The sequence below is a fragment of the Podarcis filfolensis genome, assembly GCF_964270895.1.
Source record: "Podarcis filfolensis genome assembly, chromosome: 2".
Lineage (NCBI taxonomy): Eukaryota > Metazoa > Chordata > Lepidosauria > Squamata > Lacertidae > Podarcis > Podarcis filfolensis.
The window spans coordinates 4422559-4476223 of record NC_139605.1 but is presented as its reverse complement, the minus strand read 5'-3'; the positions used below and the strand labels follow the sequence as shown (position 1 = coordinate 4476223).

The 53665-nt window shown below is 43.8% G+C and overlaps 4 protein-coding genes across 4 annotated transcripts; 1 reads left to right on the top strand and 3 right to left on the bottom strand.

Annotated features, from left to right (window-relative positions):
• Window positions 1-2246: 2246 nt before the first annotated feature.
• On the top strand, window positions 2247-9879 carry LOC310758087 (vomeronasal type-2 receptor 26-like; the record flags this gene model as incomplete). The annotated part of the gene is made up of 5 exons (XM_083604024.1): window positions 2247-2393; window positions 2639-3442; window positions 5934-6146; window positions 8056-8182; window positions 8969-9879. The coding sequence occupies 5 exons, from the start codon at window positions 2247-2249 to the stop codon at window positions 9877-9879; spliced, it is 2202 nt and encodes a 733-aa protein (XP_083460150.1).
• A 5572-nt stretch (window positions 9880-15451) lies between these two features.
• LOC310758086 (vomeronasal type-2 receptor 26-like) lies at window positions 15452-21690 on the bottom strand (the record flags this gene model as incomplete). Its single annotated transcript, XM_083604023.1, has 6 exons — window positions 15452-16362; window positions 17149-17275; window positions 18369-18581; window positions 19839-20642; window positions 20888-21182; window positions 21593-21690. The coding sequence occupies 6 exons, from the start codon at window positions 21688-21690 to the stop codon at window positions 15452-15454; spliced, it is 2448 nt and encodes an 815-aa protein (XP_083460149.1).
• Window positions 21691-25654: 3964 nt separating this feature from the next.
• Window positions 25655-38478, bottom strand: LOC310758085 (vomeronasal type-2 receptor 26-like; the record flags this gene model as incomplete). The annotated part of the gene is made up of 7 exons (XM_083604022.1): window positions 25655-25964; window positions 29923-29975; window positions 30866-31275; window positions 34807-34933; window positions 36194-36421; window positions 37019-37831; window positions 38194-38478. 7 exons carry the CDS (start codon window positions 38476-38478, stop codon window positions 25655-25657), a joined length of 2226 nt encoding a protein of 741 aa, XP_083460148.1.
• Window positions 38479-43505: 5027 nt separating this feature from the next.
• On the bottom strand, window positions 43506-50109 carry LOC310758084 (vomeronasal type-2 receptor 26-like; the record flags this gene model as incomplete). The annotated part of the gene is made up of 6 exons (XM_083604021.1): window positions 43506-44416; window positions 45069-45195; window positions 45987-46214; window positions 47515-48324; window positions 48620-48902; window positions 49892-50109. 6 exons carry the CDS (start codon window positions 50107-50109, stop codon window positions 43506-43508), a joined length of 2577 nt encoding a protein of 858 aa, XP_083460147.1.
• Between the last annotated feature and the right edge of the window lie 3556 nt (window positions 50110-53665).

The window sequence follows — 53665 nt, the reverse complement described above, 5'->3', positions numbered from 1 at the left end:
CTTTTTTGTAAGGGTATATTTTTCTTCAGTAATCTTCTGTCCACGTTTGCTAATCTCCCCTGCCCACTGGATCATTGGAGAGTTTTGGCAGAAAGAGCCACACAAATAATTCATGGTTCATGGCAGAGGCAAATCTTTCCCTTATCATTATGGAAATAATGGTGATTTGGCTCTCTAATTCTGCCAAAGCTCAAGGGATTTCTCTGAAGATCACATTTGGGACCAGGAACAGAAACAGCAGAATCAGGAATAACTGTACACAATTTTTTTGCATCCTGCCTGAAAATATATTGATTCTGCATGCTGTTGAAAGCTTAGGCTGGGATTTGAGGCAGGCAGGGATGCTGTCAGTTTGAAGCTTATATCAACCACATTGGATGAGAAGCCCTTAGCTGAACTCCATCTGTATTAACAAAGTTCCACTTGCAGCTTTGGTCTTGAAAGAGGGTTTCGGCGATTCTGAAGAGGAGAGCCACTAATAGACTGGGTGACAGCAGCACGTATGCCCATCAAAATGTTGCTTCTGCTGCTGCTCAGTACAGCCTATGGGATGTTGAAGCAAAAATGCCCCTTGAATTTAGTGAGAGATAGATATGATCCCTGGGACTATTATAGAGCAGGAGACCATCTCATCGGTGGGATTATCCCCACACTAAGTGGAGCATCCCGGCCAGGCTCTTTCTCCCAGGTTCCTTTTATCCACATATCTCCGTAAGTAAATTATGTGGGGATGGGTTTAATAGTACTCAAGCTGTAATCTAGTGCTTTAAGCCTCTTGAAAAGAGACAATGGGCATTTCATTGCATCAGCCCATGCAAAATCCCAGTTTCTTCGAATATCTTCATTTTACAGTAGGGATGTGATTCTGGAATGGAATATGAACCCTCCAGCGCTATGCAATCAGCCTATTTTCACCAGCTGGTGAGGTTCAGTTCAGACAATAATCTATGACCCATAAGAATTGTATCCTGATGTATGTGTGTGAATCCCCTGAATACCTGTTTGATTTGATTTTATATTGTTGTTCTTTCAGATTTAAGCTGCATTTTCATTTTAATGGATCTTGCTTTCATTTATTTTATTTATCTACTTGCACTTTGATGTGCTTTCGAACTGCTAGGTTGGCAGGAGCAAGGACCGAGCAACGGGAGCTCACCCCATCGCGGAGATTCGAACCGCCGTCCTTCTGATCGGCAAGTCCTAGGCTCTGTGGTTTAACCCACAGTGCCACCGGCATCCCTAACAAAACCAAATACATATCCATATAAAGAGATTTCTCTGGATCTCGAGACTTTCCCCCCATCCCCTCCATGGGTTCTAATGTTGACGTTTTCAACTGCATATTATGCCATGGTCTGTCCATACTATATGTAACATTACAAGTGAGATTAAAATCCTGCTAATGTTTTCATCTGCTTACCATGGGGTACCAGGCACTCACACAGGGTGTGCTGTCCTTTGGAAAACTGAGGCACAGCAGAGACAATCGTGGCTTTAAGAAAAATGGTTTATTCACATATTTACACCTTCAGTCGGCATGGAGGAAGTTCATGGTCCTTTCGAGAGGAGCTTGTACCCCACATTAGTGCAGTCCAGGAGCCCAAGGCATCTCTGCTAGCCAACCTCTCCCAAAAATGCACCCAGCCTTTCTTCCTCCTTCTTCCTCCCAGCAACCTTTTCCCCAAACTCCTCCTTCACACCCAGTTACCCTGGCAAGCTCAAATCCCAAATCCCCAGTCTCTGTTCACACCTCAGGTAAAGTTCTCTTGCACTGCCAGTGTCCTGCAATAGCCCTTGATGTTCCTAGCTCAGCCAGGCTGCTTTGCATAGGCCAGCCCAGGAAATCCTCTGTAGCTTGCATCTCATTCTCTGTTGTCCCCTTCTCCTTGTGCCCTCAATCTTTCCCAACATCAGGGTCTTGAGCAAGAGGAGACTGCAAATGTGATGGGTCGTTTGGATGAATGACCATCAGCAATTCCTGTGTTACAGGGGGTTGGCCTAGACTTTGGGGTCCCTGCCACCTCTACCATTTTCTGATTCTATGACTGTGACATATATTATTAAATGGAGGGTGACGTGTGAGATGTATGTTTTGTTGCAGAGAAGGATACACAATTTTACTCCACAATCTGGCCTTCCTGCTCGCCATCCACGAGATCAACCAGAATCCCAGGCTCTTACCCAACATCACCCTGGGCTACAATATATTTGAGAATTATTACAATACAAGAATCACATACGACGCCATGGTAGAGCTGCTTTATACCGGTCATGCAAGTATTCCAAACTACAGGTGTGGAAGGCAGAATAACCTGCTGGCTGTTTTAGATGGTGCAGACTCTGAAATCTCTCTCCATATTTCGAACATGTTGGGCATCTACAAAATCCCACAGGTGTGAATTGGGCAGCAGTCTAATTTCACTTTGCTTTAAAATGTTAAAGTTTGGCTGTCTGAGGGAGAAAGTTTCTGTTAGTAGAAATCTTCCTTCCTTCCTTCCTTCCTTCCTTCCTTCCTTCCTTCCTTCCTTCCTCCTGTCCATCTGGACTGACAGTATCCTATGTTATGGAGAGGAGACCTGTGTTTCAGGAAATTCAAACAAAGCCAAGCAAAACACTTTTCTCTTCCGTTCCCTTCCAGGTTAGTTATGGTTTTGTCTCCCATGACATCAATGATAAAACTCAGTTCCCTTTTTTCTACCGGATGCTCCCCAAAGATGACCACCAATACACAGGGATTGTCAAGTTGCTCCTGCATTTCAGATGGACGTGGATCGGTCTCTTTGCTCCAGACAATGACAACGGAGAAAGGTTCATGAGGTCCTTGACCCCTATGCTCACCTCGAATGGGATTTGTGCTGCCGTCTCATACAGAATCCCAGAAATGACTCAGTATGAAGTGAAAATTAACGTTCATTCATTTCTCACATGGAGACAAGTCAGCGTATTTGTTCACTATGCAGAGACTCGTTCTTTCTTCAGCGGAATATTCTTTATAAATCAAATACTCACATCGTGGCTACAGTCCACTGAGGGGAAAGTCTGGATCACAACAGCTTTGTGGGACATCACCCCAACGTTCTCTAACTGGAAATTACGTTTCCAGCACCATCACTGTTTCTTTTCCTTCTTAATTCAGACAGAGATTGCCCTAAAACATGACAATTTTGACTTCAGTCACTTAGTTCCTTACTGGAAGGAAGTGTTTGATTGTTTCTTTTCAAAGCACTTGTTTTCTGTGAAAGAACGTCTCAGATGTGAACAAAAAGGGGAATTGCCCCTGGATATTCTTGTGCAGAGTCTTTCTCCAGACAACTACAACATCTATAGCAGTGCGTATGCTGTGGCACATGCCTTAAATGCTGCTTACTCATCCAGATCCAAGCAGGTGGCAATGATGGGTGGAGGAGACGGGCAGAGGCTTCAGAGGCTACAGCCATGGCAGGTATTCCTTTTTCCATAACTGATAGTACTAATGAAATGTGCAAATGTGTTCTATCATTATTCAGAACAGGCTTTGTGGAGATCCCACAACCACTCTCCACTTCTTTAATATTTATGCATTTTGGAAGGGTATCTCACCAGTCAGGGTTTGTTTGTTTTTTGTGGGTTGGGGTGGCATTGTTACAGAAAAAGCAACAACCTTTTCCTTTATTTCTAACCCATGGTGGGGGAACTTCTGAGGCAGCCAAATTTAACGTGTGTGTGTGTGTGTGTGTGTGTGTGTGTGTGTGTGTGTGTATTAAAGCGATGAAAGGGAAAGGGGGAAAAGAGGAAGAAGGAAAGTGCAAGAATTACAATAAGAAATATATAATATGATACAGTAACTATAATCAATTACATTTCATAGAATCTTAGAGTTGGAAGGGATCCAAGGGCTATCTAGTCTATTATCCCTTGCAATGCAGGAATAATTTCCATACTTTGTTTTATAGATATATGAAAAATATATGAAGCTGGGATACAACACCAGACTTTGGAAAAAGAAACTGCATTTGCTGTTATAGAACATATATTAAGGTTTACAGTGGTACCTCAGGTTACGTACTTAATTCGTTCCGGAGGTCCGCTCTTAACCTGAAACTGTTCTTAACCTGAAGCACCACTTTAGCTAATGGGGCCTCCTGCTGCTGCTGCGCTGCCGCTGCACGATTTCTGTTCTCATCCTGAAGCACAGTTCTTAACTCGAGGTACTATTTCTGGGTTAGCGGAGTCTGTAACCTGAAGCGTATGTAACCCGAGGTACCATTGTATTTGATTTTTTTGCTGTATGCAGGGATGTAAAGGGGCAGCTGATGAATGATAATATCAGTAAATACTGGAGGAGTCATCTAGAGACTAATTAAGATTATGAGTAGGAACAGGTGAAACATCATGGACATACAGGTGAAAGTTCATTTATTTCAGTAATTCAACTTAAAAGGTGAAACTAATATATGAGATAGACTCATAACATGCAAAGCGAGATATGTCAAGGCTTTATTTGTTATAATTGTGATGATTGGCTCCCCAAATCTCTTTTCTGATGAGAGCAGCTTTTGCATCTCATTTGGAAACCAAGGACCCAGAGTCTGGAGGAAGGATGGGGAGGCACACAATGCCGGATGCTTGAAGTCCAATCTGACGTTTCCACAGTCTGTGTTGATTTGGGGAGCCATGCCATCAGCTGGTGTTGGTCCACTGTGCTTCATTAAGTCCAGGGTCAACACAGCCATCTACCATGAGATTTTGGAGCACTTCATGCTTCCTTCCGCAGACAAGCTTTATGGGGATGCTGACTTCATTTTCCAGCAGGACTTTGGCACCTGCCCACACTGCCAAAAGTACCAAAACCTGGGTCAATGCTCATGGGATTACTGTCTTTGATAGGCCAGCAAACTCACCTGACCTGAACCCCATAGAGAATCTATGGGGCATTGCCAAGAGAAAGATGAGAGACATGAGACTGAACAATGCAGAAGAGCTGAAGGCTGCTATTGAAGCACCCTGGTCTTCCATAACACCTCAGCAGTGCCACAGGCTGATAGCATCCATGCCACGCCGCATTGAGGCAGTAATTGATGCAAAAGGGGCACAAACCAAGTACTGAGTACATATGCATGCTTCTACTTCTCAGAGGTCCAATATTGCTCTATTTGCAGTCCTTGTTTTTCTGATTTCATTTAATATTCTAATTTTCTGAGATTGTTAATTTGGGATTTTCATCAGCTGTATGCCATGATCAACACAATTATAACAAATAAAGCCTTGACATATCTCGCTTTGCATGTCATGAGTCTATCTCATATATTAGTTTCACATTTTAAGTTGAATTACTGAAATAAATGAACTTTTCCATGATATTCTAATTTTCCGAGTTTCACCTGTATCTTATAAGAAGAGCAGGAAGCCAGTTTTGGAATTAAATTACATTGTATTACATTGTATTAAATTGAAACAATTCGGCAAGATTTGTAATAATTTGGAAAATTGATAAAAAATAAGAAGTGGAAAATGTGGCAAGAATCACAGGGTAACAGTGGGGGAATCGCTCAGGTGCCTTCCAACCAGCAGGTGCTTTCCCCATTAAGCCCAGAAAGAAAGAAAGCGAAAGGGAGATAAAGAGAAGAGAGGCGAAGGGGCTGTCCATTCAAGCAGCAGGAGGAGTGGAGTGAGCTTTCGAGGCAGAATTGGTATATGGTGATCCAGTGCTCCATGGCCGCCTCCCCAGAGTCAGAAGAGTTTTGTTTCTCTGACAACACCAGCAATAAGCAGGAAGAACAACCAGGGACAGTCGGAATCCGGTGCTAAAAGCTTGATCTCTGGAACCGTTGGGCAAAATTTGGTTACAATCAGAGAAACAAAACATAGTTTCCCATAAAAGAATTTCACGTTTTGCACCACCCCCTAATGGGAAGCACTGAAGTGATGTTCTTTTTATCCATGTGTCGTTCTAGTTCCACTCATTTCTGAAGAACTTTGGATCTTACAACACCTCCATGGATGGGGAGGGGGAGTTGGCCGCCAACTTTGATATTTTTACCAGGGTGGTGTGGCCCAACACATCTGTGGCTTCTGTGAAAATTGGGAGTCTCAAGCAGCAAGCACCTCCAGACAAAAGGTTCAGCATTGACGAAGATGCCATTGTGTGGCTTGCGCAGCTTGTTCAGGTGAGGAAAACCAAGGGTTAAGAATCCCAGTTATTCAGTGCCTTCAGAACACTGTTGTTGTTTAGTTGTTTAGTTGTGTCCGACTCTTTGTGACCCCATGGACCAGAGCACACCAGACACTCCTGTCTTCCACTGCTTTCCGCAGTTTGGTCACACTCATGCTGGTAGCTTCGAGAACACTGTCCAACCATCTTGTCCTCTGTCATCCCCTTCTCCTTGTGTCCTCCATCTTTCCCAACATCAGGGTCTCTTCCAGGGAGTCTTCTCTTCTCATGAGGTGGCCAAAGTATTGGAGCCTCAGCTTCACGATCTGTCCTTCCAGTGAACACTCAGGGCTGATTTCCTTCAGAATGGAGAGGTTTGATCTTCTTGCAGTCCATGGGACTCTCAAGAGTCTTCTCCAGCACCATAATTCAAAAGCACTTCAGAACACTAGGTGGGGGTTAATTGCAGAAACACCCGGTGAGCCCCTCACCCTACTGCAGTAAATATTAAGGCTCTTCTCATCCTAAGGCATTTCATAGAATCATAGTATTGCACAGCTGGAAGGGATCGAACCCTCTTTCAATACAGGAATCTCAGCTAAAGCATCCATGACAGATGGCCACTGAACTTCTGCTTTGAAACTGCCAGGGAAAGAGTCCACCACCTCCCGAGGGAGACCAGAAAGTTCTTTCTGATGTTTAATTGGAATCTCCTTCCTTGTAACTTGAAGACATTGGTTCCGGTCCTACCTTCCGGAGCAGGAGAAAACAAGCTTGCTCCATCTTCCATGTGGCAGTGAAGCTTTGCATCCATCTCATCTGCTTAATTTGCCCCAGATTGGACTAGATGCTGATATCAGTTTAGAGAATGACCGCTCCCCGCTTAAAATGGGGGGCGCCCTTTGCGTGGACGCGTGCAGCCCCTAGATCTGGAGCGGCTCCATCAGCATAGGCTTGGCTTTGCCTTCCCTCAGGTGGGATACCTGGAGGTCTCCGCCTACCTCAGTCAGTTGTCCAATCCCACCTGGGGGAAGCGATGCCAAGGAGACCAGGCCAGGTAGGGGAGGGAGGATCTTACCTGGGAATCCTCACTTGGCTCCAGAGCTTCTCCCACCCTACCCACCCTCAGTTAATGTCTTATTTTGCAGGTTAACTTTTCTTACAGGTTTTGCAGGTTAACTTTTCTTCACAGGTATGCGAGCGCTGCTACGTTAAGGTCGCTGTTAAAGGGCCGGAAAGGAATTTCCCTGCATTGGCAGGTTTCGCCTTTCCCGTAGCAAAACGTCACAACTTTGGCGGTATCAGGCCTTGGGCGGAATCCTTTTGTCCATCTTCCTTTTTGCGGCAGCGATACCAGGGTTCCCCGTTAAAGGGGTTTTCTGAAGGGAGGCTTTGACCGTACGCCGAAAGGTCGTCATTGCTCTCCCCTGCGGCGGCGGCGTTACGGGGGCGGCTATCTCTGCTTGAACATATGTTCTCCAGAGCCGGCCCATCCCCCCCACACACACTGGATAACCCTGATGCTCCCTAGGTCCCCGGCGGGGGACTGGGGAGGGAGAACGCCCAATGCCTGAGCCAAGGTCTACCCACATTTGAAATTTAATAAAGTTGTGGCCAATTTAATCCCATAGCACGTTGTCTTGAGTCGTTATTCCACATGACAGGGGGACCGCGCGGGATCTGGGGACTCCGCCTGTCCACGCAATGCATTTACAACAGATCAATGATTGGTGGTTTCCCATTCTGAGAAAATAATGGGTCTCTGGTCTAATCTACGAGGACCCTTTTCTGTGGGGCACAAGCTAGAGCAATTTTCTAGTAAAATGAGGAGTGATTGTGTATTTTCTTTGCCTGTTACTCAGTTCAGTGGCTTATTGACCCATCCCTAACACTTTTTATTTGATATTCCTTCATTTTATGGTTAGACACTTCCACATTCAAGGTGCAGCAAAAGCTGCTCTTCTGGATACGTCAAAGTGATTCAAGAAGGAAAGCCGCTTTGCTGCTACGCTTGTGCTCAGTGTCCCAATGGGACCATCTCCACCCAGGAAGGTAAGGAATTCCAGAGGGAAAGGAAGCCCTTTCAGAACCAGGCATGTCCCACCAACGAGAAGACAAACACAACCCCCTGTGTTGCAAAATGTAACCATCAATGCAAATGCAACACGCTGGCTAATAACTGGTAGTGGATATATAATTAATTACAATGTCACTCAAAATATGCTAATACGCCACTACAAAATAATATATCTATCATACAGTACATCTCACAAAATATACAAGTGACTTTAAGCTGTTGTATATATAAGAGTCAAATGAGGAGTCAAACAAGTCAAGGAATAGTGAGGAACGCCAAGCTGTCTCTCAAAGGAAGACGTCCTATGGAAGTCTCAAAGGAAGACGTCTCTCAGAAGTCTAAAAAGGAATTCTGAAGAGGACAGTGTATCCGGAACAGTTCACTGTTTTGGAATAAAGTCTTCATCAGCTGGAAATGGAATAGAAGGCATTGCTAGCAATGAATGACAACAAAACTGAGCAACCTGCACGAATATTATACAGTAAAACAAAATATATAAAGAGGTACTGTACATACCGAATAATTATCAGTGAGATAGTCATCCTAGTGTTGATTACCACCAACTAGAAGAGGCTGACCCGAAAGGGTAGACAGAGTGAAGCCAGGAGTCTCAATAGCATGATTTAGGACATTCTAGGTCTCTGGTATAAGCTGCCACCCAATATATTATGGCATCTTGAAGAATCGAGACTAATACAAAGACCTGTATGATACATGGAACAAAAATCATAGGACAATGAAGTAACTCTTTATCATTGCAGATGCAGACCATTGCAACAAATGTCCAGAAGATGAGCATCCAAGCAAGAACCAAGATCACTGTGTCCCCAAGATTATCAGCTTCCTAGCCTATGAAGACAAGCTGGGGATCCTCTTGGTTTCCATTGCCCTCCTCTTATTTTTAATCACAAGCTTTGTGTTAGGAATCTTCATTAGATTCCAGGAAACCCCCATTGTCAAAGCCAACAATCGGGACCTCTCCTACATCCTCCTCATCTCTCTCTTGTTCTCCTTTTTTTCCTCCTTCCTCTTCATTGGCCGGCCAAGGAAATTGACCTGCCTTCTCCGACAAACGGCCTTCAGCATCATCTTCTCGGTTGCTGTGTCTTCTGTACTGGCTAAAACCATCACTGTGGTTCTGGCCTTCATGGCCACAAAACCTGGGAACAAGGTGAGGAGATGGCTGGGGAAGAGTCTGGCTAACTCCATTATCATTTCCTGTTCTGGTGTTCAAGTTATCATCTGCAGCACCTGGCTGGGGGTGTCTCCCCCATTCCCAGATTCTGACATGCAGTCTCAGCCTGGAGAGATCATCCTGCAATGCAATGAAGGGTCTGTTGCCATGTTTTATGGTGCTCTTGGCTACATGGGCTGCTTGGCTGCTATCTGCTTCACGGTGGCTTTCCTAGCCAGGAAGCTACCTGGGGCCTTCAATGAAGCCAAGCTGATCACCTTCAGCATGCTGGTCTTCTGCAGTGTTTGGGTGTCCTTTGTTCCCACTTACCTGAGCACAAAGGGGAAATACATGGTAGCCGTGCAGGTCTTCTCTATGTTGGCCTCCAGTGCTGGACTTCTGGGCTGCATCTTCCTTCCCAAGTGCTACATCATCTTATTCAGGCCTGATCTGAATACAAAGGAGCACCTGACAACAAAAACTAAAGATGGCATCTGACTTAAAATATTATTTTATAGTTGAACTGCAGTGCAGCAGTAATGGAACTGCAGTACTTCTCATTTAAATGTAGCTTCACACATGGTACATCCCATTTATTTATTTAATTAATTAATGTCATAAAATTTACGCTCCACTTCGTTGTAGGAAAAAAACCCTCAAAGCAGTTTCGGAAAGGATAAAGCAATAAAATTATCCTTTTATTTAACAAATGGCAAAACCACAATAGAATAAACTAAGACAAATTAAAACTCTTACAAGCTTTATGAACATATGAGTAGGCCTGTCTGAATAAGAATGTTGGTAACAATAAAAATCAATGCATAATAACTCACCACTAGTCACAAACTTTTTGTACTTCATGCTTTAGATGTGCTTGTTTATTGCAGTGTCATCCATCAAACTGGCCATTGGCAGCTGCTGGTCTTTCCTTCTTGGCTACGGTTGTTTCTGTACAGGGCAGGCTCACCGAGTTGGGTCTAACATGGGGGGTGGGAGCTGTCGCACTGAAAGAAAGAAGCAACCAGCAATTCTCAAGCCTCTTACATGTGCATCACAAGATACTCCCAGTGGCAGCAGCTATTGGTCTGTCTCTCAACTCCCCTCCTAATTCACCTCTTATCAGATGTTCAGCCTGGCCATCTGGGTGCAAGGCCTGCCTGGGAGCTGAGTGGCAAGTGCCAAAGGTTAGCCTTTCCACCTTGCAGGCCTGGCAGCACCTCTCTTTGGGGCATGGCGTTGCTCAGGGACCAGGGGCGGTGGCGACTGCTGCCCAGAGGACTCCCAAGGAGACGGGGGGGGGGAGGCTGAAAGGACACTCCAGAAGGGAGGGTGCTCCAACAGGGGCAAGGGGCTGCCAGCTCTGCAGGCGAGGGATGACATAACTGGGCTTCTGAGGAGCTGCAGAAAGAATGGAGTTGGAGAGCTATGAACTCAAAAAGATTGAAAAACTCTGGTGTAACCAATTAGAAGTGAACATGAGTTGTCCACGTGCTCAGGTATCCAATTATATTGCTTGGAAAGATCGGGCATGAGGTAATCATATACAGTGGTCCCTCGGGTTAAGAACTTAATTCATTCCGGAAGTCTGTTCTTATCCTGAAACTGTTCTTAAACTGAGGTACCACTTTAGCTAATGGGGCCTCCCGCTGCCCCTGCACGATTTCTTTTCTCATCCTGAAGCAAAGTTCTTAACCCAAGGTACTATTTCTGGGTTAGCGGAGTCTGTAACCTGAAGCATATGTAACCTGAAGCATCTGTAACCCGAGGTACCACTGTATGGAAACAGTTATAAAAGTGCCTTGAAGCGCATACAAGTTGCCCAGCTTTTGGAGATATCCTCTGGGCCACTCCTGCTGCAGCTTGCATAAAATGGAATCCTTTCCACACACTGTTTATGTTCTTTTTGCTTAAAGAACCAGAGGAACTAAGACCCTCTTTGTAGGGTAACAATACGCAGGTGAGGTAACAAGGTTTAGTGAGCAGGAAGAATCAGAGGCAGAGGGCAATTCAGACTCTGAGGCAAAAAATGAGGTTGGAGAAGTGTGGAACTAGGAGACAGAGAGATAGGCTGCTTCAAAAGCCATGGAGTCTCCTCCTCACTCTGGCTGCACCCAGCTCCCCTCTCGCTTGGTCTCCAAGGACACGCAGAGAAATGAAACAGGCTGAACAGAAATCGGTTGTGCAAAGGCGCAGATTGAAATTGCTGTATACAGTCATACCTTGGTTTTCGAACAGCTTAGTTCTCAAGCAACTTGGAACTCGAACGTCGCAAACCCGGAAGTAGGTGTTCCGGTTTGCGAACTTTGCCTCAGAAGCTGAATGTCTGGCACAACTTCCGATTGCCTGCAGGACACTCCTGCAGCCACTCCTCGGTTTCCGAACGTTTCGGAAGTCGAACAGACTTCTGGAATGCATTCTGTTCGAAAACCAACATACAACTATATGTATATACTTTATAATTTGTGTAAATGAGAAGTAAAAATTAGTAGCATGATAGAACATTCAAGCACTCCATGGCTGGATTAACTCCAAAGTTTGTGGAACTCAAGGTTATGGAGAAACGGCAGGCATTGGGGTGATGCATCTATTGGAAGTGCACAAACAGCCTTAGGATCAGAACTAATGGCATATTTGTGCCATCTGGGGAACCAGGAGAAGGAAAGAAAAAAATCGCCAATCAGCTTTTTGCTTTAACAGGTGGTGGTGATCTTTCTCTGGTCAGTATGGCGTCCTCCCTGTTTGACCCCAGGTGAAAACTTTAACAAATTCATCAAGGGAAGTCTCATGAATACAGTGTTGCAGTGGTTTATGATTGGTCACGGGTCAACAAAGCTGACCTACCTTTCTTTGTACCTTAAAGCAAATTAATCTAGTCAGTTTCATGTGAGATTACACTCCACTGAAAAGTTTTTGGCAGCAGGAAATAAAGACAATCAACATGACTGTACAGAACAATCTTAAATTTGCAGAGGAGTCGGGAAGCAGCCAACAAAAGAGAGGCTCACATTCTTCCCAGACAGTAGTTTTTCAATTTACCGTTGCTGTGAGAAGGACAGGAATGCAGAGTGTGCTGGAGAGAAACTGACTCTCTCAAGTGACACAGGCAATGTCAGAAGGCGGGAGTGGGGGAAGCAGTTCCGGAAGGAGAGTTAATTCATCCAAGGAGCAGACGTATGGGAAAGTTCTTAAACAGAAAACAAAGCCGGAAACAGAAAGGGCATATGATCCGGATATTCTGCTGTACCCGGAATCACTCCCCAGAAGGGTCAACTGATTCATAAGTCACCGATGTGTGGATAGGTGTCCGAGCCTGAGTGCTTGTATTGCAATAAATCTTAACACTTGCTTGTTGTGTTATCAACATGGCAGCCTGGCTCCTGAGACCTATTTTCCTGGTACTGAATCTCAGATAATCTACTCTAAAAGTGTAACCTGACGTATTAAAAAATAAAAATAAAAAGACATTGTTTAGGTAATCACTCTTTAGTAATGCACTAAAGCACATATGTAACTGATCAGCAATAATGACTACACTCATGAAATGTACCTTACCCTTCCCTGATCATATGTGTATGTGACAATTATTAGGGAAGATGGAAGATACCAGTATTCATAGGAAAAATGGATCCCTCCCAAGTGTGGAAAGTCGACTGCAATTCCAGCTGTAGCTTCCACGTGCTTTGAGTACCTAATCTGGAACCATTTAGTGTCCTGTAGGTGAGGAGATGTGGTTTGGGCTGGCCAGAACTGTTTTACTCAGAAATAGATAAACATCCTTTAAATCTAATTCTGAAATATCTTTTGGTTGCATTTTATCCCCCCCACCCCACACACAAAGAAATAGTCATTACCCTAGATCTCACATTTTCTATCCCCAGGAACCACCTGAAATGGCTGAACATGACTGGGGTCCATGTTTGCAAATTGCTAAATTATCCATCCTGTGTTTTCCTTGTGACAAATGATTCTGCTTTCTTCAATTATTTCCTGGCCTAATTCAAAATGCTGGCTTTTACCTATAAGGCTTTATAAGGGACATTCTATCTTACATCAGTATCACTGGGTGGGAGGGGAGGCGCTTTTGTGCCCGTTAAGATTTTTTGAAAAGCTTTTCATGATACAGACAACCCCTTCCCCAAAGTCCAGCTATTTCAGGGCTTGGGTGAGGTGTAGGTCAGCAATTAAAACAACAGAGAAGTCAGTAAATTTAACTCTTTATTCCAAGTGAAACAGAAGCAGTCTGGTCTAGTGATCCCAGTAACCCTTCTCTGCAGCTTTTGCCCTGATGGGGTAGTTGTGAGGACCAAAGGCGCCCACCATCCCACTGCCCACTAATGCTACTCCTCTCCACGGTCTATCCCAAGCAGTTTCAATCTGCGCCTTTGCACAACTGATTTCTGTTCAGCCTGTTTCATTTCTCTGCATGTCCTTAGAGACCAAGCGAGAGAGAAGCTGGGTGCAGCCAGAGGGAAGAGGAGACTCCATGGCTTTTGAAGCAGCCTACCCCTCTGTCTCCTAGTTCCACACGTCTCCAACCTCGCTTTCTACCTCAGAGTCTGAAGTGTCCTCTGCCTCTGACTCTTCCTGCTCACTAAACCTTGTTACCTCACCTGCGTATTGTTACCCTACAAAGGGGGTCTTAGTTCCTCTGGTTCTTTAAGCAAAAAGAATATAAACAGTGTGTGGAAAGGATTCCGATTTATGCAAGCTGCAGCAGGAGTGGCCTAGAGGATATCTCCAAAAGCTGGGCAACTTGTATGCGCTTCAAGGCACTTTTATAACTGTTTCCATACAGTGGTACCTTGGGTTACAGATGCTTCAGGTTACATATGCTTCAGGTTACAGACTCCGCTAACCCAGAAATAGTACCTTGGGTTAAGAACTTTGCTTCAGGATGAGAAAAGAAATCGTGCAGGGGCGGGGGGTGGCCCCATTAGCTAAAGTGGTACCTCAGTTTAAGAACAGTTTCAGGATAAGAACGGACTTCCGGAATGAATTAAGTTCTTAACCCGAGGTACCACTGTATATGATTACCTCATGCCCGATCTTTCCAAGCAATATAATTGGATACCTGAGCACATGGACAACTCATGTTCACTTCTAATTGGTTACACCAGAGGTTTTCAATCTTTTTGAGTTCATAGCTCTCCAACTCCATTCTTTCTGCGGCTCCTCAGAAGCCCAGTTATGTCATCCCTCGCCTGCAGAGCTGGCAGCCCCTCGCCCCTGTTGGAGCACCCTCCCTTGTGGAGTGTCCTTTCAGCCTCCCCCCTCATCTCCTTGGGAGTCCTCTGCGCAGCAGTCTCCGCCGCCCCTGGTCCCTGAGCAACGCCATGCCCCAAAGAGAGGTGCTGCCAGGCCTGCATGGTGGAAAGGCTCCCCTTTGGCACTTGCCACTCAGCTCCCGGGCAGGCCTTGCACCCAGATGGCCAGGCTGAACATCTGATAAGAGGTGAATTAGGAGGGGAGTTGAGAGACAGACCAATAGCTGCTGCTGCCACTGGGAGTATCTTGTGATGCACATGTAAGAGGCTTGAGAATTGCTGGTTGCTTCTTTCTTTCAGTGCGACAGCCCCCACCCCCCATGTTAGACCCAACTCGGTGAGCCTGCCCTGTACAGAAACAACCGTAGCCAAGAAGGAAAGACCAGCAGCTGCCAATGGCCAGTTTGATGGATGACACTGCAATAAACCAGCACATCTAAAACATGAAGTACAAAAAGTTTGTCACTAGTGGTGAGTTATTATGCATTGATTTTTATTGTTACCAACATTCTTATTCAGACAGGCCTACTCATATGTTCATAAAGCTTGTAAGAGTTTTAATTTGTCTTAGTTTATTCTATTGTGGTTTTGCCATTTGTTAAATAAAAGGATAATTTTATTGCTTTATCCTTTCCGAAACTGCTTTGAGGGTTTTTTTCCTACAACGAAGTGGAGCGTAAATTTTATGACATTAATTAATTAAATAAATAAATGGGATGTACCATGTGTGAAGCTACATTTAAATGAGAAGTACTGCAGTTCCATTACTGCTGCACTGCAGTTCAACTATAAAATAATATTTTAAGTCAGATGCCATCTTTAGTTTTTGTTGTCAGGTGCTCCTTTGTATTCAGATCAGGCCTGAATAAGATGATGTAGCACTTGGGAAGGAAGATGCAGCCCAGAAGTCCAGCACTGGAGGCCAACATAGAGAAGACCTGCACGGCTACCATGTATTTCCCCTTTGTGCTCAGGTAAGTGGGAACAAAGGACACCCAAACACTGCAGAAGACCAGCATGCTGAAGGTAATCAGCTTGGCTTCATTGAAGGCCCCAGGTAGCTTCCTGGCTAGGAAAGCCACCGTGAAGCAGATAGCAGCCAAGCAGCCCATGTAGCCAAGAGCACCATAAAACATGGCAACAGACCCTTCATTGCATTGCAGGATGATCTCTCCAGGCTGAGACTGCATGTCAGAATCTGGGAATGGGGGAGACACCCCCAGCCAGGTGCTGCAGATGATAACTTGAACACCAGAACAGGAAATGATAATGGAGTTAGCCAGACTCTTCCCCAGCCATCTCCTCACCTTGTTCCCGGGTTTTGTGGCCATGAAGGCCAGAACCACAGTGATGGTTTTAGCCAGTACAGAAGAGACTGCAAGAGAGAAGATGATGCTGAAGGCCGTTTGTCGGAGGAGGCAGGCCAATTTCCTTGGCCGGCCAATGAAGAGGAAGGAGGAAAAAAAGGAGAACAAGAGAGAGATGAGGAGGATGTAGGAGAGGTCCCGATTGTTGGCTTTGACAATGGGGGTTTCCCGGAATCTAATGAAGATTCCTAACACAAAGCTTGTGATTAAAAATAAGAGGAGGGCAATGGAAACCAAGAGGATCCCCAGCTTGTCTTCATAGGCTAGGAAGCTGATAATCTTGGGGACACAGTGATCTTGGTTCTTGCTTGGATGCTCATCTTCTGGACATTTGTTGCAATGGTCTGCATCTGCAATGATAAAGAGTTGCTTTATTGTCCTATGATTTTTGTTCCATGTATCATACAGGTCTTTGTATTAGTCTCGATTCTTCAAGATGCCATAATATATTGGGTGGCAGCTTATACCAGAGACCTAGAATGTCCTAAATCATGCTATTGAGACTCCTGGCTTCACTCTGTCTACCCTTTCGGGTCAGCCTCTTCTAGTTGGTGGTAATCAACACTAGGATGACTATCTCACTGATAATTATTTGGTATGTACAGTACCTCTTTATATATTTTGTTTTACTGTATAATATTCGTGCAGGTTGCTCAGTTTTGTTGTCATTCATTGCTAGCAATGCCTTCTATTCCATTTCCAGCTGATGAAGACTTTATTCCAAAACAGTGAACTGTTCCGGATACACTGTCCTCTTCAGAATTCCTTTCAAGACTTCTGAGAGACGTCTTCCTTTGAGACTTCCATAGGACGTCTTCCTTTGAGAGACAGCTTGGCGTTCCTCACTATTCCTTGACTTGTTTGACTCCTCATTTGACTCTTATATATACAACAGCTTAAAGTCACTTGTATATTTTGTGAGATGTACTGTATGATAGATACATTATTTTGTAGTGGCGTATTAGCATATTTTGAGTGACATTGTAATTAATTATATATCCACTACCAGTTATTAGCCAGCGTGCTGCATTTGCATTGATGGTTACATTTTGCAACACAGGGGGTTGTGTTTGTCTTCTCGTTGGTGGGACATGCCTGGTTCTGAAAGGGCTTCCTTTCCCTCTGGAATTCCTTACCTTCCTGGGTGGAGATGGTCCCATTGGGACATTGAGCACAAGCATAGCAGCAAAGCGGCTTTCCTTCTTGAATCACTTTGACGTATCCAGAAGAGCAGCTTTTGCTGCACCTTGAATGTGGAAGTGTCTAACCATAAAATGAAGGAATATCAAATAAAAAGTGTTAGGGACGGGTCAATAAGCCACAGAACTGAGTAACAGGCAAATAAAATACACAATCACTCCTCATTTTACTAGAAAATTGTTCTAGGTTCTGCCCCACAGAAAAGGCTCCTTGTGGATTAGACCAGAGACCCATCTGGTCCAGCATTATTTTCTCAGAATGGGAAACCACCTATCATTGATCTGTTGTAAATGCATTCTCTAAACTGATATCAGCATCTAGTCCAATCTGGGGCAAATTAAGCAGATGAGATGGATGCAAAGCTTCACTGCCACATGGAAGATGGAGCAAGCTTGTTTTCTCCTGCTCCGGAGGGTAGGACCGGAACCAATGCCTTCAAGTTACAAGGAAGGAGATTCCAATTAAACATCAGAAAGAACTTTCTGGTCTCCCTCGGGAGGTGGTGGACTCTTTCCCTGGCAGTTTTAAAGCAGAAGTTTGATGGGCATCTGTCATGGATGCTTTAGCTGAGATTCTTGCATTGCAGAGAGTTGGACTAGATGACCCTTAGGATCCCTTCCAGCTGTGCAATGCTATGATTCTATGAAATGCCTTAGGATGAGAAGAGCCTTAATATTTACTGCAGTAGGGTGAGGGGCTCACCGGGTGTTTCTGCAAATAACCCCCACCTAGTGTTCTGAAGTGCTTTTGAATTATGGTGCTGGAGAAGACTCTTGAGAGTCCCATGGACTGCAAGAAGATCAAACGTATCTATTCTGAAGGAAATCAGCCCTGAGTGCTCACTGGAAGGACAGATCGTGAAGCTGAGGCTCCAATACTTTGGCCACCTCATGAGAAGAGAAGACTCCCTGGAAAAGACCCTGATGTTGGGAAAGATGGAGGGCACAAGGAGAAGGGGACGACAGAGGACGAGATGGTTGGACAGTGTTCTCGAAGCTACCAGCATGAGTGTGACCAAACTGCAGGAAGCAGTGGAAGACAGGAGTGCCTGGAGTGCTCTGGTCCATGGGGTCACGAAGAGTCGGACACGACTAAACAACAACAGTGTTCTGAAGGCACTGAATAACTGGGATTCTTAACCCTTGGTTTTCCTCACCTGAACAAGCTGTGCAAGCCACACAATGGCATCTTCGTCAATGCTGAACCTTTTGTCTGGAGGTGCTTGCTGCTTGAGACTCCCAATTTTCACAGAAGCCACAGAAGTGTTGGGCCACACCACCCTGGTAAAAATATCAAAGTTGGCTGCCAACTCCCCCTCCCCATCCATGGAGGTGTTGTAAGATCCAAAATTCTTCAGAAATGAGTGGAACTAGAACGACACATGGATAAAAAGAACATTACTTCAGTGCTTCCTATTAGGGGATGGGGCAAAATGTGAAATTCTTTTATGGGAAACTATGTTTTGTTGCTCTGATTGTAACCAAATTTTGCCCAATGGTTCCAGAGATCAAGCTTTTAGCACCAGATTCCGACTGTCCCTCGTTGTTCTTCCTGCTTATTGCTGGTGTTGTCAGAGAAACAAAACTCTTCTGACTCTGGGGAGGCGGCAATGGAGGCTTTTCAGCACTGGATCACCATATACCAATTCTGCCTCGAAAGCCACTCCTCCTGCTGCTTGAAGGGACAGCCCCTTCGCCTCTCTACTCTTTATCTCCCTTTCGCTTTCTTTCTTTCTGGGCTTAATGGGGAAAGCACCTGCTGGTTGGAAGGCACCTGAGCGATTCCCCCACTGTTACCCTGTGATTCTTGCCACATTTTCCACTTCTTATTTTTTATCAATTTTCCAAATTATTACAAATCTTGCCGGATTGCTTCAATTTAATACAATGTAATTTAATTCCAAAACTGGCTTCCTGCTCTCAATATATGTCCATGATGATCCCCTGTTCCTACTCAAAATCTTAATCAGTCTCTAGATGACTCCCCCAGTATTTACTGATCAGCTGCCCCTTTACATCCGTGCATACAGCAAAAAATCAAATGAACCTTAATATATGTTCTATAACAGCAAATGGGGTTTCTTTTCCCAAAGTCTGGTGTTGTATCCCAGCTTCATATATTTTTCATATATCTATATAACAGTGTATGGAAATTATTCCTGCATTGCAAGGGATAATAGACTAGATAGCCCTTGGATCCCTTCCAACTCTAAGATTCTATGAAATGTAATTGATTATAGTTACTGTATCATATTATATATTTCTTATTGTAATTCTTGCACTTTCCTTCTTCCTCTTTTCCCCCTTTCCCTTTCATCGCTTTAATACACACACACACACACACACACACACACACACACACACACACACACATTAAATTTGGCTGCCTCAGAAGTTCCCCCACCATGGGTTAGAAATATAAGAAAAGGTTGTTGCTTTTTCTGTAACAATGCCACCCCCAACCCGCAAAAAACAAACAAACCCTGATTGGTGAGATACCCTTCCAAAATGCATAAATATTAAAGAAGTGGAGAGTGGTTGTGGGATCTCCACAAAGCCTGTTCTGAATAATGATAGAACAATTTTGCACATTTCATTAGTACTATCAGTTATGGAAAAAGGAATACCTGCCATGGCTGTAGCCTCTGAAGCTTCTGCCCGTCTCCTCCACCCATCATTGCCACCTGCGTGGATCTGGATGAGTAAGCAGCATTTAAGGCATGTGCCACAACATACGCACTGCTATAGATGTTGTAGTTGTCTGGAGAAAGACTCTGCACAAGAATATCCAGGGGCAATTCCCCTTTTTGTTCACATCTGAGACGTTCTTTCACAGAAAACAAGTGCTTTGAAAAGAAACAATCAAATATTGTCCGCCAGTAAGGAACTAAGCGACTGAAGTCAAAATTGTCATGTTTTAGGGCAATCTCTGTCTGAATTAAGAAGGAAAAGAAACAGTGATGGTGCTGGAGTTGTAATCTCCAGTCAGACAGTGTTGGGGTGATGTCCCACAAAGCTGTTGTGATCCAGACTTTCCCCTCAGTGGACTGTAGCCACAATGTGAGTATTTGATTTACAAAGAATATTCCACTGAAGAAAGAACGAGTCTCTGCATAGTGAACAAATACATTGACTTGTCTCCATGTGAGAAATGAATCAACGTTAATTTTCACTTCATACCGAGTCATTTCTGGGATTCTGTATGAGACGGCAGCACAAATCCCATTCGAGGTGAGCGTAGGGGTCAAGGACCTCATGAACCTTTCTCCGTTGTCATTCTCTGGAGCAAAGAGACCGATCCACGTCCATCTGAAATGCAGGAGCAACTTGACGATACCTGTGTATTGGTCTTCGTCTTTTGGAATCATCCGGTAGAAAAAAGGGAACTGAGTTTTATCATTGATGTCATGGGAGACAAACCCATAACTAACCTGGAAGGGAACAGAAAAGAAAAGTGTTTTGCTTGGCTTTGTTTGAATTTCCTGAAATACAGGTCTCCTCTCCATAACATAGGATTCTGTCAGTCCAGATGGACAGGAGGAAGGAAGGAAGGAAGGAAGGAAGGAAGGAAGGAAGGAAGGAAGGAAGATTGCTACTAACAGAAACTTTCTCCCTCAGACAGCCAAACTTTAACATTTTAAAGCAAAGTGAAATTAGACTGCTCCCCAATTCACACCTGTGGGATTTTGTAGATGCCCAACATGTTCGAAATATGGAGAGAGATTTCAGAGTCTGCACCATCTAAAACAGCCAGCAGGTTATTCTGCCTTCCACACCTGTAGTTTGGAATACTTGCATGACCGGTATAAAGCAGCTCTACCATGGCGTCGTATGTGATTCTTGCATTGTGATAGTTCTCAAAGATATTGTAGCCCAGGGTGATGTTGGGTAAGAGCCTGGGATTCTGGTTGATCTCGTGGATGGCGAGCAGGAAGGCCAGATTGTGGAGTGAAATTGTTTCTACTTCTCCTCTGCAACAAAACATACATCTCACACGTCACCCTATATTTAATAATATATGTGACAATCATAGAATCAGAAAATGGTAGAGGTGGCAGGGACCCCAAAGTCTAGGCCAACCCCCTGTAACACAGGAATTGCTGATGGTCATTCATCCAAGCGACCCATCACATTTGCAGTCTCCTCTTGCTCAAGACCCTGATGTTGGGAAAGATTGAGGGCACAAGGAGAAGGGGACAACAGAGGACAAGATGGTTGGACAGTGTTCCCGAAGCTAACAGCATGAGTCTGACCAAACTGCGGGAGGCAGTGGAAGACAGGAGTGCCTGGCGTGCTCTGGTCCACGGGGTCACGAAGAGTCGGACACGACTAAACGACTAAACAACAACAACTTGCTCAAGGCAGCACATATGTGCCATACCTCATGCCACCATTTGACCCTGATAAGAACTCTTTGATGTAAGAGAAACCACAGGAGAGCCAAAGACTTCGTGGCTGAGTGCTGATGTGCACATACATCTCCTCAGTCGAAATCCCAAAACTCTAGCCACTACATTGCACTGCCATGATGTACATTGCAGAAAGGGAGTGGGCTTGACGAAATTGCAATTTGAAGGGCATTTACAACTCTACTATTCTATGATTGTATGATTTCTAGACAGTGAAAGCACCTTGAATTTATTTTAGGAACAACGCCCGTGCTTGATCAGAATCAGAATCCCAATTGCCAATTAGTTATTAATTCATTTATTAGTTTTTTTTGTATACCACCCTTCACCTGAAGATCACTGGGTGGTTTACAACACGAAAATACAAAATGAGAAGACAAAATACCTATTAAAAACAAAAACAAACCAGTAGTCCCCCCCTCCCACATTTTTTTTTAAAGGTCATAAGAATGTTAATCAGCTGAAAGCCTTGGTTAAAGAGGAATGTTTTTGCCTGACCATTTTATATTGCTATAGGTTTTAAGGGGAACCCCCTTGCCCCCCAAAAACCAAAGGGAGAATGCAAGCTACAGAGGATTTCCTGGGCTGGCCTATGCAAAACAGCCTGGCTGAGCTAGGAACATCAAGGAACAATAGAGGGCTATTACGGGACATTGGCAGTGCAAGAGAACTTTACCTGAGGTGTGAACAGAGACTAGGGATTTGGGATTTGAGCTTGCCAGGGTAACTGGGTGTGAAGGAGGAGTTTGGGGAAAAGGTTGCTGGGAGGAAGAAGGAGGAAGAAAGGCTGGGATCCATCTTTGGGAGAGGTTGGCTAGCAGAGATGCCTTGGGCTCCAGGACTGCACTACTGTGGGGTACAAGCCCCTTTTGAAAGGAACATGAACTTTCTCCACGCAGACTGAAGGTTTAAATATGTGAATAAACCATTTTTCTTAAAGCCACGATAGTCTCTGCTGTGCCTCAGTTTTCCAAAGGACAACAGACCCTATGTGACTGCCTAGTATCCCATGAGCTGTTGCTACCACTAAGCAGGAAAGGGGGGGTGGCTCAGTCTTTAGCTACTTAGAGGGCAATTGACACCTGAACTTTGAAGCAGCAAGGAATAGGTCATGCAAATCAACACTTTTCAAGGAGCTGGGTTCAAAGAATCAGTGATATAAACAACCGTTGCCATGGGAGACCCCAGTAAGTGTTTCCCTGTCAAAGTGGGCTGTAGCAGGTTACTTCCCCTTCCCCTATTAAATGGCTGCAATCCAAGGAGGAAAATAACCTTTAATAGACAGAGGGTGTGTGGGTGTTTAGATGTGTGTAGGTGTGTGAGAACCTCTAAGTGGTGTACACAGTGTACAATTCAAAAGCAAGATCCAAAGCTTTTTCATGTATGCAACAACAGCAGCACGGATGCTATTAGCCCAGAGATGGAAAGAAGACAAAGTTCCTATCAGAGAGGAATGGCAGATCAGCGCTGTTAGACTATGCTGAAATGGCAAAACTGACCGGAAAGCTCAGGGACCAAGAAGACGAAAACTTCAAAAAAGAATGGGGGGGAATTTATAGTCTATTTAGGAGACCCCTGTAAGCAGATGAAAACATTAGCAGGATTTTAATCTCACTTGTAATGTTACAAATACTATGAACAGACTATGGTATAATATGCAGTTGAAAACATCAACAATAGAACCCATGGAGGGGATGGGGGGAAAGTCTCGAGATTCAGAGAAATCTCTTTATATGGATATGTATTTGGTTTTGTTAGGGATGCAGGTGGCGCTGTGGGTTAAACCACATGGCCTAGGACTTGCCAATCAGAAGGTAGGCGGTTCGAATCTCCCCGACGGGGTGAGCTCCCATTGCTCGGTCCCTGCTCCTGCCAACCTAGCAGTTCGAAAGCACATCAAAGTGCAAGTAGATAAATAAAATAAATAAAAGCAAGATCCATTAAAATGAAAATGCAGCTTAAATCTGAAAGAACAACAATATAAAATCAAATAAAACAGATATTGAGGGGATTCACACATATATATCAGGATACAATTCTTATGGGTCATAGATTATTGTCTGAACTGAACCTCACCAGCCGGTGAAAATAGGCTGATTGCATGGCACTGGAGGGTTCATATTGCTCCATTCCAGAATCACATCCCTACCGTAAAACTGAGATATACGAATAACATTAGGAAGAACTTCCTGACAGTAAGAGCTGTTCGACAGTGGAATTTGCTGCCAAGGAGTGTGGTGGAGTCTCCTTCTTTGGAGGTCTTTAAGCAGAGGCTTGACAAACATATGTCAGGAATGCTCTGGTGGTGTTTCCTGCTTGGCAGGGGGTTGGACTCGATGGCCCTTGTGGTCTCTTCCAACTCTATGATTCTATGATTCTATTCTATGATTCTACGAATAAACTAGGATTTAGCATGGGCTGATGCAAGGAAATGCCCATTGTCTCTTTTCAAGAGTCTTAAAGTGTTAGCTTACAGCTTGAGTACTATTAAACCCATCCCCACATAATTTACTTACGGTCTTATGTGGATAAAAGGAACCTGGGAGAAAGAGCCTGGCAGGGATGCTCCACTTAGTGTGGGGATAATCCCACCGATGAGATGGTCTCCTGCTCTATAATAGTCCCAGGGATCATATCTATCTCTCACTAAATTCAAGGGGCATTTTTGCTTCAACATCCCATAGGCTGTACTGAGAAGCAGCAGAAGCAACATTTTGATGGGCATACGTGCTGCTGTCATCCAGTCTATTAGTGGCTCTTCTCTTCAGAATCGCCGAAACCCTCTTTCAAGACCAAAGCTGCAAGTGGAACTTTGTTAATACAGATGGAGTTCAGCTAAGGGCTTCTCATCCAATGGGGTTGATATTAAGCTTCAGACTGACAGCATCCCTGCCTGCCTCAAATCCCAGTCCAAGCTCTCAACAGAGTTCAGAATCAATATATTTTCAGGCAGGATGCAAAAAAATTGTGTACAGTTATTCCTGATTCTGCTGTTTCTGTTCCTGGTCTCAAATGTGATCTTCAGAGAAATCCCTTGAGCTTTGGCAGAATTAGAGAGCCAAATCACCATTATTTCCATAATGATAAGGGAAAGATTTGCCTCTGCCATGAACCATGAATTATTTGTGTGGCTCTTTCTGCCAAAACTCTCCAATGATCCAGTGGACAGGGGAGATTAGCAAATGTGGACAGAAGATTACTGAAGAAAAATATACCCTTACGAAAAACGCCTCCTCTCCCACCCAGTAATACTGATGTAAAATAGAATGTCCCTTATAAACCCTTATAGGTCAAAGCCAGCATTTTGAATTAGGCCAGGAAATAACTGAAGAAAGCAGAGTCATTTGTCACAAGGAAAACACAGGATGGATAATTTAGCAATTTGCAAATGTGGACCCCAGTAATGTTCAGCCGTTTCAGGTGGTTCCTGGGGATAGAAAATGTGAGATCTAGGGTAATGACTATTTCTTTCGGGGGGGGGGGATAAAATGCAACCAAAATATATTTCAGAATTAGATTTAAAGGATGTTGATCTATTTCTGAGTAAAGCAGTTCTGGCCAGCCCAAATCACATCTCCTCACCTACAGGACACTAAATATAGTTCCAGCTTAGGTACTCAAAGCACATGGAAGCCACAGCTGGAATTGCAGTGGACTTTCCACACTTGGGAGGGATCCATTTTTCCTATGAATACTGCTATCTTCCATCTTCCCTAATAATGGCCCTAATAACATACACATATGATCAGGGAAGGGTAAGGTACATTTCATGAGTCTAGTCATTATTGCTGATCAGTTACATATGTGCTTTAGTGCATTACTAAAGAGTGATTACCTAAACTATGTCTTTTTTATTTTTTATTTTTAATACTTCAGGTTACACATTTAAAGTAGATTATCTGAGATCCGGTACCGGGAAAATAGGTCTCAGGAGCCAGGCTGCCATGTTGATAACACAACACGCAAGTGTGAAGATTTATTGCAATACAAGCACTCAGGCTCGGACACCTATCCACACATCGGTGACTTATGAATCAGTTGACCCTTCTGGGGAGTGATTCCGGGTACAGCAGAATATCCGGATCATATGCCCTTTCTGTTTCCGGCTTTGTTTTCTGTTTAAGAACTTTCCCATACGTCTGCTCCTTGGATGAATTAACTCTCCTTCCGGTGTGGAACTGCTTTACCCGCTCCCGTCTTCTGACATTGCCTGTGTCACTTGAGAGAGTCAGTTTCTCTCCAGCACACTCTGCATCCCTGTCCTTCTCACAGCAACGGTAAATTGAAAAACTACTGTCTGGGAAGAATGTGAGCCTCTCTTTTGTTGGCTGCTTCCCGACTCCTCTGCAAATTTAAGATTGTTCTGTACAGTCATGTTGATTGTCTTTATTTCCTGCTGCCAAAAACTTTTCAGTGGAGTGTAATCTCACATGAAACTGACTAGATTAATTTGCTTTAAGGTACAAAGAAAGGTAGGTCAGCTTTGTTGACCCATGACCAATCATAAACCACTGCAACACTGTATTCATGAGACTTCCCTTGATGAATTTGTTAAAGTTTTCACCTGGGGTCAAACAGGGCGGACGCCATCCTGACCAGAGAAAGATCACCACCACCTGTTAAAGCAAAAAGCTGATTGGCAATTTTTTTCTTTCCTTCTCCTGGTTCCCCAGATGGCACAAATATGCCATTAGTTCTGATCCTAAGGCAGTTTGTGCACTTCCAATAGATGCATCACCCCAATGCCTGCCGTTTCTCCATGACCTTGAGTTCCACAAACTTTGGAGTTAATCCAGCTATGGAGTGCTTGAATGTTCTATCATGCTACTAATTTTTACTTCTCATTTACACAAATTATAAAGTATATACCGTATTTTTCACACGATTGGACGCACCGGACCATAGGACGCACCTAGTTTTCACGGGAGGAAATCAAGGAAAAAATATGATCCCCCCCCCCCCCGCAGCTCTGGAAGCAGTGGACAGGCTGCACGCAGCCTGTGCGCTACTCCAAGATCTTCTCCCTGCTTTTGCGGGAGGTGGCGGAATTCCCCCACCTCCCGCAAAAGCCCACAGGAGCCCCGCGTGACTCCTGCGGGCTTTTCGACCAGGAGGGAGAAGGGACTGAAACGGCCAGTCAGGATGACACGCAAATTCGTGAAGCGTCTGAATGGGAGTCTGGAAAATGGAGAGACCCTCTTTGGAGGAGATCTGAAGACCTGAGGATTACAAATTTGTTGAAGGGGAAAGCTGGAGCTTTGGGGACATCTGGATCTGAAAGAAATTTGAAACAAGAGTTGGAACACCCCATAGGCTTTGCTTTTAAGGATGGAGGACCGGCTGGAAGTAACATGGATTCTGTTGGGCCGGAGCCCCTCCGAGACTTGGGGCTTAATATCAAAGACTATCAAAGAGACCGGCAGAAAGGAACTGAGAGAGATATAAGGGCCTCGGACGTGAGATCTCCAGGCTAAATAAATAACATAAAGACTGACGGATATTGGTTGGGGACTGGAACCGGGAAAAGGGTGGGTGGAGGTTGGGAATCCAAAGGGTACATAAGGATAATTTGCTTTTTATATTTTGTTAGTGGTAAGGAAATTGGGTAAATCGTGGAAAGGAAATTTTGGTCGACTTTAGGAAAAAGGTCTAAGAATAAATAATGAGGTATAAGTATTGATGTATAATTTTAAAAAGGTAAAATTGGTTTTTTCTTTTTAAATTAATTGAAAATAAGGTTGTTAAAAATAAATTGAGGAAATGGAAAAAAGAAGTAAAATAAAATAATAGTATGTTAGAATAAATGTTTAAGCTAAGGTAAAGAAATAAGTTAAGAACTTGCTGAATTGACAATCTAAATTGGAATACAAGAAGGGGAGGTGTGAGGAGGTCTGAGAAATAAGGTTAAGAATTATAAGTAACAGAAACTTTATGTGCTTTTTCTATTTTTTTTTGTGTTTAGTTTTGAATATTATGTACTTTTGTGTTTTTTGTTTTGTCTATTTTTTGGTTTTTTGTTTGTTGTGTGTTTCTTGAAAATGCTAATAAATATTTTATATAAAAAAAAAAGAAACGGCCAGTCAGTCCCTTGTCCCTCCTCGGGGAAAAGCCCCCAAGAGCGGTGCGCTCTTTAAAGGGTGCGCGGCTCCTGCAGGCTTTTCTAGGAGGTGGGGGAATTTCCCCACCTCCTAGAAAAGCCAGCAGAAGCCACGGAGCCCCTTTAAAGAGCGCGCCGCTTTTGCCTGCTTTTGTGGGAGGTGGGGGAATTCCCCCATCTCCCGCAAAAGCCCACAGGAGGGTTGGAGAGTAGCGGGAAGGCGTCACACGCCTTCCCACTGCCCCCCAATCTCTGGGGCTGGCGATGGGGGAAGCGCTGCTTTCCCCACCGCCAGCCTCAAAGAGCAGACTTTCCTGGCTTCAGCGGAAGCAACGTGAAGCCTCCGGAGCGCAGGCTTCGGAGGCTTTGCCTTGCTATCGCTGAAGCCAGGGAGCCAGCATTCGCTCCATAGGACGCACACACATTTCCCCTTCATTTTTGGAGGGGAAAAAGTGCGTCCTATAGAGCGAAAAATAAGGTACATATAGTTGTGCGTTGGTTTTCGAACAGAATGCATCCTAGAAGTCTGTTCGACTTCCGAAACGTTCGGAAACCGAGGAGTGGCTGCAGGAGTGTCCTGCAGGCAATCGGAAGTTGTGCCAGACATTCAGCTGCTGAGGCAAAGTTCGCAAACCGGAACACCTACTTCCGGGTTTGCGACGTTCGAGTTCCAAGTTGCTTGAGAACTAAGCTGTTCGAAAACCAAGGTATGACTGTATACAGCAGTTTCAATCTGCACCCTTGCACAACTGGTTTCTGTTCAGCCTGTTTCATTTCTCTGCATGTCCTTGGAGACCAAGCGAGAGGGGAGCTGGGTGCAGCCAGAGTAAGGAGGAGATTCCATGGCTTTTGAAGCAGCCTATCTCTCTGTCTCCTAGTTCCACACTTCTCCAACCTCATTTTTTGCCTCAGAGTCTCTGATTCTGAATTGCCCTCTGCCTCTAATTCTTCCTGCTCACTAAACCTTGTTACCTCACCTGAGTATTGTTACCCTACAAAGAGGGTCTTAGTTCCTCTGGTTCTTTAAGCAAAAAGAACATAAACAGTGTGTGGAAAGGATTCTGATTTATGCAAGCTGGAACAAGAGTGGCCCAGAGGCCGGGCAACTTGTATGGACATCAAGGCACTTTTGTAACTTTTTCTATACAGGGGTACCTCGGGTTACAGACGCTTCAGGTTACAGACTCCACTAACCTAGAAATAGTACCTTGGGTTAAGAACTTTCAGGACGAGAACAGAAACCGTGCAGCGGCAGTAGGACGCCCCATTAGCTAAAGTGGTACCTCAGGTTAAGAACAGTTTCAGGTTAAAAACGGACTTCCGGAACGAATTAAGTTCTTAACCCGAGGTACCACTGTATATGATTACCTAGTGCCCGATCTTTCCAAGCAATATACAGTGGTACTTCATTCGTCCCGGAGGTCCGTTCTTAACCTGAAACTGTTCTTAACCTGAAGCACCACTTTAGCTAATGGGGCCTCCTGCTGACGCCACGCCGCTGGAGCACGATTTCTGTTCTCATCCTGAAGCAAAGTTCTTAACCTGAAGCACTATTTCTGGGTTGGCAGAGTCTGTAACCTGAAGCGTATGTAACCTGAAGCATATGTAACTCGAGGCACCACTGTAAATGGATACCTGAGCACGTGGACAGCTCATGAACCCCTCATGTTCACTTCTAATTGGTTACACCAGAGGTTTTCAATATTTTTGAGTCCACAGCTCTCTTGACCAACTCCATTCTTTCTGCGGCTGCTCAGAAGCCCACTTATGTCATCCCTCACCTGCAGAGCTGGCAGCCCCTTGCCCCTGTTGGAGCACCCTCCCTTCTGGAGTGCTCTTTCAGCCTCCCCCCTCGTCTCCTTGGGGGTCCTCTGGGCAGCAGTCACCACCGCCCCTGGTCCCTGAGCACCGCCATGCCCCAAAGAGAGGTGCTGCCAGGCCTGCATGGTGGAAAGGCTCCCCTTTGGCACTTGTCACTCAGCTCCCAGGCAGGCCTTTCACCCAGATGGCCAGGCTGAACATCTGATAAGAGGTGAATTAGGAGGGGAGTTGAGAGACAGACCAATAGCTGCTGCCACTGGGAGTATCTTGTGATGCACATGTAAGAGGCTTGAGAATTGCTGGTTGCTTCTTTCTTTCAGTGCGACAGCCCCCACCCCCCATGTTAGACCCAACTCGGTGAGCCTGCCCTGTACAGAAACAAACGTAGCCAAGAAGGAAAGACCAGCAGCTGCCAATGGCCAGTTTGATGGATGACACTGCAATAAACCAGCACATCTAAAACATGAAGTACAAAAGGTCTGTGACTAGTGGTGAGTTATTATGCATTGATTTTTATTGTTACCAACATTCTTATTTAGACAGGCCTACTCAGATGTTCATAAAGCTTGTAAGAGTTTTAATTTGTCTTAGTTTATTCTATTGTGGTTTTGCCATTTGTTAAATAAAAGGATAATTTTATTGCTTTATCCTTTCCAAAACTGCTTTGAGGGGCTTTTCCCTACAACGAAGTGGAGCGTAAATTTTATGAAATTAATTAATTAAAGAAATAAATGGGATGTACCATGTGTGAAGCTACATTTAAATGAGAAGTACTGCAGTTCCATTACTGCTGCACTGCAGTTCAACTATAAAATAATATTTTAAGTCAGATGCCATCTTTAGTTTTTGTTGTCAGGTGCTCCTTTGTATTCAGATCAGGCCTGAATAAGATGATGTAGCACTTGGGAAGGAAGATGCAGCCCAGAAGTCCAGCACTGGAGGCCAACATAGAGAAGACCTGCACGGCTACCATGTACTTCCCCTTGGTACTCAGGTAAGTGGGAACAAAGGACACCCAAACACTGCAGAAGACCAGCATGCTGAAGGTGATCAGCTTGGCTTCATTGAAGGCCCCAGGTAGCTTCCTGGCCAGGAAAGCCACCGTGAAGCAGATAGCAGCCAAGCAGCCCATGTAGCCAAGAGCACCATAAAACATGGCAACAGACCCTTCGTTGCATTGCAGGATGATCTCTCCAGGCTGAGACTGCATATCAGAATCTGGGAATGGGGGAGACACCCCCAGCCAGGTGCTGCAGATGATAACTTGAACACCAGAACAGGAAATGATAATGGAGTTAGCCAGACTCTTCCCCAGCCATCTCCTCACCTTGTTCCCAGGTTTTGTGGCCATGAAGGCCAGAACCACAGTGATGGTTTTAGCCAGTACAGAAGACACAGCAACCGAGAAGATGATGCTGAAGGCCGTTTGTCGGAGAAGGCAGGTCAATTTCCTTGGCCGGCCAATGAAGAGGAAGGAGGAAAAACAGGAGAGAAAGAGAGAGATGAGGAGGATGTAGGAGAGGTCCCGATTGTTGGCTTTGACAATGGGGGTTTCCCGGAATCTAATGAAGATTCCTAACACAAAGCTTGTGATTAAAAATAAGAGGAGGGCAATGGAAACCAAGAGGATCCCCAGCTTGTCTTCATAGGCTAGGAAGCTGATAATCTTGGGGACACAGTGATCTTGGTTCTTGCTTGGATGCTCATCTTCTGGACATTTGTTGCAATGGTCTGCATCTGCAATGATAAAGAGTTGCTTAATTGTCCTATGATTTTTGTTCCATGTATCATACAGGTCTTTGTATTAGTCTCGATTCTTCAAGATGCCATAATATACTGGGTGACAGCTTATACCAGAGACCTAGAATGTCCTAAATCATGCTATTGAGACTCCTGGCTTCACTCTGTCTACCCTTCTGGGTCAGCCTCTTCTAGTTGGTGCTAATCAACACTAGGATGACTATCTCACTGATAATTATTCGGTATGTACAGTACATCTATATATATTTTGTTTTACTTTGTAACATTCATGCAGGTTGCTCAGTTTTGTTGTCATTCATTGCTAGCAATGCCTTCTATTCCATTTCCAGCTGATGAAGACTTTATTCCGAAACAGTGAACTGTTCTGGATACACTGTCCTCTTCAGACTTCCTTTTTAGACTTCTGAGAGACGTCTTCCTTTGAGACTTCCATAGGACGTCTTCCTTTGAGAGACAGCTTGGCGTTCCTCACTATTCCTTGACTTGTTTGACTCCTCATTTGACTCTTATATATACAACAGCTTAAAGTCACTTGTATATTTTGTGAGATGTACTGTATGATAGATACATTATTTTGTAGTGGCGTATTAGCATATTTTGAGTGACATTGTAATTAATTATATATCCACTATCAGTTATTAGCCAGCGTGTTGCATTTGCATCGATTGTTACATTTTGCAACACAGGGGGTTGTGTTTGTCTTCTCGTTGGTGGGACATGCCTGGTTCTGAAAGGGCTTCCTTTCCCTCTGGAATTCCTTACCTTCCTGGGTGGAGATGGTCCCATTGGGACATTGAGCACAAGCATAGCAGCAAAGCGGCTTTCCTTCTTGAATCACTTTGACGTATCCAGAAGAGCAGCTTTTGCTGCACCTTGAATGTGGAAGTGTCTAACCATAAAATGAAGGAATATCAAATAAAAAGTGTTAGGGATGGGTCAATAAGCCACAGAACTGAGTAACAGGCAAATAAAATACACAATCACTCCTCATTTTACTAGAAAATTGCTCTAGCTTCTGCCCCACAGAAAAGGGTCCTCGTAGATTAGACCAGAGACCCATTATTTTCTCAGAATGGGAAATCACCTATCATTGATCTGTTGTAAATGCATTCTCTAAACTGATATCAGCATCTAGTCCAATCTGGGGGCAAATTAAGCAGATGAGATGGATGCAAAGCTTCACTGCCACACGGAAGATGGAGCAAGCTTGTTTTCTTCTGCTCCGGAGGGTAGGACCGGAACCAATGCCTTCAAGTTACAAGGAAGGAGATTCCAATTAAACATCAGAAAGAACTTTCTGGTCTCCCTCGGGAGGTGGTGGACTCTTTCCCTGGCAGTTTTAAAGCAGAAGTTCGATGGGCATCTGTCATGGATGCTTTAGCTGAGATTCTTGCATTGCAGAGGGTTGAACTAGATGACCCTTAGGATCCCTTCCAGCTGTGCAATGCTATGATTCTATGAAATGCCTTAGGATGAGAAGAGCCTTAATATTTACTGCAGTAGGGTGAGGGGCTCACCGGGTGTTTCTGCAAATAACCCCCACCTAGTGTTCTGAAGTGCTTTTGAATTATGGTGCTGGAGGAGACTCTTGAGAGTCCCATGGACTGCAAGAAGATCAAACGCATCCATTCTGAAGGAAATCAGCCCTGAGTGCTCACTGGAAGGACAAATCCTGAAGCTGAGGCTCCAATACTTTGGCCACCTCATGAGAAGAGAAGACTCCCTGGAAAAGACCCTGATGTTGGGAAAGATGGAGGGCACAAGGAGAAGGGGACGACAGAGGACGAGATGTGCCTGGCGTGTACTGGTCCATGGGGTCACGAAGAGTCAGACATGACTAAATGTTTGTCGGAGAAGGCAGATCACCTTCTTTGGCTGGCCAATGAACAAGAAGGAGAACAAAAAGGAAAGCAGGATGGAGGCGAGGAGAATGTAGGAGAGATCCCGGTTGTTGGCTTTGACTATAGCAGTGTCCTTGTTTTTAATGAAGACTCCTAACACAATAACTGTGATTAATGACAAGACTAGAGCAAAGAAAGCCAGGAGAATCCCCAGGTTTTCTTTATGTGATAGGAAAATGATAATCTTGGGAAAACATTTATCTCAGTCGTTGTTTGAGTACTTATCTTCTGGACATTTGGTGCAATGTTCTGCATCTGAGGAGGGGGAAAAAGAATAGATTTGGGCTCAGATGCTGATGGTGGGAAGGAAATAAGAATTTTTAATAGGGAAAGCAATGAAAATGTTCATTATTGAAGGTCTGCACATTTATCCTGCCTTTCCTCCAAGGAGTTGGAGCTTGAGATATTTCTCATTCTGGTTTCCAAAACAACTATGATGTTGGATAAAGCTGAGAGGTAATACTTATTTTTAAATAATTTCCTTCAGCTCACTTCCTGGATATAATAATAATAATAATAATAATAATAATAATAATAATAAATTTTATTTATACCCTGCCCTCCCCGGCCAGAGCTGGGCTCAGGGAGGCTAACACCAGTAAAATTACTATAAAAACATAATAGGGGAAAAACACCAATTTAAAATACAGGTTAAAATACAATTTAAAATGCAGCCTCATTTTAAAAGTAGCCATAGATCAAAACCATAAGGGGAGGGAAACATAAGTGTCAGACTGAGTCCAAACCAAAGGCCAGGCGGAACAGCTCTGTCTTGCAGGCCCTATGGAAAGATGTTAAGTCCTGCAGGGCCCTAGTCTCTTGTGACAGAACGTTCCACCAAGTTGGGGCAAGTACTGAAAAGGACCTGGCCCTAGCTGAGGCCAATCTAACCACCTTGCGACTTGGAACCTCCAAAATGTTATCATTTGTCGACCTTAAGGTCCTCCGCGGGGCATACCAGGAGAGGCGGTCTCATAGGTATGTGGGTCCTAGGCTGCATAGGGCTTTAAAGGTCGAAACCAGCACCTTGAACCTGATCATGTACTCCACCAGGAGCCAGTGCAGTTGAATGTGATCCCAAGGCAAGGACCACTTAAGGAGCCTCACTGCGGTATTCTGCACCTGCTGGAGTTTCTGGGTCAGTTTCAAGGGCAGCCCCACGTAGAGCGAGTTACAATCATCAAGCCTGGAGGTGACGGTCGCATGGATCACTGTGGCCCAATGTTTGGATTTGATATCCCACTTTATCACTACCTGAAGGAGTCTCAAAGTGGCTAACAATCTCCTTTTCCCTTCCTCCCCCACAACAAACACTCTGTGAGGTGAGTGAGGCTGAGAGACTTCAGAGAAGTGTGACTAGCCCAAGGTCACCCAGCAGCTGCATGTGGAGGAGCGGGGAAGCGAACCCGGTTCACCAGATTACGAGTCCACCGCTTTTAACCACTATACCACGCTGACTCGATGTGAAGACATTGAACAATGGAGAAGCCAACAAAAGACCTAGATTCAAAAGTGTCTTTAGAATCTTCAAACAAAACATCTCTGGGTAACTCTCCACCCTCCTTTGATTCTCCGAAGGTATGCCGTCCCCCCTGGAGTCACCCACCTTCCTGGGTGGAGATCGTCCCTTCCACACATGAATCACAAGCATAGCAACAAACTGGCTCTCCTTCTAGAACCAACTTGGCATATCCAGGGCGACAGCTTTCAGTACACCTGGAGCGAGGCACAGTCTAACCACAAAGAGAATAAGGTGCATTAAGGGGAAAGTGTTAGCAGTATTTGTCTCTACTGTATTCATAGAATTGGAAAAGGAACCACAAAGATTTCTAGCCCCACTAACCCTGTCTGCTTTACTTTCAAGGAAAGCACTCTTGAAGCACAACAGTATGGCAAAGAAACCTCTTTGACGTATCTGCTTACTCTGAGTTTTGCCACACTTCAGGATTTGGGTCATCTCTCACATGGCTATGCTGGGTGAATTCTACAGAGTGTAACATTTTGAGGTGAGAGAAAAGCAGGCCCTGGAAAGAGATGGGTGCTGTTGCCTTCACTCCCTAAGTGAACTGAATCTGGATAGTCATCCTATCTCAGTATCCCAGGATTGTAGTACTTCCTTGACCATTCCAGATCCCTTTCATGTCTGTGCTGCCTGTGGCAAGAGGGAGTGGTAGTGGCTGTTAGGATTTGTATCCATCCGTGCTGCTACAGCAGTAGCACTATGTTGTTTATATCATGTGAGTGTCTGAGAGCATGAGACAGGAAGTCTCAGTACTGTTGGAGTACTGTTGGAAGTTAGTTTCACTTCTGTTTGTGATGCTGTTCTGTACTGGTGCTCAGAGAGCACAGACATGCTGATGAAGTATAGACTGTAAAATAAAGTAGTTTTAGAACTACGATTGACTCTTCTGCTATGATATGCAAGAAAAGGAGTGCTCCTCTCAGGAGGGAGGGCTTGCTTATTAGTGGTCTCTCTGGACTGAGGGAGATTTATAGCCAGGGAGGACCACCAGAGAGACGCCCCGGAGTCTTGGGAAGCTGGTGGCCTTCCCGGGCGAATTTCCAACAGTGGCAGCTTGTAATCAGTAGCTAAGACACAACTGGTCAAACTTACAAGGCCATTTTGCAGCAGTTGCACAAGGAAGAATGGAAGCAGAGTCCGCCAAGCTATGAAGCAGGTGTGGTTGCTGCTTCAGGCTTCAGAAGGTCTCCCCTGGCAGCGCACCCATGCGCAGGTGGTGGAGAAGCACTGGCACCATCAGCATTGATTTTGGGGCAAGATCACAGCCATTTGGGACAAGATCAGCCTAAATTGGTGTGATCTTGCCTAAAATAGGCACCAATGGCAGCTTCTCTGCCAGCGGCTGATGGGCAGATTGTGTAGTGGCAACAGGGGCAGGTAGTTGGTGGCAGGAGCAGTGGCAGCACCAGGACAAAGTGGCTCTTCCTGTCTCACCTTAAGTGGCGAAACAGGATGCTCCATCCTTGCCTACCTTGTTAAACTGCTTGGGCCACTCAATGACCTCTGCATTAATAATAAACTTTATCCCAGTAGATGCCTCTCTCTCTAGACTCCCAATTTTCACTCTAACAAGAGACTGATTGGGAAACATCACCCAATTCTCAATATCAAAGACAGCGGGCAGCTCCCCATTCTCATCCAAACACAGTCCACCCCTGGAAGTATTCAAACACTGGATCTCTTTTAAGAAAAGGTGAAGCTGGAATGACAGGAGAAACACCAGTGTTAAGAAACCATGAAAACATTGCGTATATCATAGTCCTGCTCAACTGGGGTTGGTGGACACCTCATCTTATCAGCCCTATTCAAGCATTCTGTTTTTATTAGACCATTTATATACAATTTCATATAAAATAATAAGGTGCAATACAGAAAGTGATCAATACAATGTACCTCCCCCCCCAAAAAAGTTTTAAAAGTCTAACCAATATAGAAAAATAAAATACAGTACATCTCACCATAATGGAGAAGACTGTAACCAGGAGGTCTGTATACCTGCTCAGTCTGTGTTCAACTGTTGATGGGCAACTTCAAGGCCCAGCAGAGAGGAGAAGAAGAGGAGAGTTCAACCTCAGCTAAGAAACCTGTTTCTTTCTAAGGTCACCAGGGAAGAAGCACAATATTGGAGTGGGGAGTGTTCTGAGATAACCAGCATGGGCAGAAAGGATGGCTTTCACCAGGAGCATCACTAATTAGATTTGTCTCTTAAAATGAAAAAAAAAAAAATTCTCACAATTAAATTTGATTTGAGAAAAGGGGCAATGGATTGCAGTTTGCAAAAAAGGAAAGGAAATACCTGCCATGGCTGTAGCCTTTGAAGTTCCAAACTGTCTCCTCCACCCCTTATCAACATCTGTTTTGATATAGATAAATATGCAGCATGTAAGGCCTGAGCCACAGCGTGAACATTAATGTAAGTGCCATAGCTGTCTTGAGACAGGGCTCCCTCCAGCTGCTCCTGGGGCAGAGTCTGCAGTTTGTCCCCTTCTCTGCACCTTGTCCAACCTCTCACAGCCAATACATGTTTTGAATATGAACAATGAAATGCTTTCTCCCAAAAATGCTTCAGAAGGGAGGAGTCTGGTTCATAGTAGTCGTGTTGGGTGCTTCTGAAATTGCTCTTCATCACAAGGGAGAAAGAACCATGGATGTACTTGAAGAAATCTGGAGAAAAAGACCAATTCAAGTTGATGTCCTGAAAAGCTGTTGATATCCAGACTTTTGCACCAAATTCTTTCTCAAATACGCTTTGAAATGAGATGATTCGAAACCATCCCATGCGAGTGTTTTTATAGAAAACAAATACACCAACTTGTCTCCAGAGGTAAAATTCTTCACTTAGGCTGATTATTTGCTGAGGATAATTTCCTACTAGTCTCTTTGATAAGGCAACACAAATTCCATTCTTGATCATAAGGTATGTCATGGCACTCACAAACCGTTCTCCACCATCATTGTTTGGAGCAATGAGGCCAATCCACATCCATCCAAAATGTAGCAACAACTTGACAATACCCAGGTACTGACTTTCTTCTTTGGGGACCACCCGGTAGACAAAGGGAAACTCAGTTTTATCCTCCAGAACCTGAGCAATAAAGCCATAACTGATCTAGTGAGGAAAGGAAGAGGTTAAGTGCTTTCTTTTGCTTGCAGTATAAAGAAAAAATGCATTTTCTTACCAGAAATGAGAAATATCTGACAAAAAATGTGCCGGCTGGGACTGATAGGAGTTTTAGTTTGAAACATCTGGTAGGTGCCATGTTGGTGAAGGCTGAGGGGTTTTTTTTGGGGGGGGGAGAAGAAAAGACATGCAAGATGACCCTCAGGGTCCCTTCCAACTCTCCAATTCTATGATCTATAGCTCAGGATCCCCCTGCCCTTTGTGAAGTTTCTTCTGGACTGCCCTAAAGAGAAAGTGGGATTTTATGCAGCTGACAATGTGCACTGTCTCTCTAGGCCACCTCTTCATACCTGTGGGATTTTGTAGATGCCAGACATGGCCGAAATCTCTTTCAAGATTACAGAATTGGCCCGTTCAAGAACAGCCAGAAGGTTATTCCATCTTCCACAGCTATAGTTTGGAATATTGCTTCCACCACCTGCAAGCAAGTCTATCATGGCATCAGAAGTCATCCTTGCATTGAAATAGTTCTCATAGAGGTTGTAGCCCAGAGTGATGTTGGGCAAGATCCTGAGGTTCTGGTTGACCTCTTGCACGGTGAACATGAAGGACAAGACGTGCCAGTTGTACCACATTTTTGTGCTGCAATAAATAGATCAGTTAGGAAATGTCACAGAATCTTAGAATTTGAGAGTTGCAAGGGACCACGGGGTCACCTGGTCCAACTCTCTGCAATACATGGATCTTTTGCCCAACCCTGAGATTAAGAGTCTCATGCTCCACCATCTGCACTATCCCAGCTCTTAACTGCCATTTCAAATAATGAAAGCTGATATTATTCGATGCACAAATAATGGTCTGTATGTCCATTATGCAAGAAAAAATTGGAGATGCATGCTCTATCACAGAAGCATAGAAGCATGCTGCAGGTGTGTGTGAAAAAGCTGAATAGTTCTTGTTCATATTGTGGTGATCTGACTTCGGTGATGAGGGAGTCCCCTGGACTGTATCATTTTATTTAAAGCATATTTTTTCCCTTGCTCTTCTGCCAAAAAGTGACCCAGAGCACCTTATATTTTCATTTTTAAGACGGCCTCTGTTCACAGGCATATAGTTTAAAAATATGTGACATAAAAGATAAATTGAAATTGCAGAGTTTTGAGAAATTAAAAGATAAGGTGCGAGATTGGCTGCACTATTTTCAAATAAGAGAAGCTTATAACATGGATAAAAAAATAGGTTTCCAGGTGGAAAAATCAAAATTGGAAACTGAATTGTTAGAACCCAAAACTAAAACACTTTCAAGAATGTATAACTTGCTGCTAAAATGGAATACGCAGGATGAAACAGTTAAATCTGCTATGATAAAATGGGCACAAGATGTTGGTCATAATATCATGTTTGCTGACTGGGAACAGTTATGGACCACAGGTATGAAATTTACGGCATGTAATGCCCTAAAAGAGAATACTATGAAAATGATATACAGGTGGTACATGACACCAGTCAAGCTTGCAAAAATCTATCATTTGCCCGATAATAAATGTTGGAAGTGTAAAGAAAATGAAGGAACATTCTTTCACCTTTGGTGGACATGCCCAAAGATTAAGGCTTTCTGGGAGATGATTTATAACGAAATGAAAAAAATATTTAAATATACATTTCTTAAGAAGCCAGAGGCCTTTCTCTTGGGCATGGTCGGCCAATTGGTGCCAAAGAAGGACAGAACTTTCTTTATGTATGCAACTACAGCAGCAAGAATTCTTATCGCAAAGTATTGGAAGACACAAGAGTTACCCACTCTGGAAGAGTGGCAGATGAAGCTGATGGACTATATGGAATTAGCGGAAATGACTGGCAGAATCCGAGACCTGGGAGAAGAGTTGGTGGAAGAGGACTGGAAGAAATTTAAAGACTATCTTCAGAAATACTACAAAATTAATGAATGTTAAAAATGCTTGGATTGGTAATAAGTGGTAATTAGTGACAAAAGTTAATAAGATTATGTAAAAAAGGTATTGATAAATGGTTAAAAATATTGATGTACAATATGTTATGGTATAAAGTTAAAATATTTGAAAAAGGGTAAGAATTTGCTGAATTAAATATTTATACGGGAATACAAAATGGGGAGGCGTGAGGAGGTCAAGAACATAAGTATATGAATTTGAGGTTATTGGGAATAATGGATTTGTTTTTTATTTTTGTGTTTTTTGTTTAATTTAACTTTTTTTTAATTAATTGTGATTCTCTTTTTGTATCTCTGTGTGTTTTGTTTTTTCTGTAATGTATGGCTTTTTATTTTGAGAATTTCTATCTTTCCTTTTTGTAAAACCTTAATAAAAATTTATTTAAAAAAATAAAAATAAAAATATGTGACATAAAAGGAAAAGAGTTTGGGATGGTGGCAGAAAGCTTTAATTCAGGTAAGAAAGATTTTTGTATGGTCTGCTGTTGAGCTGTAGTGGCATTCCTTAGAGATGATTGTAATTGGGCAATATATAAATTGTCCAATAAAAATAAAATATAATATTGGCAGCTTGGAAATTGCCTGAGTGCTGTGCCACCTTCACCTCCCTCCTGCTGGCGAGACAATTCGATGCATGCTTTTGATTCCTGCTCAGATTCATTTGCATTATTCTGTTGCCATCTTCAAAAGGCAGCAGAGTGGCATAACTAGGAGTGAGTTACACCAGGGAAGACCTAGGGAACAAAGAAATAGGACATGGGGGAATCTTTTCCTGTACTCCAACTCCAATCTACCCAAGCCAGCTACGGCAGTCATAGAATCACAGGACTGTAAAATTGGAAGGTAACCCAAGAGTCATCAATTTCAACTCCCTACAATGCAGGAATCTCAACTAAATCATCCAGTGGCCAGGGATGATGGGAGCTTTAGTCCAACAATGTCTGGAAGGCCACAGGCTCCCTGGTCCTGAGATCGGGGCTCTTTCCTTATGAAATAGGAACCATTTGAATGGTGGCAGAGAAATATGGCATCCCTCTTCCTATTACTTACTCCTTAATCCTGGTGAAGGGGATCTGAGAAAATACATATGGAAGCTGTTCAATAATATATTTTGGAGATATGATCCCACTAATGAGGAAGTCTCCAGGCCGGTGGTAACTGAGTGCCTCATTTTGATCTCTAATCAGATTCAAGGGACATCTGTCCTTCCGGTTCTCACAGACTCCATGGGGCATCATTGGCAAAAGAAGCAGCAGCAGAAACAGAAGGAATCTCCCTTTGTCCATGCCACCACCACCTCCTTTGTCAGTGGTTCTGCTCCAGGGCCAGCTAATTCAAAGAAGCCAAAAACTCTTGCAACACCAGTTACAGTGGTTTTCCCAGTCTGGGTGGAATTCAACAAGGGCTTCAGAGATATTAAAAGTCACACAGCAATCACACATTGCCTCTCACCTGCACTAAATCTTGACTCAATCTGTCTTAGGGACAGGAATTGTTCTCTGCATCCACTTTATTTTTCAGGCACAGTAGAATTAATAGCCTTACGCTGTTGTTGATCTCGGTGTTTAGGCAACCTCCAAAAATATCTTGAGCTTTTAGAAAAATACATCACTGTAATTTTGATAATTACAGGTTTCTCATCTACAACTTTCTTGAGACTCAAATGGCAGAAGCAGAGCTGGAGAAAAACATGTTTGCAATATGCATCTCCAAAGTCTGACATGACTCGATGAGGGTGGGTGGTTGCGGCGGGGATTTGTCCTGAATTTTGGTCACAGGAACCTAAGAAGATCCTGGCAGCTGGATCAAACCAAAGTCCCATCTAGTCCAGCCCCATGTATCTCCCAGTGGTGAATAATCTCTGGGAAGCTCACGTTCAGGGCAAGAAATATAGGGCATGAGCATATAAGACCCACAAAAAAATAGGGATGGGAGCAAATATACATTATACTGAAGATTCAGTCAGGATCAAGAGTCTATGTCCGTGAGAGCTATGCTCTTCACTTAAAAACAATCATGTGTCCAAAACAATAGCAATCTCTCACCCTTCCTTAGTCTGGGGTCCCTTAAAGGTAAAGGTAAAGGTACCCCTGCCCGTACGGGCCAGTCTTGACAGACTCTAGGGTTGTGCGCCCATCTCACTCAAGAGGCCGGGGGCCAGCGCTGTCTGCAGACACTTCCGGGTCACGTGGCCAGCGTGACAAAGCTGCATCTGGCGAGCCAGCGCAACACACGGAAACGCCGTTTACCTTCCCGCCAGTAAGCGGTCCCTATTTATCTACTTGCACCCGGGGGTGCTTTCGAACTGCTAGGTTGGCAGGCGCTGGGACCGAGCAACGGGAGCGCACCCCGCCGCGGGGATTCGAACCGCCGACCTTTCGATCAGCAAGCCCTAGGCGCTGAGGCTTTTACCCACAGCGCCAGCCGTGTCCCTCTGGGGTCCCTGCAATTGAGAACATCGTGGTGTATAACATTGGAGCAAGAGGATGCTGAATTACACATAAAAAAGGCTATGCCTTAAATAAAATTTAGGACCTCAATGATTCCTGTGTAAAAGGGCAGACGGAATTCTCATATGAAAAAGGAACATTAAACGCTTCCTTTGAAATGTACAGTTTAATATTTATTCCTTAGGATTACTATTGTGCCCACATGACAAAAATTTGGGGAAACAAGCATTTTCTTCAAAATGTCAAGGTGTCATAAATAAAGCAAATGTGTGCATAAGTGTTTGCATGGAACTAAAACTCATCCCTGGAGTAACTGATAAACAGGAACATTGCGGCGAACAGCTAGATCATTTACCAATTTAATCTGCCACTCTGGAGTCAAGAAATCTAGTTGTTATATGGTCAGGTCACAAACAGAGTAAAGCTGGAGGGCACCTGGGAGGAGTCTGGTAGCTCAGGTGCCCTGCAGTCAGCACTGCCCACAAAGTGCCAGGAGTTCAGCCTACACTCGAGTAGGACCCTGGCAGAGACACATGCCCGACTGGCATGTTTCCTCCCTCCTGGTCGATCGTTGGGGAGCTTCATAAGCTTTCTTCAGCCCGAACATCACAGCGACCGTTGCCAACCGACACCGGCACACTTAGGGATCCGCAGAGTTTGCACACCTTGCATGACAGAACTCAGCATTTTGGCTAATCTACTTTATTTACATATAAACACACACGGAGCGCTGCAACATGGCTCCTTCTCTCTATAGCATCAGACAGCAAAGAGAAATAGAACAATAGTCCCACTTCACAGAACACAGTTACACAAACATCCTGCTTCCGTCACTTCCCACTCTGTGGAGTCAAAACATATACCGTGATGTGAAAGACAAAAATCCCATGACCGCAATCATGAAGCAGGAATTCTAAAAAAAGCAGTGTGGGGTCGGCCTATGCCCACTGCATCCCCCTTAGTCACCATCCACCTGGAGGGTATCTGAGAAGGACGCAGTAGCTCTGACAGTGTTCTCCACCCATGGGAGAAGAATCCCCTAGTGTGATCACAGACAGCAATATCCCTTAAAATCTGATCTAAAACTGTGTAGGGATGTGATCCAGGGCTTCTTTTTCATTGTTCGTGATTAATAAAAGGCAAAGAGAGATGTATATTTAAGTTTACCTATTCCCACGACAACTATGCGGTTTTCATTACAACTGTAGTGGGAAACAGGTGTCAAAACTAAATATGTGAAGAATCAGATGCCATTTTTAGCTTTTGCCGTCAGTTGTCCCTTTGTATTCAAATCGGGCCTTAGTATAATAATGTAGCACTTTGGGATGAAGATGCAGCCCAGAAGCCCAGCACTGGAGGCCAAGATGGAGAAGACCTGCACGGCTACCATGTATTTCCCCTTGGTGCTCAGGTAGGTGGGAACAAAGGACACCCAAACACTGCAGAAGACCAGCATGCTGAAGGTGATCAGCTTGGCTTCATTGAAGGCCCCAGGCAGCTTCCTGGCCAGGAAAGCCACTGTGAAGCAGATGGCAGCCAGGAAGCCCATGTAGCCAAGGGCACAATAAAACATGGCAGAAGACCCTACATTACATTGCAGGATAATCTCTGCAGGTTGGGAGTGCATGTCAGACTCTGGGAATGGGGGAGAGATGCCCAGCCAGATGGTGCAGATGACAACTTGGACACCGGAACAGGAAATGATAATGGAGTTGGCCAGACTCTTCCCCAGCCATTTCCTCACCCTGTTCCCTGGCTTTGTGGCCAGGAAGGCCAGTACCACAGTGATGGTTTTTGCCAAAACAGAAGAGACAGCAGCTGAGAAGATGGTGCTGAAGACCATTTGCCGGAGAAGGCAGTTCTCTTTCCCTGGCTCGCCAATGAATAGGAGGGAGGAGGAAAAGGAAATCAGAAGGAAGATGAGGAGAATGTATGAGAGGTCCCTGTTGTTGGCTTTGACTATTGGGGTTTCTTTATATTTAATGAAGATTCCTAAAATGACGCCTGTGATTAAAGACAAGGATATCACAATGGAAGCCAGTAGGCTCCCCAAAGGGTTTTCATAGGCCAGGAATGTAATAACTTTGGGAACACATTGATCTTGGTACGTGTTGGAGTATTGATCTTCTGGACATTTGGTGCAATGTTCTGCATCTGAGGAGGAGAAAAGGGGTGCCTTAGTACCGTTTAGATATCTGCATAGCCTTCTGTGCTGTGTTACACATATTTTTTAAGATGCTGATGTCAACAAGAATTTATAGCAGGAAATGAACAAAATTTTGTTTTTCAATGCCTAATTTACTGTTTAACATTGTACCATCCCTTGTCTCCAAGGAAATGGAGGTGTTGCACAAAGTTTTCCCCCATTTTTATCTTCAAAATAATCCTGTATTGTGATCTAGGACATGCAGAGAGGCTCCACAGAGATGGTGTCTTCGCTGTACATCTTTTGCCATATAGTGAAGACACAACTCTTTAATTGTGGACATTCAAGATTTTTTTTATTGCTGGGCCCATCTGAATTTATATGGTCCTGTTCCATGTGAACGGGTTTTATTTTATAGAAATATTTGACCTCTGAAGGCACTGTAATTGACTCTCTATGATCACCAGCTTGTAGCCCACAGATTGCTTCCCTGAGATCATTTGTTTCAACCAACTTCTTTGAATTAATGAAGCTGATGGAAGATATAGAAGCCGAAAAAGGGTTAACATTCAAAATAATTCCTCAGAGTCTTTATAGAAAGTGAATGTTTTCCCTGTTGACATTCTCCCAAGCAATGCCCTCTCCCTTGGAGTCACCCACCTTCCTGAATGGATATTGTCCCTTCGATACATGGAGCACATGCATAGCAGCAAACCGGCTCTCCTTCTGGAACCACTTTGGCAAATCCAAGCTGACAGCTTTTGGTACACCTGGAGCAAGGCACAGTCTAATCATAAAGAGAAGATTGTGCATTAAAGGAAACGTGTTAGGAGTATTTGTGTTTACGGGATTCATATGAAGTTTGGAATTTGAGTTTGCAAATGACTCAGCAGGATCTTAGTTCTCACTGACCCGAGGCATTATTATTTTTCAGGGAAGCAATTTGCAGAAGAAAGGCATGGCTGGGAGACTCCTTTGGTGTGCTTCTTATCTGTTCCAACATTTATATTCAAAACATATATAAAAAACATAATAAAACATTAAACATTAAAAAACTTCTCTATACAGTGGTACCTCGGGTTAAGAACTTAATTCATTCTGGAGGTCCGTTCTTAACCTGAAACTGTTCTTAACCTGAGGTACCACTTTAGCTAATGGGGCCTCCTGTTGCCACCACGCGATTTCTGTTCTCATCCTGAAGCAAAGTTCTTAACCCAAGGTACTATTTCTGGGTTAGCAGAGTCTATAACCTGAAGCATCTGTAACCTGAAGCTTCTGTAACCCGAGGTACCACTGTACAGGGCTGCTTTCAGGTGTCTTCTACACGTTGTATAGTTACTTATCCCCTTGGATCAGGGAAGTCACATAACTCCATACCATCCAGCATTTATCTGATGAAAATAGGGACGTTCTAAGGAAAAGAGGGGCATTCCGAGATCAAATCAGAAACTGGGCTGGTTTCTGTAAATCCAGGACTGTCCCTGGAAAATAGGGACACTTGGAGGGTCTTGTGCTTTTGGAATTATCCAGCAAATGATTTGAGCTTACCAGATGTCACATCAATAAAGTTTCCTCTACCTTGTTAAACCATTTCGGCCACACTATGGCTTCCAAGTTAATAGCGAATTTTATCTCAGTAGAAGTCTCTCTCTCTATACTCCCAATTTTCACTCTAACACGAGACTTATTAGGAAACATCACCCAGTTCTCAATATCATAGTTGGCTGGCAGCTCCCCATTCTCATCCAAATGCAGGCTCCCCATGGAAGTATTCAGAAACTGGACCTCTCTTAGGAAAGAGTGCAGCTGGAATGACAAGGAGATGCCCAGTACAAAAAAGTATATGAAACCCTATTGCGTATCTCAGCCCTACACATTTTGAGCTCCTATGAATTGGGGCCAGTGTGCATCTCATCTGTTCTGATAAGCCCTTATAGGCATTCCATTTTATTTATTTAACCATTCAAAGACCACCTTTTATATATAATAACAAGGTGCTGTACAGAATAAGATCAATACAAAAAAATTGGCTGGATCTACACAGATATAAAAAATGCTATTAAAACACACTATAAAATGTATTCCAATGCAATTTAGCATTTACTTTGGATAGTAGATCTACAGTCGGTATTACACATCAGTGTAATTGGAAGCCTTTCTGAATAGCTTTGTTAGAAGTAGCTGGTGAGACACCATTACCCCGACACCCTCTGTATCTCTATAGAAGTTATTCCATGTTATGGGGGCCACTACAGAGAAGACCCTCGCAGGTCTACTCACAGTCAAGAGCAGCATATGAGGGGGATCTGTGGTTGTATTAAGCATCCCCACTTCCTGATGCAAATATGTAAAAGAAAGGGAAACTTTTACATTTGCAAACTTCCATGTGAAATGGAGCAGTGATCACTAGATCATGTGGAAGCCTGCAGATATGAAGTCTCTCCCTTCAGACAGCAGCAGCTTTTGGTAGAACTTGCACAACTCCACAAGGAAGGGCACAGTTTTGCATAATATTTCATTGTGCTTATTTATGAGCATAGAGGTAAACTTAGTAACAATTACTATGTGTGCATTTTGGAATGGTTGAAGGCAATTTTGTTCAAAGAAGGTGTTATAGAATGATGAAAAGTTCTCTGCTTTTCATGCTATTTTTACATTCCTGCATTGTGTTTTATTCTATCCACAGCTGTTTTGTAGTGTTAAACCACCTTGAGGATTTTTTGGTGGGGGGGAGCAAAGAGTGTTATATAAAGCTTTTAATAGAAAATTGCTATTTTCTAGAGTCATAGCTATGGGGCTGGGGGCTAGCCAGGTGTTGTATTTTTTGCCCCAGGTGAAGCTTCCAAAGGGGCGCCATTAGGCTCCCGGCCTGTGCATGCGTGTATGCAAATGTTCATGCAATGCACAAGGGGGTGTGCCAAACTGGGTCTTTGACCCAGATGAAATAAAGCCTAGTTTCGCCCCTGCCAGAAAGGGCAGAAATGTTTACCTTCTCCATGGGCCTTACTAATTAGAATTTCCTCCAAAATGGAGATGAGGAGATGGGTAAGTTTCATTCCAGAGCTGGGACAATGGTTTGCAGTTTGCAAAAAGGGAAAGGGAATACCTGCCATGGCTGCAGCTTTTGATGCTCCAACCTGTCTCTTCCACCCACCATCAACATGAATTTTGATCTGACTGAATATGCAGCTTTTAAGGCCTGAGCCACAGCTTGGATACTGAAGTACGTGATATAGCTGTCTTGAGACAGGGCTCTCTCCAGCTCCTCTTGGGGCAGCGTCTCCAGTTTCTCCTTCTCTCTGCATCTTGTCCGACCTTTTACAGCCAACATGTGCTTTGAATATGAGCAACGGAATGCTTTATTGATAAACTGTCCAAGAAGATTGGATTCTGGTACATAGTATTGGTATTTTCTCCTTATTTGGGGCTTCATTATAAAGGACAAAGAGCCATGGATGTACTGGAAGTAATTTGGAGGAGCAGACAAATTCACATTAATTTCCTGAAAACTTGTTGTGATCCAGACTTTTGCTCCAATTTCTTTCTCAAATTTTTTTTGAAATTGCATGATTGGATTCCATCCCAAGCGAGTGATTTCATAGTAAACAAATACATTGACTTGCTTCCATATGGCAACTGGTTTACTCAGTCTGAACATTTCAAGTTGATTGTTTTCTGGTATTCTTTTTTCTAAGGCAATGCAAATTCCACTCTTGATAGTCAGGGATGTCAGGTCACTCACAAACCTTTCTCCATTGTCATTGTCTGGAAAAATGAGGCCGATCCAAGTCCATCTGAAATGCAGGAGCAACTTGACAATCCCCTGGTACTGAATTTCTTCTTTGGGCATCATCCAGTAGACAAAAGGGAACTGGGCTTTATTATTAAGAAGATGACGTGTAAAGCCACAACTGACCTTGTGAGGAAATGAAGAAAAAAGTGTGCGATTGCCAATCAAAATAGGGAAGAGATATTTATTTACCTGAAATGATTAAAATATTGTGCTGGCAGGAGCTGATGGGAATTTTGGTCTGAAATATCTGGAGGGTGCCAAGTTGGCAGAGGCTAGAAGAAAGGTCCCTGGATCAGGTATTATGTTGTAGCTAAGGAATTCCCACTTTGCGATGCCCCTTCTAGACCCACATGAAGAGTAAGTGGAATTCTATGCTGCCAAAGTTGTCCTCTGTCTTTATATCCACACGACTTCATACCTGTGGGATTTTGTAGATGCCTGACATGTCCGAAATTTCTTTTGAGATGACGGAATCAGCCCCTTCAAGAACAGCCAGAAGTTTATTCCTTTTTCCACAGCTGTAGTTTGGAATATTGCTTGTGCCAAGGTCCAACATTGCACTGGAAGTCGTCCTTCTATCAAAATAGTTCTCATAGAGATTGTACCCCAGGGTGATGTTGGGTAGGATCCTGGGATCCAGATTGATTTCCTGGACGGTGAACAAGAAGAGTAAGATGTACCAGTAGTAGTAACTTTTTGAACTGCAATAAAGAAATCAAAAGGTGTCAAACCACTATTCACCATTTAATGAAAACCAACATCGTCTTCAAATCATGGTTTGTAGATCCAGTATGTGTTGGCATGCAGAGGACTGGGAGGCCAGCTGGCTAGCCCTGGCTGGGTCGTTCCCTTCCAGCCATCCCTCTGCGAAGACCATCACCTCTGCTCCGACGTAAATCAGCAACATGGGCTTCTGAGCCAGGGCACACTATCAGCAGATCAAATTGCGCACACAGAATAGGCGTGAGGCTTGTAGAATCATACTACAACTACAGATTTATTAATCATAAATCAGGACAAAGAAACATGTCATCTCTCTCTCTCGTCGTCTCAGAGAGAGCAGCCAAAGTGAAAACTATACACAAACGGAAGTTCCCTGGAAGCTGTGCTGGAATGTAAACAGACATGTGACATGTAACAATCCCATGTTTGTTCCTTAAGTGGAATAGAAATGTCAACAGTATGCAACTATTATTATTCATAGTAGTACATATTTATACTCCACCTTTACCCCAATGGGACTCAGAACAGCTTACAGATAAAAAATGAAAGAAAAAAAATCCAGGCTTTTCAGAAATTCCCTATGTTTCATGCCACCCTCACTCTCCTCATGCAGGTGGGATAGTTTAATCCTCAAACAGGTGCATTAATTCAATGCATTATTTTTATCTCCAGCAAGTCATTTGCATTTTTCTGTTGCCATTTTCAACAGGCAGCACAGCAGCTCAGCTAGAGCAGCATTTTAGCCAGGAAGAGCCAGGGAACAAGAAAATAGGGCAGGTGTGGGGGGGGGATCCTGCTGTTGGACTCCAACTCCCATCAGCCTCAGCCAGCAGGGCAAATGATTGGCAGCTATAATTCAGCAATTACTAGGGGATCACAGGCTCCCAGACCTGAAATAATAGCCGTTTCCCTGATATATATAAACCTTTGGAGTGATGGTGACATTCGTCTGCATATAATTACTTACACTAGAAGCTGTGGTGAGGGGGTCTGGGAAAAGTTGTATGGCAATTGTTTATAAATATTTCTTGGAGATATAATCCCATTAATGAAGAATTCACCAGGCCGGTAGAAATTGAATGCTTCATTTTTTTCCTTGATCATATTCAAGGAGCATGTTGCCTTCAGTTTCCCACATACTTCACGGGGCATTAGCAGCAGCAGTAGCAACAGCAGGAATATCATTCTGCCTCTGTGGTTGCTTTTACCTCCAGAGACAGTTAAGCAGAAGAAGCAAAAAACTCTTGCAAGACCAAAGCTGGTGTGGTTTCACCAGTATGCATGCTGTTCAGTTATGGCTTCAGAGCCATTAAACCTCAAACAGGAATATATCCCACTTCCCCTATGGGAAATCTTGACTCCATCTGTCTCTGACACTTTCCAAAAAATCCACAGCGCAGCAAATAACCACTTGCTTCTATTCTTTCTGATGCTTTGGAAAGTTGCAGAAACACCTTTGGCAAGAACAAATCACTATGATTTGGATAATTATAAGGCAAAGAAGTTTCATCTCTGCAATATTCTGGAGTCTCTTGGTGACTTGAGGGGCAGAAGCAGAGCTGGAGAGAAACATATTTGCAAAAAGTCACAGATGTGGCTCCAAAGTTTGAGATATGTTCCAGCACGCTTCTTAGTTGCCTCTCAGCAAAGTTTAGGCCAAACTCCACACACACACCCAACAGACACATAGACTCACTGGAGATTCTCTGGAGAGCCAGTGTGGTGTAGTGGTTAAGAGCGGTGGACTCATAATCTAGTGAACTGGGTTCGCTTCCCCGCTCCTCCACATGCAACTGCTGGGTGACCTTGGGCCAGTCACACTTCTCTGAAGTCTCTCAGCCTCACTCACCTCACAGAGTGTTTGTTGTGAGGGAGGAGGGGAAAGGAGATTGTTAGCTGCTTTGAAACTCCTTAGGGTAGTGATAAAGGGGTTATCGAATCCAAACTCTTTTCTTCTTCTTCTTCTTCTTCTTCTTCTTCTTCTTCTTCTTCTTCTTCTTCTTCTTCTTCGAATTGTAGAATTGGAAGGGATCCTGAGGGTTATCTAGTGCAATCCCTATATTGCTTAAGGTTCTAGTCTCCAGGGCAGGCGAAAGCAAACTTGCTCCATCTTCCATGGGACAGCCCTTTATATATGCCTATCATATCTCTTCTCACTGTCCTCTTCTCCAGGCTAAACATAGCCAACCATTTATCATAAGGCTTCCAGACCCTTGATCATCTTGGTTGCCCTCCACTGCACATGTTCCAGCTTGTCAATGTCCTTAAATTGTGGCACCCAGAACTAGACACAGTATTCCAAGGCAGAATAGAATAATGCTATTGCTTCCCTTGTTCTGGGCACTATATGTCTGATGATGCAACCTACAATAATGTTAGCTTTTCCACTACTGCATCATACTGTTGACTCATGTTAAGCTTGTGGTCTACTAAGACTCCTAGATCCTTTACATATGTATTACTGACAAGCCATGTGTCCCCCCATCTTAAAGTTGTGCAGCTGGTTCATCCTGCCTAAGTTTCGAACCTGACATTTGCATGCCAAGGCCCTGTGACCAAGTCACTCCTTATGTATTGAGTCACCTGATAAGACATTAGCATACAGATTTTGGGTTCAAAGAGGTCACAACTTTATTGGATACAGATGTAAAAGGTTTGGCATAGACATTGAGTAAAGACATTTAACTAAATCCAGCCCATCTTCTAGGGTGCTTATCTAAGGGTAACTGACACCATGGGAAGGGGGGACTATGACCTACATCAAATAGGGGTACCCCTTGAGGGTTCCCTTTGGAGGAGTGCTATTTCAAAAGCATCTATTCTTCGGCTGATCGTCGAAGAATAGATGCTTTTGAATTATGGTGCTGGAGGAGACTCTTGAGAGTCCCATGGACTGCAAGAAGATCAAACCTATCCATTCTTAAGGAAATCAGCCCTGAGTACTCACTGGAAGGACAGATCGTGAAGCTGAGGCTCCAATACTTTGGCCACCTGATGAGAAGAGAAGACTCCCTGGAAAAGACCCTGATGTTGGGAAAGATGGAGGGCACAAGGAGAAGGGGACGACAGAGGACGAGATGGTTGGATAGTGTCTTCGAAGCTACAAACATGAGTCTGACTAAACTGCGGGAGGCAGTGGAAGACAGAAGTGCCTGGCGTGCTCTGGTCCATGGGGTCACGAAGAGTCGGACACGACTAAACGACTAAACAACAACAATGGCATCCCAACAGAAGCAACTCCTTGCAGATCCCTTAAACAGGTTTCCCTCAACTAAGGAGGGGCAGGCAGAGGCTACAACCTCCCCTCCAGCTAAGACTAAGGCTTACCCAATACCTAACCTAACAAGGTTATGACGATTGCTGTGAAGTAGGTGAAAACCAAGTGGTTGGTGCTAATTTGCCAAGTGCAAAAAGTCCAGCTTGGTCCTAAAAAGTCCATAGCAAGGTTTTAGCAAGAAAGAAAAAACATATGAAAAAAGAATTGGAGGGTGGGATATACGACGGAAAAGCTGAGATTCCCGAACAAGAGACTGAGCTGTTGTTAATCTAAAACTATAGGCCAATTTCGTTATTAAGTAACGATTATAAATTATTTGCAAACATATTAGCCAATAGAATGAAAGGAATATTGTTAGATATAATACATCATGACCAAGCAGGATTTCTTCTAGGTCGTCAGATGAAAGATAATATAAATATAAAGAATGTAATTGATGTCATAGAGTACGTGGAGGTAGGAAATGAAAAACAAGCAGCCTTAGAATCATAGAATCATAGAGTTGGAAGAGACCACAAGGGCCATCGAGTCCAATCCCCTGCCAAGCAGGAAACACCATCAGAGCACTCCTGACATATGGTTGTCAAGCCTCTGCTTAAAGACCTCCAAAGAAGGAGCCTTGATGTTTATTGACACTGAAAATAATATTTCTTGGTCATTTATGCATAAGGTTTTAGAAGAGTTGAATTTCGGGGAAAGGTTCAGAAGAGGAAAAGATGCAATTTATTCAAAGCAACAAGCAAGATTAATTGTGGATAGTGTTATTACTGAGAAATGCAAAATTTTGAAAGAGGCAAGACAAGAATGCCCCTTGTCACCATTATTGTTTATCTTAGTATTAGAGATTCTGGTGAGAAATATAAGAGCAGAAGAAACCATCAGAGGAATAAAAGTAGGAAATAAAGCATATAAATTTAAAGCATTCGCGGATGACCTTGTAATAACAGTTGAAGACCCTATAATCTCATTACCAAAAGTATTAGAAAAAAATACTGGAATTTGGACAAGTATCAGGTTTTAAATTGAATAAAAATAAGACTAAGCTTTTAGTGAAGAATGTTTCAGAGCAAGATAAAAAGGAGATACAGCAGAAGAGATAAGTATGTATAAAAAAGTTAAATATTTGGGAATATGGTTGACAGTCAAGAATATTACTATATTTGAAGATAATTTTGAAAAATTATGGAAATAAATAAAAAGGGTTGGACCGCCTTCACCCCGATAGAGCTCAGGATGAGGTAGTGGTGGGGGAAGGCAGGAACCCCCGGACCTTCGAGGCCCAGGACCCAGTGTATGCAAAGAATTTTGGGGCAGGCCCTGCATGGGTACCCGCCACAGTCACCAGGGTCACTGGCCCCGTGTCATACGAGGTGCTAACAGATGGGGGGCAATGCTGGCGCCGCCACTGCGACCAGATACGGCGACGATTCCCGGGAGAAAACCAGGAGGAGGAGGACAGGTCAG